Below are 72,089 nucleotides of genomic sequence, written 5' to 3'. Positions count from 1 at the left end.
GTCCAGCCACCAAAAAAAAAAATGTTTTTAAAGTAGCGTGTCTTGTTGCAGCTTCCTTCTTTTTCCTAAAGGAAGGAGACAGGGAAAACACAGAGGAAAAATGGATGGGTTTGTAAATTGATGAAGATTTTTGCTGCCTGTGTCTCCAGGGGATTGACATACAGAGGTGATGGAATGGAGGTGCTCTTTAGCAGACAGCGGAGACAAACACTTCCTAGAGGTTTTGCCTAAACGGAGACAAACTTTACAGCAGTGAAAGGGGTTTTGATGCTGAGCTAAACTCACTAGATGAACTGAAGAGACCATTTTTTGGTAAGTTACTGCTGTAAACCCCTTCCTTTCTCATCTCTTCAAAGCAGAGAGAGAGTACACAAAAAACAAAAACAAAAACAAAAACTCTTTCTTATTTGGGTATAGAGTAGATATTAAGCATTAAATACTAAAAAAAGGAAGTGCTAGCACAGGTTAATGGCATATTTACTGGTCATATTTATTGATCATGTACTGTATGAAGTGCTTTCACATATGTTACTTATTTTAATCCTCACTATAGCACTGTGGAACAGGTTTCATTATTCCCATTTTACAGATAAGGAAACTGAAGTTTAAAAACATTAGGTGATTTGTGCCAAGTTACACGGCTTATAAGAGGCAGAGCTAAGATTTGAACCCAGGTCCTCCAAATTCAAAGTCTGTAGTCTTTCCAAAGAAAAGCAACTGTGTATAGAAATAATTAATAATTGCAAAATATTACAATTGAAAGGGAGCAATCAAAGACATAGCTTTACTTTAAAGACAAGGAAACTAAAGTCCAGAGAGGCAAGGTCAGGTGCCTAGGATCACATGTCTTGTTAGCAGCAAAGCCAAGTTTAGGATCCAGGATTCTTTTCTCTTTGCTGACCCCTGAAGGATTTCCCTAAAGAATAAGAGGCTCCCAGGATAGAGTAAAAACTAAGGTGCTCATGGATGGACTTGGAGGACATAATGTTAAGTGAAGTAAGCCAGGCGCACAAAGACAGATACCACATGATCTCATTCAAGCAGAATCTTAAAATAAAAAAAAAAAATGTTGGTAGTATAGAGACAGAGAGTAGAACAGTGGTTACCAGAGGCTGAGGGGTGGGAGAGGGTGGAGGGGTGGGGGAGAGTGGGAGGTGGGGTGAGCAAAAACAGAAAGACATTGGCCAACAGGCACAAAATTACAGTTAGATAGGAGGAATGAGTTCTGATGTTCTATTGCACAGCAGGATGACTATAGTTAACAGTTAAGTTTTGTATATTACCTAATAGCTAGAGGAGAGGCTTTTGAATGTCTTCACCACAAAGAAATGATAAATGCAGCATGAAGTGATTGATACTTTAACTGCCCTGACCCAATGATTTTACAACATATATATGTTTCAAAACATCAGACCGTACCCCATAAGGATGTACCACTACAGTGCTTCAATTCAACTTTTTAAAAAACGAAAACAAAATCAAAAAACTAAGGTGCTTCTCTTGCTGAGCATGAATGAAAAGCATGCACTTCTCGTTTCCCTCATTTGAGTCCTGTGATGGGGTCTGTGAACAGTGGTGGATGCGAGGTCTCTAAGAGGGCTGGCTGCTGTGAAAGCACCGAGCCGCACGGTGAGACTCGAGCTTCAGTGCTTCAGATTCCTCCGAGACTCCTTAGATCTTTCTTATATCTCTCCCCTATCAACACGACTTTGACAGGAAGGCATGGAAAACAGCTATGTATTTCTGTTCTAAAAGTGAGTTTTATTCCATTTAAATTGTTCAGATGTAAAAAAAAAAAGACCAGTTGAAAATCATTACAACAGTATGACATTTGAAGGGAAAGTGTAGACCTTAGTAAGAATTTCAAGAATGCCTAAAAGACTCTAAGTTGATGTCTGTAATCGCACTCCCCTCTCTGTGAGAGGTCTGTCTTGAATTCTGGGCCTAGCACGTGGGCACAGCTGCACCGTGGTTGAGCACAAAAGGCAGTGGAGTTTAGATGCCTGGATGACAGGCCTGGTCCCACAGTTCACTGGCCTGTTTCTTTGACTCCCTAATCCTCAATTTCTCATCTATTAAGTGGAGGGTAATAAGCACTATGGTAGAGATTGCTAGTTTCCTTTCCAATAACCATTCTTCCCTTCTTCTTTGCTAACAGAATATTGATTTTATTTGGAATGGCAATGTGGCCAACAGAAAGAATACATTTCTGGTCCTCCCTTACAACTCTGAATAGCAAATGAGGTGGAAATGGAAGTCACCATATGGGGGTTCGAAAATTTCTCTAAAAGCATTATTTATCTGAAAGGTGTTCTCTTTTGCTCTTTTCCCCAATTCCTCTTTCTTTCTGTCTAGAACTCAGAGATGGTGGCTGGAACTCCAGCAGCCATCTTGGATCATGAGGCTAGAAGTCCTATTCTAAGGGTGGTGGAAGACAAAGATAGGAGCATGGATCCATAATGACCAAAAGTCACCTTACCAGCCATGGACCATCCACATCAAGACTACTTTTAAATAAAAGAGAAGTAAATCTTTGTCTTAATACACTTATTTGGATTTACCTGTAATAACAGTCAAACCTAATGCTAATTGAAGTACCTATACCAAAGATCTTTATAAGTAAATAAAAACAAAATACAAAATATGTGGTATAGTGCCTAGCATTTATTAAGTACTCAGTAAGCATTAGTTGCTGCTAGTGCTGTTACTACTACTCTAAAACTACTATGATTAGTACTATACCACCATTATTATTATGTCTTATCTTCCTCATGCTTCAGATGTAAGTTCCTAAAGAGCAAACCTTACATCTCACTCCTATTTGCATCCCGTCAGCCTGCCACTGTGCCCTGAACATAGTTTTAAAATAAAAGCGTCTTCTTAAGTTTTTTTGTTTGTTTGTTAAATCTGCTGAGTGGGGTTAGGCTTATCAATCATCGCTAAGAAAACCTAGAGAAACTGTTCCAATTTTTATATAGGGCAATGTTTTTTGCAATTCATGTTCTAAAGATTTTATTGTTTTATTTATATGTGAGTTAGCCACCAGTTTTGTTAAGAGGTTGATTTTAATAAAGCATTGTCTTTTCTACAGTAAAACTAATGCACACACACACACAAAAGAAAAAAACGTAGAAAGTCTGGCCACTTAAACCCAACAACTATCTGCCATACTCTGTCACACATCTTTAGTAATCTTGTTATTATTGTAGCTATCCTTTATTGAGGACTTACTATGAGCTCAGCACTAGGCTAAGAATTTTACATGTTTTGTCTGAATTAATTCCTAAAATCAATCCTTCCATCCCTTATTGTAGGGTTAGGATCTAGGAGGAAATAGTCTAATGAATGTCGGCTTTTCAAACTCAAGTCAAATTACAGAAAATATTTCTTATGGAATTTGAGCCTACAAAAAACTCACAGAAGTTTCATTGTATTCTGTGTTTATTTCCTTTTTCAGAGACTCATTTAGGGGAGAAACAAAAGTCTTCAAAAGAAAAAAGAAAGCTTAATTCTTTTTTTAAACAGCTTTATTGAGGTATAATTGATGTACAAAAAAATTGTACATGTTTAGTGTACACAATTTGGGGAGGAAAACTTAATTCTTCCTCTCCTTTCTCTTCTAAAATAATTTCGATTTCTAAAAAATGGTGTTCTTAATCACTTGTTAAGAACAAACCAAAGTCTTACAAGTCCAGAGGAAATTTATGTGCTGAGTAAAGATTTTTTTTACCACAAAATGGAAATTTTCATTGGTACCTGGGGAAAGTATGAATTTAGGAAGTCTTGGGAAAAATATCTTCCTTTCCCCTCCATGTTTTTGCAAGATATCTTCACTTCCCAGGCCTGCTGGGAACCCCCTTGCCTTACCTATCAGGAGGTTGTAACCTGGTCACTGATCCTTTACACCCTTCTATTTCATACCTGATTCTCTCCATATTTTAAATTCATAAACATGCTTTGTCCCTCAACCTGGTTTTAGGTGCTAACTTCTGTGCAATAAGTTTGCAGTAAGAATATTAATTTTATATGTCAAGTGAAATGCATACAAATAAGAAGTTGCCCTGATTATGACACTGACATAGTCATGAATTTGTTTAGGGCACAGAGAACCAGCTAATCCCACAAAAGCTGCCCTGTGGACTTATTTTACACAGTCATTTGGTTCAACTGGATATTGTTTTCTAAAGCCACATTGAAATCAAAGTGTTTTCCCAGGCTCTTGGAGTGCCCGGGTCAAGAATGCTGACAATCTGCTGTCAGAGAGAGAGGCTGTCAGCATGACCCCCTATCAAGCCTTCCCAGTCATCGCTTGCATAAGAACAAGCAGGCAACCTGCTGCCTTGTGACAAGTGCTGTGACTCCAGGAGGAAGCCAAGTGCTGTGAATGAGACCCCCGTAAAAGGTCATTTTATGTAAGAGGAAATATTGGCGTCACTCAGAGCACATACAGAATTTTGAATTGAAAACTGAATTTCTGGATGCTGGAGTACCTATACTTATTAGGATCCCTCTCCTTTTTTCTTCCCATCCTCTCATTAAATGGCACTATGAGTTCCGAAATCTTCTCCAGGTTGAACACTTAAGTCAAAGGAGTACACGAGAAAACATTGCCTGGTTTGGGGTTTTTAATGTCTTAGGTTGGTCAAAAAGTGTTATTTATGATTTAATTAGGGTCTACATGAATTGCGTTCGCCCAGTTCCCTACAAGGGCAGCAACAAGTTTTACTAGGATCTCATAGGTGCCCACAGATCTATTACCATCAACAAACCTTTTTTCAGGGAATATTTCTTCTGACATCTACACAGAGGCTAGGAAAGCCAGTGTGTTACCTTCTCAAGTAACTGTATAAACATTCAAATCACTTCAACATTCTCAACTCCACAGATAATTTCAAGACTAGCAACACTGGAAACATACCATGAATATTTTAGGAAACATAAGATAAAATAAATTCCAAATGGCTTTTTAACAGTTTCTAAATAAATGGTTTTCAATATATTTTTTTAAAGAATATATTCTAACAACTACATTTTTAAATATATCCATTACAAAATATATTTGTGGTTTCTTTTGTGAATTTGCCTCTTACTGGAGGTTTTTGTTAACCCACATGGATTATATTTGGAAGAGCTAAATCACAATTCACTTTTAAAAACTGTAGAATTAAACTGTTCATTTTCAGTATCTGTAATCCCCTTTAGAAGACTTTATATAATTAAAATAATAATTTTGTGCTTTTACGGAAAAGATGAATCTTTTCATCTGAATGCAGAAAAGATTACAAATGACGTCTGAACGCTTCAAGTGATTACTTGTAAGAATAACAACATCTTGAATTTACATAAATTGTCTTCCAAGCCTTATAAAGTAGTGGTATAGTAGAAAGAGCATTAATTAAGAAACAAGGGAGCTGGATTTGGGTTCTAATCCTGTCTTTGACTTTAACTGACTGTGCGACCTTGGGTGGGCAAACAACACGTCCTAGTTTTATTTTCTTCCTCTGTAAAATGGGGAGGGATAGATGATACTTCGTCTAAAATCCTAAAATGCCATTATTAATTCTGATTTCAAACTCACCATTTATGCAGGTAGAGGAGAAGTATTAACTGCCTAACATCTTATAGAAAGCAAATACAAACCAGGGTCCACCAGCTGTTTAGACAGTCATGAAACTCAGGTCTTCAAGTAGCTACCTGGCATTATTTACAGACATCAGAGATTTTGTTTGAAACTCTGGTAATAATCACAATTATTCCATAGCGAGCCAGTGTGTGTGTCAAGAATCAGATTTATTCTCATGCTTGCAAATGTAATCCATATACTAATATTTACCTGAAGAGTCTCCTTTTCTGAAACTGAAAAGAGTAAATCACTGAATTGTTCTCCCACTGAGACCAAAGCCCTTCCCTCCTCAATGATACTGAAATGCAGCAAGAGGAAATGACAAAGGGACCTGGCACCACCTCAGACCACTGCTTTGTAATAGGTGTTCAGGCAGGGTAGGACCAAGCCTCAAAGCAGGAAGCTCAACACTCTGAGGAAGCTAGATCTGCCCAGTGCTGTTTCAAACCCTTAGATGTCAGGTTCCACACCAAGAAACTGACCAAACCACCTTCACAGACCATGAAAGTTACTAGCAGGAAAAATGACAACACACACACACACACACACACACACACACACACACACACACACACACACACACTATGGGTATATTTGGAGTTACTTGGAAGGATCATTAAAGGCAGGTATTTACCAACTGCAGCCAAGCTTTGTGGAAATGAACACTTCTTTAGCAGCTAAAAAAAAAAGAGAGACAGAGAGAATGTGCCTAAAACGGTTACAAGTTTGGCTTCTTTGGCTGTGATTAGTCACAAAGCTGGTCTGCAGTTCTGAGGTGATGAGTCAGTGCTGACGGGGTAAGCCACGCTAGTGGTTAGTGTTTGCTACAGCAAAGTTCAGAATACTTGCGAAATAACTGAAGTGTCTGCTTTCATAGGAACTGAACTGGATGAACTGTCAGCTTCAGGAGAAAGCCAGAGGAGGACAGTGACATAATTAAAACTTTGAAACTCCTCAAGAGTCATTTCCTGTTTCTGTCTGTGCAGTAGGTGAATACGCATTTATCAGTTGCTTTGGAAGCACAGGATAACGCTGTATTACAGGACAGCAGTGAGTGTTTGCTCGCTCTATTATAAATGACTTTGGCAGGGCTTGAGAGTGTATAACGTAACCACATGGATTGCTTTTCAAGTTTTCATTTCCAGAGACTAACTAAACATCAAATGCTTCAGGTGAATGTCCTAGCAGGGAGCAATGCACCCTCACATCCACTCTTTCTCAGAAGCAGTTAATTCTGACTCTGTCAAAGGGTAACAAAGAGGATCTCTCGGTCTTCAGGTTCTAACAATCCCTCCAAGATAAAATCAGATTCTGAACAACCCTCAAACCAATGAGACCTAACTACAGCAACAGTCCATCCCAGATCACCTAAATTTGCAAAGTCCTCTGGCCCCCACAAGCACCACTTTTGACAACCAGATTCACTTTGTTGGCAAGGAAAGCTAGAGCTCTAGAACATTCACACTATGACATTTGTTTGACTGTGGACTTTCTGTGTGGTGGGGGACGGTTTCCAACCATGTCTCTGAGAAAGAAACAAAGTTAGTAAGAATATTTTGCTGAACAGATTCGTATGACCAATGAGTTCATTATTCAGGTTTTCCTATGTCAATATTTCTGGACAGTTGCAGTGTCGTGTTCATACGATTCCTTCCACTTTAACATAAATATAAATTTGGCTCAAATTCTACAAACAACTAGGAATTACTTGATGCTCTATTTTTAGTTGCAACAATATCCTTTTTCTTAAAACCAAATTATTTAGATTGGAATACACATATGTGTATGAATATATAATATCTAATTCCTCTTAAAATGGTATCCAGATAATAATTGTGTTCTTATTTACATAACGCTTTATTGTAAGTAAAGTGGGTAACTGGTGGCTCTGGGACTTGAACTCATGTAGATTTCACTGCCACTTCATAGTAATGTTCATAATAACTCCCCACGGGCAGGGCTGTTATTCCCACTTACAAATGGGCAGACAAAGGCTCAGAGAGATTAAGTGAGCTGCCTAATGTCACAACACTAAGCAGAGTCAGTACTAGAATCCCAGTCCATGCTCTTTTCAATATGACGTAAACCTAAGATATTTACTGCAGCAGTATTGATAACAGCATAAAAACAGAAACTCACTAGACGGAAATAGGCAAATGAATAAAACAATACATCAGCTCAATGGGACGTTACACTGTCATTAAGATTATGACTTTAAACAATAATAATGAGAATGACAGCTACTATTTATTGAATGCTTACTATGCAACAGCCCTTTATGTCGATTATCTAATTTTGGTTTCACAACTCCATTAGACAGATACTAGCATTGTGTGCCATGAAACTGAGGCTAAAATAAGCTAAATCACTTGTCCAAGGAAACCCAGCTAATAAGAACAAAACTATCTGCCTATAAAGCCTTGGCATGATTAATATTTTAGGCTGTATAATTCTTGTGTGTCATGGAGGCTCTCCTGAGCATTGTAGGATATTTAGCAACATCTCTGGCCTCTACCCACCAGCTGTGAAAACTCTGTATCAAGGAGTAACAGAGTAGACCTTTGTCTCCAAAAATGTCTCCAAACATCACCAAATGTCTTCTGGGGGAAAAATTTTGTGCAGGTTGAGAGCCACCATTCCAAAGCCTAGGCTAAACCATTATGCTATATGCTCCCATCTCAATACCACCAGCCTTCCTACAGAACCTTCACACAGAAACCTGTCTACAACCATATATCTCATGTAGACAAGACCTCCTGTATCTCAGGGAATCCAGACAGGATTTGATTGCGGGAGGTTGGAAGAAGGGAAGGGGCGCCCACCCCCAAGTGTTCTTGAGAACCTCACCAGTGAGGGCATAAGGGAAACAGGACTGTGCAGAGGGAGAGTTGAACTACAATGCCAACTCATTGTTGAGAGAGGCCTCAGCCAATTCCACAGGGAGCTCTGGAGCTGGGATGGAGCTTTACAGTTGTCCTAATTCAAGACAACAGGGCCTGGCCTTTATCCATTCCCCACAGACCAATCACTGGATGTGGGCTACTCCAAGGATGGGGTGTGTTTGATGGCAAGATGGTTCTGACTGAGGACAATTTCAGGTGAAGGACTCGCTGAGAGGATGACAGCCACCAACACTCTCATATCTGGAGACTGAGTACCCTCTCCACCCTGAAGTAGCAATCTGGGCAGAGCACTGCAGCTACACATGAGTATTTTGATTGTATTATTGTAAATAACTTAAAATACATGAGCATGTGGACCAAGACTGGAAAGTAATAAGCAAATGAAAATAGTCATTAAAGTGGTAACACTATAAGTAATGTATTTTTCTCTTCTTTCAAAGTTGAATACAAGGATGTTGTCATCATACTGTTCTTACCATTTAAAAAGAAGTGCTGAGATGTTAGCTTCAATTCATAGCTTCAAAATGCCGTATGTTATATATTCATACGGCTACAATGATTCCAAGCCTATTTATCTGTCCTAAAATGCAGGGAGCTTCCTTTCATAGCAATGCTGGCCACTGTTCTAAGCACTTTTATGTGTACTAACTTATTAAATCTCCTCAATAATCCTAAGATAAGTACCTTTATTAACTCCATTTTATAAAGAAGTGGAGTTTCCAAGAATTTAAGTAAATCAAGATCTACACAGCTAATAAGTGGTAGAACTGGGACTTGGACCCATGTGCTAATGACTCTCAAATTCTGATTGTTACCAACCCTGTTTTACCACCTGCTATATACAATTATTTCACGCAATATTCTGAACTCCCCACACAACAGCAGTACTTTATCTTCTTAGATTTCATTTCTTCTTTAAAATAGGAAATTTGAAGACAATTTTTTAATCCCCTGCATAGTCTTACATTAACAGCTTTATTACTCTTTTTTTTAAAAGTCTTTTGAGATTTAAAGGTTTTTAGATGTCAGTGGAGATTATAAGAATAAAGTTATGCTATTTTTCTTTAAAGAATCAAATCCCTCTTCTGCTTTCAAAACAAAACAGAAAGCTTTATAAATACCTATTTGAAGATGATTCTCTTAGAGTCAAGGCTTTACCCTCCCAAGAGACCTAAGAGGACTAGACTCTCTCTCTCTCTCTCTCTCTCTCTCTCTCTCTCTTTCTCTCTCTCTCTCTCTCTCTCGGACTCAAGAGGGCATTGCCTTCAAGCTAATTCACTAGGGACCATTTCTCATCCTACTGGGATCTTTGGAAAATTCAACTCAAATTCATGAGCATTCTGAAAGCTAATTATTTCACCAAAATATCTCAGTGAATTTCTATATTCAAAATTCCCAGTCAATTTTTTTAAATGAATTTCCAACCTCAAAAATGATGTTTTTTCTTCCCAGAATGGTTACGGCCTTTTCAACAGCTAAACCCTTTAGAATCTTTTTCCCACAGAAACACATGGTGTATTCATAGTGCCCAGTGAATGAGGCCTTCAGAAGGTCTGCAGGTGGGTCATCTCAATAAATACTTTATTTGAAATGGAATGCATTTTGAAAATATGAAAAATAAATCACATCTCTCCAAAGACATTTAGGAGACATATTTACACAAATTCTGACCACACTATTAAGTTCATGAATGTGATATTTTGGAAAGCACTTGGTATATGGTGATGCTTGCTTTCCAGAAGCTGGCATTTGCACATTCTGAGACTTTAAGCAGAAGGCTAACCTCGGAATGTAGCAGACAATAGCTGTATCCTTCTTCCCAAAATACAGCGATCTGGAAGGATTACCTGTTGTTAAAACCTGCTTCCCCACTGCTCAGCCAATCACCAGCACCCTAGCTGCAGAGCATCGGGGAACAGGTCTCACCAGCTTTCATGAAGATGCTTCTGGTCCTGCTTCCTTCATTGAACAGTGACACCCTTTCTAAAAAAACTCTGTTGGATCCCATACTCCATTTGGCAAATGCCCTGCCAAAAAAGTTACAGATGACGTGTAAATCTGGATTAGCTGCTCAACACTGCAGATCAAAAAATTATCCTTCACAACTGTGTCAAGAATTTAGAAAGTATTTCTTAAAAACTCACCCAACACACTTCCATAATTAATATATCTTAGGTTGCTTTAGGTAAAATAGATGTATTTCTCTTGAAAGAATCACTGACGGATTCAATATCAAGATCTATAATCCACACTTAAAATCTATTCTGCTAAGGATATTTTACTGGTAAAGCAAAACCTAAATAGTTTGATACTTACAAAATAAGAAAAAATCAAATGCTCACAGGCCTGTCGTCATCCCACAGAGCTCTACGTTCTGTAGGATTGCTCCAGGTTTACTCAAGCCTTTGACCCCTCTTCCACAACTGCTACTGAACAAGATAACGTTAACACTTGGAGCAAAGCTAAAACCACATCACTTTATCTGGAACAGAAAACAAGTGATGTGTTTGAACTCACAGATGGGCAGCAAACTTGTTTAGTGTCAAGATTTAAAATCAGGGCTCTACAAGAGAAATACAAAGTGTTTGGTATATGAGAGCAGAAAAAAGTTAAAACAGGCATTTCAGCTTAACCCAGACTTCCTAACAATGAGGGAAACTCCTTTAAGCAACGAATAGGGTTTTGGTGGGTTTTTTTTTTTTTTCTTTAACCATCACAAGAAAAAAAAAATTGAAGTAAAATTATAAAGTTGGTTTGATTTCTACATGATTAAAGAATCCCAGCTTGTTCAATGAGGAAAATGTTCATTTTAAAAGGGTCCCTTACAGCCATTTACTCTCTGACCTTAGCACTCCCTATAGGGCAAATGCAGATCTGAGTGGATTTATGCTAAGAAAGAACATTTAAGGGCCCTCATCTTGATGTTCAGCCCGTCCCAGAATTAGTCTGGGAACAGGAGAGCAAGGAAAGGAAGCACTCAGAGAGGCAAGAGAAACCACTTCCTGGGTGCTGGGGAGTTACACATATTTCCTTCTTTCATTCATTTGCCCCAGCAAATAATTATGGAGTTCACTGTGCTCAAGGCTTGGTGCCAACACAGTTCAAGGACAAAAGTTCAGTTTCCAAACGGGATGTTGCTTTTAATTTTCCAGCTTTTTACAGTTTATGTTTATTTAAGGGATGGCTTTTCTATTGGGCCGGCCCTTTTGCTTTTCTTTTTCTTGGGGTGAAAGAAGTACTTTTACCTTTTCCCATAAAGTTGACTTCTAAGGCCTCATAATTCCTTAGGAGGTTTGCATCATTTTCTTGCAAGTAGAATAGAGACACTGAAACACTAATTGATGTACATTTGTATTTTGTTTTGTTTTGTTTTGTTGAGCATGCTTATTTGTTTGCTCTGGAGAAATTATTAAACCATAATAATTTCAAAGTGTTAAAAAAAGAAATCCCACTTTTCTTCTTTCTAGCTTCCAAGATGTCACAGTTAAATGCTAAGAGGGGTTCAGACTAGACAGCCATAAAGAGGGTCCACTCAACATAAATATCACAGCAGACCAAGGAGCACGGGCTAAGGAGAGACAAGAAACTATAATTCTGGTGGCCCCATTAAGAACCAGGGTCATTGTGGGAAAAAAAATAATAAATACATCAGCCAAGAGGGAGCCTGGGCATATTTTTTTCTAACAATGAGATTACCTTGTCCTATATGTAAGCTAATAACACACAAATGCCTGTTAAAAAATCTATATGAAGGCTGGCCAATTAGCTCAGTTGGTTAGAGCATGGTGTTAAAACAAGGCCAAGTGTTCAGATCCTTGTACCGGCTAGCCAACAAAAACAAAAATAAAAACAAAACAAAAACTACATGAATCTTCTTTTTAAAAATATCTGGTATGAATTTTATTTTTTCACAGCACCAGAATTTAAAAGAAAAACCCTCCATTTAGAAAAAGCTGTGTTTAATTGGGGTTATTATGATCTGCATGTATTAAAACTACAGTACTATGGGGCATTCCCTAAAGAGTACAGCAGTAGTTCTAAAGAAGCCAAATCAAACTTGACTTAAGAAATGTTTAGGTCTGGCTCCTTGAACTGTCATATACCTATTAATGTATGAGTTTTTTAAATCTTGGCAGCATATTTTCACAACTGCAACCTAAACAGCCACTGGAAGTGGAAGTCTACTTAAGTTTTGCCTGCCATTTGCTTAAGTTTTAATTTTCCCTGCAACTTTTTGGATAACGGTTATTATGATCATATTGCTCTAAAAAGTAATTTGACCTTGAAACATCTTTCTAGATAGAAAAATAAAGACATCTCTAGCATGCAATTCTATTTTCATTTCTTGACTATATAACTTAGCAGTGGGGTCTAATACTGGCCATTCCAATTTGAATGCTGGAAAAATACTGACCAAGACTTTGTGAAAAAGATAATGAAAAACAGAGACCCATTAGTAAAGCCATGCAGATAGGATAGGAAGTGATTTTCAGTCCCAAGAGGATTTGGTATTTATGGCTCTTTTTAAACATAAGTAGCATCTGCCTTTGTGGATTTTGACCATCCTTTTGATTTAACACAGAAGAGGGTTTGTTCTACCTTTAAAAGCACATCCTCTTTTTTCCTCCAAAGACTCCCAAACAAGTGGCTGCTAAAACAAAACTGGGGTTGTTTTCTTAGTGAAAATCTAGTGTTTATCCAGTCCTCTCCTTTTTCAATTTCCGAATTTAGCAAAACTAACAATAAAACATAAAACTCTCAAATTTCTCATAGAGCAATAAAAAGCAAAACAGTTGATTTCTCTGATCAACATTTTCAGTATGAAAACAAAGTTATGACTCCTAGTCCTTTGAAATATTTACAAGTTGTATTTTAAACTATGAGATTCTTCAGTGTGCTTCTAGAACATGGTAAAAGGATAAGAAAATATGGTTCAATCAAGTGTGCAAAGCTCTTGAAGAAGGGTACTCTAGTCTGACAGGGACATAAATACTCTCTCAAACAAGTTGAATGATTCTATTTTCCCCCATGACATTTTTGAAATGAAACATCTAATGCATTGATATTCATAAATCACAGTCAAAATAACTCTTCTCCTTATTAAACTTTCACACAGATGATACAAGCAAGGCTTTTCTCACGGTAGACCAAGCCCTATCACATATTCTAGATTTGATCATCCTGCCATCAGCTGGGTTATGTTTTAAATACTTTGAAATCAAATAGCATTACTACTGATTTCCTTTTAGAAAAGCAGTATCGAGCATTAGATTTTCATAATTACACAAGTCTGAACAACTTTTAGCTTTTTAAAACTTCTACACAAACTATACGTCTAAGGAAAAAACCTCAAAAAAAAAAAATATATCAGAGTTTAATTTCAACCACCTGGCATAACAATGAACGTGTGAGACCTTCTGAAAATGCCCTAGCAATAATGAATGGATTCTTAATATTTTCCCCTCCACCACCCTTTTTTTCTTCTTTTCCAAGATTAGGTCTTACTAGGAAATAGGTTTTTGAAAATAAAGTTTCCTTTTTGGAAAATGGCCTACATTCAGAAATGTCTTAGAACAAGCATAAAAAAAAAAAAACTAATAAATAATCATAAATCAAAATACATTAAAATAAAATTACAATATATCGTCCCTTCTAGAAGGTCCATCAAACTAGAAGATCGTTTCAAAGGTTCATAAATAAAGTCTTCCTTTTCTTGCATCGTGATGATGAGTATGCAGAAAACTAAGAGGAATCGCAAGTTATCAGTCGGGTGATGTCCAAACTATTTGATCTGGGGTGGGGCGGGGAGATTGTTTTCTCTTTGATCCAAGTGAAGATAATAGAAATGCGCTCGTCCCACTTCCTCAAGTCCTCAAAACCTGGAAAGAAATGACACCGAATGAAGTAGGTGGCTCAGAATCCTCCAAGATCCAGTTCTCTTCGGGCCAGTCTGGCAGAAAAAGCGTGCTCAGAAAGACACCTGGGTCGCTCCCTCAAGTGCCCAGACCACAAGTGGTGCAGAGGTGCGCACCACTGAACACAGTTGGTCAGGGTGGGCGGAAAGGCTGTCCAGGAGGCCTCCTTGCCCGGCCAAAGTTACCCCCACCCTCTCTGCCCAGCCTCTCCTGACTCCAACTTGCTTCTCTCCTTTCCACCTTTCCAGAAATTTGGAATGATTTTTCATTTCCCCACACAAAAGCCGAACCCGTGAACAAGCTTCCTACTCCTCCCAGCACCCCGCGACCCACTCCTCGGGAGCCCGAGTTGCCGGGACCTTACCTTCTGTGGCCCGGGTGCTGCCCCCTTCAGGCAGAGTTGGAGGTGCTGCGGAGAAGCCTGTGGCCGTGCGGCTGCGAGAGTGGTTGTTGGTGCGGATGCGATGGCGGGTGAGGGTGAGGATGAGGATGTGGGTGAGGGTGTGGGTGAGGGTGCGGATGCTGGTGCAGATAGGGGCTGAGCTGCTGGGACTGAGGCTTGGGTTGGGGCTGAGGCTGGGGCTGGGTTTGGGGCTGGGGCTGGGGCTGGAGCTGCGGCTGCGGGGGCTGCTGTTGGACGAGGTGCTGCTGCTTCTGCCGCGTGGACTTGACCGCCAGGATGGCCTGACGATTCTTGTACTGCACCATCTGCAACGTGATCTCGGCGTTCCAGCCCTGGTCCTGTGGGCACCGAAAGTCGATCTCCTTGCCCTCGGCCATCACCACAGTGAAGTACATATATTTGCCCTTGCGCTCCACGCAGTCCACAGTCTTCATGTTGGAAAAGTGCAATTCCTTGAGCTTGACCGGCGGCTCGAAGCCGGCGACAGCGGGGCCGCCGGGTTGGGACGGCTCGGCCGGCCCCTGCCCGGGCTGTTGCTGTTGCTGCTGCTGTTGCTGCTGATGCTGCTGCTGGTGTTGCAGCTGCTTGGGCGGGATGAGCAACAGCCCCTCCTCAGTGAGGATGCAGCACTTTTTCTTCCAGAGCTGTAGCAACCCGTCGCTGCGCTTCTCCAGCACGCCCTCCTTCAGCGCCTTACAGCCCCTGCTCTCCAGCATCCTCCCGGCATAGGGGGGGCCGCCGCTTGGCTCGGCCTCTGCGCTTCCAGCTGCCCGGGCTGGGGGCAGCAGCAGCAGCCGCGCGCCGTCCTCGCCCCAGCGGCACCCGCGGCCGCCTGCCCGAAGCGCGCTAAGGAGGCTAACACGCAGCAGGCAGAGCGGCGGTGGTGGCCCTGGGTCCGGGCAGAGGGGCAGCCGCGTCCTGATGCGCCACAAGGTCCCGGAGCTGCAAGCCGCCGGGCCTCTGCTGTCGTCTTGCGAGCGCTCACTGAAGGGCACTGGTCGGGCCCCCTCGCGGCGCTTTTGAATGGGCCATCCTCCCCACCCCCAAGTGACACCCAGCGGAAAAGGCGGCTCCTGGCGCCCGCACCGCGGAGGAAAGCCCAGCTCTGAGAGGCGCTCGGCTGCCGGCGCACGCCTCATTAACTTGGGGCTTTTCCAAAGCCCGCCGCGTCCACGCCCCCCGCGTCCCTTGCCCCGCCTCTCGCCGCCCACTTGCTTCCGCGCTCCTTCCCCGGGAAGGCGGCGGGACCCAAGCCCCGGAAACTCCTCTCCTCCACCCAGGGCGATCTCCGAGGATGCCCCAGCTACCGGGCGACGAATGCGGACGCGCAGAGGGCGCTGAGAGGCCATCCGCGCCGTCCCGCCTCTCCCTGGTCCGCGGGGCTCTCTGCTAACAACCTCACAAAACCAGGACCGGGACTGGGAAGGTGGGTACGAGTAGCAGGCAGTGCCTGGAACACAAAGCTGTCTCACTGTCCTCGGGAACTAGCCCTAGGGACTCACGCTGGGCTCCCAGATCCCGCAGAACCATTGTCCTGGCCTGGGCGAGCCGAGGCCGGAGATGAGGCTAGCGAGCCGCAGAAGTGCGCCCAAGTGTGCCTCCGGGGACGCGCGCGTAAACCTCTTAGTGCACAAAGGCTGAGAGGATTCATGTCTTCACACGCACATTCTCTTATGGTCATTAAATAGCTCTTCCTGGAGTAGAGAGGGCGATTGTTAAATCAAAGCAATAGCGCTACCGTTTGTCGGGTTCTAAAGAGGCGGAGGAAGGTGGTCTCACTTCAGGTGGTCTCGCCTCGTTTTTCTTTTACAGCACTGGCACTAAGCTTATCTTCTCCACTCGGACCACAGGCTCTCTGGCCTACTTCTCGACGCGTTGGTACAGCCTGCAACAACTCTTAACAGTAACTCTAACTACAAACCGGGCGAAAGTCCGGTGCTAAGAGATGCCACCTTTCAAGCTACAGCTTAGCCCTCCCAACGCCTGGTTGGCCTCCGCGACCCCCTCTCTTTGCAAGCGCCTAACGGGCCAGATCTGTTTTGTAATTTCATTTACCTGTGACCCAGGGAAGGTAATGCCCTACTCTCCTCTCCAACTCCCTCCTGTTCCTACATTTAAATAATTTCTATTTTAACTATTCCCTGGGAAGTAAGGCAGAATGAAGAGACTAAACCGAGACCTAGCCATCTGGTGGGGAAATTCACCGGTCAAGTAAACAGGAAGCCCCACCGACCCTGAGGATAGGGAGGGTAAGAAGGGTAAGAATAAACAAACGAAGGTGAACAAGTCAGAGTTGGCCAAGATAAAAGGAAGGGTTGCTATTGTGCCCCAAGTGGAAGAAGGAAGAGTTTAGCTCACATCCTAGTTGTACGGCTAGAACAAAGAATTCAAGAGGGGAAGAAAAAGTGAGATGATCTTGAAGAGCTGAGCAAGATTCAAAACTTGTGTGTGTCATGTTAAGAAATTAGAGCTTAATCCCAAAGTAATCAGAACAATGGATAATTTTTAAACACGGGAAGGTGCTGAATCTAAAGAAAAATGTCTGATCAAATAGGACAATTCCAGCACAATCTTGAGTCCCTAAGTTGAACCTGACCAGATCTCAGGGCCTTCACGTTGTTAATGGATTAAGCACTCTCTTAAGAAGGCAGTTACCGAAATTATGTAAAAATTTCTAGTTAAGATTATAAAAATGTACAATTCGGTATACCAAGTGAGAAATACTACACCTAATATCTGTTTCCTTTCCCTGCCTTTATAGGACAAGTGAACATTCCAGAGAATTTCTGCATGACCAGCTGTTCATCCTTTTAACAGAATGACATTCTTCAGCTCATTTGGAAAGGACACTTCCTTTAAATCTGTAATTCTGAGTCTGAGGGCAGGTGTATTTGAAAGACATTTCATATGTAAAAACACAAACTGGATTGGATAAAAAATGAGATGTAATTTGAAAGCCCAAGTTATTTTCTTAGGAGAAAGTCAACCGTGTTTTGTGTTATCTAACCTACAATGTATCAGGATGCAACAAATGCGTTCTATTTTCCTAAATTATTTGAAAATGAACAGCCAGCACAATTTTCAAAAGTACCCATTATAACTAGAAACTTTAAAACTCAATGTCTAGTTGGGTATGTCACAATTTAGTAATTTTGTAAACAGCTCAGAAGTAAATCTACAATGTGCCCTCACTGACCACAGTGCATTGATGACTGTAAATCTTAGTATAAAAACTTTGTAGATCAGTCAACTGTGCTCTTAATTTATTTCAACAGTCATTACCAACTCACTAAAATGGCCATATTTGCCAATTTTTTAAAACAATGAAATAAATTTACAAAAAATGAGTTATAGGAATTAACTTAAAAAAACTTTGGCTGTATGTATGAAAACCTACAAATGTCACTTAAATGTTACTGATGTTTAGAAAACTAGCTAACAATCAAATTGATAAACATATTTGGTAAACAAATTTGAAATGTCTAATTCAAATTGCATTTTACAATTGGCAATATTCATTGTGTATCAGCAGCATCTGACAGTTGCTCATTTTCTCCTCTTGGATAAAGTTGTTCCCTTGGCTTCAAGGACATCACCCTTAGTTTTCCTACCTCTCTGGTCACTGTCTCAGTTTCTTCTCCCCAACCTTTTAATGTTCGAGTGCCCCAGGTATCAGTCTTTGGTTCTCTTCTTAATCTACACTCACTCCCTTATTGATCTCAAGCACTCTCATCACTTTTAATAACATCTATATGCCAGAGACTACCAAATTTATACCCCCAATTTATATCCAACTGCTTATTGCCAAAGAATAAAACAGACTACTAAAGTTAAAAAACAGTAAACACGCACACCACGCAAAGGAACACTTACTAGTGAGGACACTCTGAGAGGTTCACTACGGACAAAACTCTGAGGGGTTTTTAGACCACTGAAAGAGATCATAGAGCATTTGCTAATTTAAAAAAAAAAAAAATTGAAAAACAGCACTCTGGAGAAGTCCATAAGCTTATACATGACTGATTAAAACAAATTCCTGGATAGAACTGGTTCAATAAGGATCTGGAATACTGAGTTCACTTAAGTTCACAGTTTTGGGTTTTTGTTTTTTTTTTTTTAAACAGTTCTAGCTGGTTAGAATGGCTGTAGTAAAAACAAAAAACCTTCAGTTTTAATATATTTCAGGCCAGTGCTACTGTAAGTTGAAATTTTTCCTTTTACACTTCCCTACAGTACTACTTTGGTATCTAACAGAGAACTCAAAACATATGAGCTCCCAAATTTATCTCCTCACCCTGACCTGTTCTACCTGTAGCCCCCTTCTCAGTTGATAGCAATCCATCTGTACAGCAGCTCAGGACAAAAACCTTGGATCAGTATTACCCTTACCCCAGACAGAGAGGCCCTTACCCAGAACCCTGAGCTTCAAAGGGCTTGTGCACTTTAGTGGAGTCAAAATGACATGTCCATCTGGAGTGCATACTCATTTTACACTCCAGGTACTCAGGATTCCTAATACCCTGCCCTAAATGACCTCTAGACTGTTTGAGGAAATGCATTATTTCACCATTGTGCACTGATGTGTAAGGGAGGTGGACAGAGTTTAAATATGCAGACTAAAAGTATCCACACAAATGTGCAGGAGGCCCCTTACCATACAGTTCAAAGGCAGGGGTGGGAAGAGAAGGAAAGTGGCTCGCAAGCTGTTCTGGCATAAACACAAACCTGGCTTTCCAGGTTCTTAAGGTGTATTTTTTAAGACAGGAGAATTAGACTTGTTTTAACAAAACTTTTTGTATATTTAAACATATGCTATCTCCATTGTACTCTTGCCCTAGGACTGCAAATATGTAGAAGCAAACCTGTTTTGCAATAAAGTCCTTTATTATTTTTCTCGATATACAATCTACACATCTAGTCAGGAAATCCCATCGGTTATGCCTTCAAACCGCATCTGGATTCTCTCCACTTTCTTCATGACCACCCTAATATAAATCACCATCATCTCCCCCGTGAATTACTGCAGTGATTTACCTTGTCTCCCCGATTCTACCCTCGTTGACCTATTCTCAACATGTCAGGGTCATCCCAATCACTTTCTCCAAGTATTTGTTCAAATGTCACATTCTCAGTGAAGCCAATTTTGATCACTCTAAAATTGCAACCACCCAATTCCCCTTAATTTTCTCACAGCATACTTTCTAATATACTACTGGATAATTTACTATGCCTATTGCTATTTTTGCTCCCCTTCCTACTAGAATGTTAGCTTTTCAAGAGGGCAGGGATCATTATATTTATGTTTCCCAATCACCTACTACAATTTTTGGCACATACTAGGTACTAAACAAATGCAGAAATTTTAAATTAAATGAGTTCATATGTCATAAAAAGAAAATGTTTCTTAAAATGGTTTTGACAGATTTTTTATAATACGTCCTACTTAAAAATTTTTTTAAACCATAACAAGACTATGAAAAATTCCCAAAATTTGCCATACCAATATATATATATGGCACAATTTCTTTTAAACAGACTACTACACATGCTAGGCCTCTGAATCTTAAATGCTATTCTATTTCATAGACACCATCTAAAATAAATCCCACAGACCTTTTTCTGAGCAACATGCAACTTAATATTGTGAGAGGTATTTACATAAACTAGCATTCTATTGTTTTCTAATAAGTCTAATTAAAAAGATGAGAAACAGTAATGGAACTATATCGGTAATAATTCCTCTTACCTGGCAGTTAAATAGTCAAATACTTGCTTAAAAGTCCATTAATCAATACTAGTTTAAAGACATTTGACTTAACAGAACTTGCAAAGTATTTAATTTAAAACTCTATTACAAAATTACGAAAACCTGGTTTATAAATTAATTTGCAATATACAGCAGACTCATGAAAATGATCATTATTAAAGATATGAATAGAGAGCAAAGGTCAAATGTCTTTCAAGAAATATTTAAAAGCCTATGAAAATGTCAGGTCACGATCATCATTGCATAAAGGATAACCAAATAGTCCCAAGTTCAATATATAAAGATTCTAATTTCCAAAATGCCTTGGGCTAAAAGTTTAAATTACACAAAACTATCCAGACTTAGGTACACTGTGTCTAGCTGCCATCCTTTTCCCCTTACAAGTTGATGAACTGATGCCTCCTAGTGATCAATTTGTGTAACACAGGCTTAAAGTCAGTCAGAATAAGGGTGCTTGGTAAATCTACTTTACAACCTATTTGTGGATAGGTTGTCTCTGTCTGTCCTTTCTACTCTGCCAATAGCCCAATTCAGGTTCTGATTTCTCTCATCCAGGCTCTTAAGTGGCCCACTTCATCCATACTACTTGCCTTTACAATTTTGACTCTTCTCACCTTAAGTGAGTGCGAGTCACACACCTACTTGTACTCAGTACCTCTGATTTACTTTCCTAAACGCTCTGCAACCTTTTGTTCTTCAAAGCACAATTCAATTCTCCCCTTAGACTGCCTCTGGCCGAGTTCTTTCTTAATCATATTTCACTTCAAACATGAGTTGTCAGATTTTGGCGTATGTCTACTTCACTAGATACTTGGATGACAGTGTTTTCATCATTGTACCAAATAACAACATGCATGACAGAAACAGTACTTAAACTGAGAGGAAGTGATACATGTTTTCTGACTAGAAACATATTGATATTACTAAATACAGGGCAAGTAGGCTAAACAGACATTTTATTGAAGATCTTCTACAAGTAACTGAGGAGTCTGGTGATGTATTGAGATACTTATTAGCTTATAAATGACAAATGAAAAACATAGAAGTGGATGGAATGGAGCAAGGGTTCAGCTCTTTTTGCCCTAAATTCAAAACATGGGAGATACAGTTAAGGAGCAAGGAAAGGAAGGTAATCCAATGAAGGTTAAAAAGAACTGATATTATGGTGTCACAAAACTGCAACCACTCGAGAGTATTGATATTCTGGCTCTGGGCCTTCAGAGGTGGCAAGCAGAAAAGCATCAGACATTCCACACTGTGGAAACATTGAACCTACTTTGTGTTTTAAGCCCTGCCATAGCTTAACAGCATTCAACCCTCTGCCCTCCATTAAAAGCCCAAGAGCACCTTACATATTTTCCTAAGTAGGCTTCTACTTAAACCAGTTAAATGCTTCTGTTGTTTGCAATTCAAATATCTGAACTGATAGCCACTTGGGCAAATACTCCATTTAAGTGACTAGATTTCAAGGATGATTCCCTCTTTTGCTGTCTTCGTTCCATTACAACATAGCACATAGCCCGAGAAAAGAGACTATTCAATTTAATTATTGATCTCTGTAAGACAAAAAAAAAAAAAAAAAAACCCCAGTAAACTGGCAAATGTCTTTTTTAGGAGTGAATTATCTACACTCAAGTAGAAGTGAGTGTAGACAACTCTGTCCAAAACTGAGGATGAAGGGAAAGAAATAATAGCTTGCCTGTGTGGTATAAATGGCAGTCAGAGGGAAAACGCGTAACTATCTAAGTAAATAACTATTATTTGAATAACAATTAGCATCCCTTACGTCAGAGACTAGAAAATACATCATCTGTAATCATTTTTATCTGAGGAAACTCCATTTACAGTCTTAAGTCTTTGTCTCAACCTCGCTTAATAGTATATGCATGGTTCTGAGAAAGCATCATGCAAGATAAAGTGAAAAGCCTTGAATGAAGGTTAAAACTCGTCATAAGTCATCCTTTTGGGCTGTATTCCTAAATTACCTCTCTCAGGCCTGTTTATTTCTGAAATGCAGTTATTTGCCTTGTGTTCCAGGATATCCTTGTTCAAATAATCCTTTTCTAAATAGTTATTCAACATATGTGGCGGATACGGCTGTCATCCCAACTTCCATTCTCCCATCTTCTAAGAAATTCAGTCTACTCCAGATGGCATACATGCCCACACCTGCAATATTTGCCAGCCTCCTTTTGGTACTGTATGAATAACAGGCTCCCCTAGGAAATGGATGCCAGCAGCCTTTTGCCTCCCTATGCCCAGCATGCTGCCTAGAATCTGGACATGATGGACAAGAGCCCCAGCAGCCACTTTGGATGAGAAAGGACAGAAAGCAGGATTGAAGCCTGCCTGCCTCTGAAGCCCATGAAGCTCAGGTATCAGTCTCAAAGTCTACATCTAAGCTTAGAAAACTATGTACATATGCATATATATGTATGTGTGTGAAATATATACAAACACTGGAGAAAAAGAACATCTGAATGTTTAAAATTAAGTCTGAGTACCCTCGTCTCAAAAATATTTCATATTCTAAAAGCTCTAGCCTAAAATGCCTATTTAACCACTAGTTGTGTATATAGAAATTCCTACAAGAAAGCCAGTGCCAAGTGTTTCTCAGAGCAAACAGGAACATACAATTGCTGGCTCCAACACATATCAACTGTGTCCTCTTTAAAGCTATTTAACTTCTATTCTTATGTATAAAGAGGGAATAGCTATCTTCAAGCAACTACGAAGATTAAGGCATTATTTGTATTATTTAGTTAAATTAATAAACATTTAGGTCTCTCAAAATTCCTAATTAAGATGTATAATGCTATAAAGCAAAGTCTCACCTATCTTAAAAACATACATAGAAAAGCAATGAAGTTTTTCTCTGAATCCCTCACTGTAGTTACAGGATAGTCAACCTTTGAAAACAAACCTGTATTTAATGGTCCTCTTATACCTACCATTCAAGATTCCTTTACCAATCAAGTTTGCCTATTGTCTCAGAATGAGTTTATTATGTATACATCTGAAAATCTCAATTGTCCAGATATAATTCAAACAGAACATTCTATTATGGAAAAAAAATTTTTCCCTTTAAACAGGCATAAAATATGTAATTTAACCTTTCTTAATGTTGCTGACCATTTTAGAAAACTACTGTAGCTACTGCTGTATCAACACTAGTGTAACTTATTTTCCAAAAGACCATCTGTACCCATTACCAGATTCCAGTTCCTTATTTTTCCAAAATCTTACCCCTAACTCCAGCAAAAAACGAACCCTCCCATAAAACCTGGATAAGCTTGTGACTGACTCAAGAGTACAGAATTAATTCAACTATCTCAGGTAGGTCATTTAAAAGGATAAATTCTGCCTAGCTAGCTCTTGGAACCTAGCCACCAGGCATAGGTAGAGTTCTGGCCACATCCCAGCTGAGGACTCAGCCAGCATTAACTACCAAACCTGTGCAGAATCTTCAGATGATTCCAATCCCTAGCCTTCAAAAGCTACCCCAGTAGAGCAGGTTATGTAAGCCCTGTCAGCTAAATAAATCTTGCTGATGTAAGTCATGAAATTTTGGGGGTGGTTTTGTTATCGGTACTAGACAGTCACAACTATTGATAATGCCCTCCACATTCTCATAGCAACTCAGTATGTAGGAATGAGACAACTACAAAGGACCTTACAGTACCTTGGTTAACTTAGGAGATTAAACAGCTGATAATCAATCATTTAACTTGCTATATGGTCCCATACAGGATTATGGTTGGTGAACTGCAAGGACTAGCTGATCTATATACACAAAAATTTACTGTACACCTTCCATGTTTTCTAAGCCCAGTGCCGGAAGTTGGGAAATCCGTTAGTGAGCAAGCATCCCTAAAGTATTTCCTGAACTGGTAGAGCCAGTTCAGAACTGAAGAACCAAGAGGAGTAGGCACAGTACTAATTTGATGAAAAGGAAGTGTATGCTGAACTAGTAAAACGTGTGCACAAAAGCCCAGTAGGACGTGAAAAAGAAAAAGCAGCCAAGCAGAGCTGAAACAGAGTGCAAATTCAGGTTAGTCTGGGTTGTTGATCTCCAAGTTGCTCTAAAGGTTTTAAGTCCACTCATCAAGCCAAATGAACAGCAAAGAGAAAAGGACCAGCCTCTAGTTCTCAAATTTATATGCTGGCCTAATCCAAGTTTAAAATCACATCAGCTCTATGACACCCATCTCATTACCAACGCCCAGAAAGTATGGCCAATGTCCAGAGTCCCAGGTAATTGTGGGGGATGGAAAAGATAGGCTAAGTAATAACAACTTGGGTGTTCTGGAGCATAAGAAACCTAAATAGTCAGACTTATTTAGTTCTACCCTACATCATTTCTGAAGCCTACCAAAGGCCAAAGAAAAATCAGCATATGAAAATGCATAAAAAGGAATAAGGTGAGATTTCCTAAAACTAGTCGACTTTAGGTTAAGGGCAGCAAATTATTCTTTTCCTTATTTTCTACAACAAACATGAAAAATGTTTCAAAGTGGGGGCCTAAGTTTGGATGTACACTGAGGAAGGCACCTCTTACCTAGGAGGTAGTTGGGGTAGTTTTTGTTCTACCAACAAAAACCAAAAGCACTCCAACTAACAAAATCAATTTAAATAGTAATCCCAACCACACATTCTAGGTTTTATGTCTAAGAAGCACATTTACTAAATGCTCATTATGGATAGATACATCACGTTCTAAGTATTTTACATATTCTCATTAATCCTCACATTTCATGATACAGATGAAACTGATGCTGAACAAACAGGTGGTAGGACTCCAAAGCCTGTGCTTTAACCACACTTCCACCCCAAGTATAAACTACTTCACCCTCTCATATGTACATTAAAGTTTGATGGCAGAGACATCTGTTTAGGGGCTGCAAGGTTTTAGTCTAAATTAGATATTTGAAATTTTTAATCATGGTTTCTTATTCCTCCTATAGAACCACCTCACCTACAATTCCCAGTTGGATCAGCTAATTTCACTTACTTGAAGGTAGTTACAAATAGGACTGAAGACTAGAAGTCTCTCCAGTCTTTGCGTTGGATTGGACTTCAAGGTATTCAGTGTGTATTGTTTTTAACATGATACATATTTTTTCTAGGTCTTTCACCTGAAAGAACCCGGAAACAGTCTATGAATAAGCACACCCCGCACCCAGTTTCTAAATGACATTTCCCCATTGTAAGGAACCAGGGATCCTTGGAGAAATGGCACATTCCAGGGCTGGAATAGAAAAAGCCTATGATGAGCCTAGAAAATTTTAGCAAAAAAGTAAGTAAGTATTCAAAAAATGGACACATCAAAAGCTCACAAGATATTACTGATCAAATTTGTATAAACACTAAAATGAATGTGATGCATTTTAAAATATCCTGATTTTGATTAACTGTGCTGATTATAAAGAATGCCTTCACACTGGGAAAATACAGCATTTAGGGGCAAATGATACACCATGTCTGCAACCATTTAATCGTAGAAAAAAAGTGTCTATATGCCTGCACATGAGAATACTGAACAAATGTCAACAGTGATCTGAGTAAAGAATATACAGGAATCTTTTCAACTACTGTAATTTCAGAGTTAGAGCAAAGTTGTAATTTTGACAAAGTCTACCCAAAAACACCAATCTGAAATTTAACTAAGGAGATTCACTCCATTTATTTAAAAAAAAAAAATCAGGTTTTGTTCTTGGTTAAGAGAAAACTTTTACAGCTCTCCAACATCATCTTGTTCACCACTTCTCCACCCCTTACTCCAGTCATTTAACCTATTTAAACACATATGACTCTGAGGCCTTGACTAACCCTGAGCCCTACCTCAAACGTTCTTACCTTCAAACAGCTGATATCTTAGTTTAAAAATTACCCTCATGGAAAGGTCACCCTCACTTGAAATACTCTAGATGTGGTTTTCAATGTTTTAAAACCTTTAAAAGGACATGGATTGGCCCCTTCTCTTATTTCAATTCCTTGAATGTGACCTGGATTGTTTCAGGACTTTCACTTGTATTTCCTGCTGTTACCCCGTCTGAACTGCTTACTGCTAAAATGCTCCTCCCTTTACTTCACAAATTCCTACTTATCCTTGAAATCTCAGATAACAGCTCTCATAAAAGTTTTGAGTATTCTGGAAGAAACTATTTTACAACCCCACGAAGTTTATCACAGCCACACTTGCCTAACTTCATTATAAATGATAAAATTATAAGTAATGTCATTAACTCTGGATATGAGATGTGTCTTCTGGCATTTGCATTTTTGATCACTTATTCCCAGTTCCTTCTTTACAGTTTTAAGTTTAAAACATATGAGAAACTAAAAAGCACTTTTAAGCAACATTTTATACTGAGTTTTAAAATGTTAAAACTCAAAATAAATAATTTAGAGATCCACAAAAGCTACAAATGCTCAACTTCCAATATAAAAATTAAACTGGATTAATGACAACTGGATTATTTCTTACCAGCAATTCATTGTTTCTAAATTGTTACCCCCATTTCTATTATACTTATGAATTTTAGTCTATAACAATTTTAACTGAAAAACCTACGATGTGAAATGGAAGAAACACAAGATACAAAGTAAACTGTATTTTTTGAAAATATAATTAACTGAGTACATCAATCAAAGTTTCTTATGGATAAACGCCTATCCTTAAATAATTGTGTACACAAACAAGATGTTAACCGTGTTTCTAAAAGTAATGTTAAGTAATCCTTATTCAGTCCAAGAACTTGGCTTTTTATCCAGGTCATACTTTAATATCTGGATTTTTAAATCATTATACAAAAATCACCAGTATACACCTATTAAGTTAATATCAGCATTGTATCTCACCATTATCATTTGCATTTACTTTTCAGGTAGCAGAGACTTAGTGCTTTCAATAGCAAATTACCAAAATTATGAACACATATTTTCAAAACAAAAATCAAGCTCATTATTACCAAGTGTATATATATATACAGTGCAGAAGATTTTTAAAAACTGAATTAGCATATATATTTTCTTTTCTAAAGTTCCCACAAAGAACTTATAATTCTTCTAAACTATCAATCTATTCTACATGTTCTGTACATTTAAAATAACATTTGGCTTGATTTAAATAGTTAAAAATATAAAGGCTAAAATTTCTGTAAGCCCAACCCATAAAAACTCATGTTTTAAACCAAGCCCTGAAACCAAAGCATTCAAAGATTATTTGAATATCAGTTTAATATTTTCGCATGGCATGATAAGGTTTTCACAAAGAGTAACTCATAAGTGTTATTTTTTTTTTAATAGCAGGAATGGCCTACAACTTAGATAAACCCACAAATTCATACTGTCTTACAAGCAGCAGTAACAGAAACACTCTGAATTCAGTTATTTTACGGGCCTTACCATACACCAATCATGATCAGTAACCTATTCACAGAATAAAGAAAATATTTCTATTACAACAAATGTCTCCTTTCATGTTCATGAGCTAAAGAGAAAATACAGGTAGAATCCCATTTTTCTTAAGTACCACTCTGTAAGCCAATTCCATACAATTAAGATAGTTTTACCATCTAGAATAGTGATACTAATTCTACTTCAGTAAATTAAATAATTCTAGGGCACTACATAGATGTAACTTTCAGACATCCATGTTAAAACAACTAATCAATATGTGAAACTGTTGTTCTCTGCTCACTTAACATACTTAAATGACCATAAAGTGAAAGTCCTAAATTAGTTTTTCAAAGTTTTTCTTCATAGACAACAATATGATATTTTACCACTTCCGGTAAAAATGAGAATTTCTTGGTAGTCAGTGCATGGAGGAAACTATAATGTAAAGACAAATTGTGAAGTGTCTCAAAAATGTTTGTAGGTAACTCAGAAAATCCATCAAGAAAGATGGAATTCCTTCCAAGTATTCAAATGACAAACTCCACTTAGCAGGGCTTAGGAGGTTGTTCTTAAAAGTACAGATTTATAGGTCATAGCGGCCTAAGCACAGAATAGCCTACTCTAGACATCTCTAGTCTCCACTCTTAAAAAGGAAAAAAAAAAAAAAAAAAAAGAAGGTATATATATTCATATTTTTTTAAAAACAAAACACCCAAAATATCACCAGTACATGTTGTAAAATTATATCCAAATTTTATTAAGGATTTCAAGTTACATATTTCAAATTTCTAGAATGGAATAGAATCATTTTGGAACTGGAGAAATGGCATAGGTGAACACTGACATCCCCTGAAACTCTAATTTATAAAGAAAACAACTCCTCTGCAAACCACATCTCCATTATATAACAAGATGCAATATTATCTACCCCTTCACTTTGGCAATAGCTATTTCCTAAAGGAATGAATAAAAGAAACAATGATTTTGCTACATCTTTAAGTTCATTAAAAATGGGATTCTATCTTTCGATTAAAAATTTTTAAGTTCAGAAAAAGCTATGGATTAAAAAAAAAAACAGCACAGAATGTCTAATCAAAGCAACCAAAATCATTTTGAAAATAAAGAGAAAAAACTTGTAATTGGTTAAGGATTTCCAGTAGTTAGTTAAAATCTCAGGAGAATGGGGAAATACTAGAGAAATAACAAAATGTGTTCACCTTAACACTAAATTTTCAAAAAGGAAGCTCTATCACCTCTAAAAATGAACTCAATGTAATTTTACTAAGAGCAGGAACTCTAGACCTTTCTCTAATTAACAATCCAATTAGTTCTGCCCTCACTGTCAAAAGAAGCTCGTTGCAAAAAATTAACAGTAATTAGCCTGAGGTATTTTAAATGTGGCTCTACAGTCTCAAACTTCATGGCACTTTTTTCCCCACAAAAAAGGTTCTCATTTCCACTTTAGTCCCATGATCTCTATGTATTTACTACAATAAGGTCATCTAAAATACCTGAAAAAAAATCCTTGGACCTTCTGAAATAGTTCACCGTCCACCCAATTCCACTAAACTAGGGAGCCACACAAAGATCTGAAAAGAGTATTACCTGCCCAGATCTAGAACAGAGGTACTTAACCTGTGTTTTCCAGTTTAATTATCGAAGCTTGGTGTGAATAAGATGCCAACTATCACACCTGTGGTACAAATAGGCCCAAATTTATGAGCTTTTAATGAAACTGAGAAACATTTCATGAAATTCAACGTTATATGCTTAATACATCTGTGAGGTAGTTAAGTAAACAGTACTACCCATTTTAATACATAGTAAACAGAAGAATGGGTAAAATGACATACTAATACTTTTAAGCAATAAGAATTATAATAAACCATAGTGGCTTCGAACCTTCTCTCTAGTTCTAACCCAAATGAAAAAAAATTTAACTTTTTTCTTTTTAAAAAAGCATCACATCATTTAAGAGTGTCTTTTTTTTTTTCTACACTTGCTTATTAGTGGATGTAGTACCTCTTCTAAAGTTGGCACCCTTTTCTTTAATAATATGGTAAACTGGGTACAACCCTTAATTCAAACTAGGCCTCTCTGCTTCTCCCTGAATTAGTACAAAATTAAGACATTATTTTGTGAGAACTAAAATTGTATTTGACATTTTTATTTTAGGCTGCAAAAACAAAAACAAGCAAACAAACAAACGACAAAAAACTTGAAATAGGCTTGTCAAATGATGTAAATTCATCCTTTCCAGGGAAGCAGAAGGTAGACCCTACCACAAAGAAAGATGCTTAGTTAATGGAGGTTAAATTTTAAAATACAGTTAAACAATATCAGGCTAACTTCTAAAAATCCTAGGTTTTATTCACCTCCCTGTGGTGTCAATAACCATACTGTGAGTAAGGTTTCTTAATACTTAAAACTGTCACCTAAAATACAAAAATTCATTAACAATCTGACAGTTATCGAGCATGGTCTTACTGGAAATTCTTAACCATACAGATGCCTTGCCAAGTTTTTTTTTTTAATGATAAATCGTCTAAGTCACTCCACGTCTTAAAGTAATGAAAGACACAGCTAATGCAAGCAAACTTAAACTCATTCAACTACCAGCTGAAGAAATACTTTGTTTCTTCAGGGATAAAAACAGCAAAACAAAAAATGTGTTTAACAGCTGTTAATTTTCATAGCTGTACTCCTATAGCTATGTGATAAAAATATTCCAGGAGAACCAAACTATGTAGCAATAAATGAACATGTGTGAGAGAATTTCTACATTCAACATATCTGGCAGAAAACTATACTTAAAATGCTAGGTAGAACAAATTGGTTTTTAAAATATCAGTTCCTTTTCTTTAAAAAAAATAACTGAGTCTACGAAGAAAATACAAAAACATAAGGCTGTAAGTAAATAATAGTTGTGTTTAGGCTATTACAGTGCAGATTATCCTCAAGGCCACATACATCCTGCTTCACTGCTGCTTGCACTCTGCTGGGTTTTGATCCTTCTGTTAAAGGAAAACAACAAGTCAATCTATCTTCTTCTACCTGCTTCTGTGAATTTTTCAAAAGTAATTAACTTAGTTATCATACTATCTCCCTGTTTTGCCAAATTAAGGAAATGGCATAAAACAATGATGGCAAATTATTTATTCAAATATTACCAAGTCACTGAAATGCTAAACTAAATCCGACACTTTACATTGTAAAATTAACGCCATAAAACACACACTAAACCATAATCTTAAAAAAATAAAATTACCAAGCAATTTGTTAATCATATTATCAATGATTTTTGCCTTTTTATTGATTATTCAAATATACTAATTCCGTTCATACTTAACTGTTAAGAGTAATTCATAACTTATAGTATTTCATTTGACTTAAATTACGTTTTCTTACTTGCTCACTAGGTTGACGTATTTTCTGCATATTTTACAGCACTTAGCAAATGAATGAACACACTAAAGAGAAACGCAAAGTTTCAAATGAATCCTGATAATTTACTACATATTTTGTGGGAGATAAAAGGCCTTTCAACCCAGATACAACAAATTCCCACAAATAAAAGACTGGGAATCTAAGGCAAAGATGAATACAGGTGGTTGGGAGAATCTAACAAACAGCACTGAGCACTCCTGCATTCAGATCTTTTAAGAACTGACCTTTGCTTATAAGCTTTCCTTTGGAGGGAAAACAGTCTAAGAACACAAGCGAAAATCTTTTTTAATGCTTAAAAACTGTAAAAAATACCCAAAATGTGCCATTAAAAGAATCCCAGGGTTTAATTAACGTGAAACTATCAAAAACACAAAGAACCAAAACAACATTTCTTAGGAAAGGTGCACTGAAATTAAGTGTACTGTTCAAAATGCCAGCAGGGATTGGAAAAAGAAAAAATAAAGTTATTCAGTGAATGGGCTTTATTAAAGACTTTAATGGAGAAAAATAAACTTTACATCCAGAAATACCAACTCTTACTTTTAGCCTGCCTTAAATCTAATAGAAAGCAGCACTCATTTTGCTCACCTTTGAGTCATAGTCTGGATCATTTTCCTCATCTTCTTCTTCCCCTTCCTATATTAAAGTTCAAAATGCATCCATGAAGTAGGTACATAGTAGGAAAAACTGGCTCATAATGTAGGGAAAATTTATACAAGTTACTCTACAGATCAACAGATTTTCATGATTACAGAGTTTGGTGATAATACAATTTAATTTGAAAGCTTCTAATATGAAAAATTTCCCAACACAACTCGAGATATCCAGACAGCTTTTATTGAAAAGTTTTACTGCAGCCAACGTTGAAAAAGTTTACTGCAGCTTTTGACTTCTTCAAAGAGCTGATAACCCTGCAGCAGAACAAAATTATTTGAAATAAAAAAAAATGTTGCTGAGTTTTGCAATTTATTTATTGAAACCTTATACATACATTGTTTGGCTGTAGAATTCTAAAATCATACTTTCCGAAATGTTTTTATCCCAAATCACAGAATAATGATTATAGCAAGGAATACATAAGTCACTCAACTTGCTTCTCAATGTGTTAAACACAGAGAATTATTTGCTCATTTGGTAAACATTACCTCATCCGCTTCTTCACCTTCCTCATCATACTGAAAAAGGAAAACAGGGTAAGCGTGAATGAATACAACACACATTTGAGAATAACATTAGTAACATCCATCACTGTATATATAATCAAAAAAAAAAAAAAAAATTTCCCCTAAAGTGACTGATTATAAATTAAAACATGCATTAGATGCAGGAATCGCTCATCTCAGTGCCATTATCTAAAATCTGACAATTTATAAAATCAAAATAAAGAACATAGTACATGTGGATAAAGTGTGATCAGATAACTTACTGTAAATATTACTCGCCTGTATTTGTGTGTGAAACACATTGCACAAAAGTGCCTAAAGCCTATTCTAAGGATTGCCATTTAGGAAGAAAGATATCCAAAACATTTAAGAGCAGCCTAATTTTGTTTTCCCTTGGATAAAAATTGCATGCCTCCTAATAAATGTTATCTAATCACTAAAGAAGTCCTAGTGGTTTTGTGTAATCAAAAGCAAGAGCATAGGAGATCTATAAAACCAAACATAAAAGTTTCACTAATAATCTTAATAATTAAGAATAATTAATAGAATAATCTTCCTATTAGCAGAAAAATTAAAACTAAGATAAATGAATCCAAAGATCCTAAGGAGGCCTACTCAGAAAACTCTGGAAGGCTGTCAACAGGACATCAGTCATTAGGCTAATTTTAAATTATTCTATGTCCTGCTTTTTAAAAAATCTAACCTCTTACCAATTCTGACTACGGTACCCTCACCAAATTATTTCACTGCAGGATTCAAATTCACTCACATCATCATCATCATCTTCAATAGCTTCTCCAGTAAAGTATAACACTGATCTCGGGATTATACGCTCACGTAAAAAGTGACCAATTTCAAAGTCTGCAGCAAGGATAGCTTCAGCATCATCATCCTATTTTTTTTTTTTTTAAGAAAAACAAAAGAAAATTTAAGAATAATTGTGTTAATTCAGCACATGCAAAACTCTTAGGCTTTAATCATATGATTAATGAAAGAAACTCTCAACTTTGCTTTTAACTTTTGCCATTTTTAAATTATCTTACATGCATATGGATCAAGTATTTATCTACATGCCCTAGGTTTACGACTCCTTAATAAAAAGAAAGTTAGTAGACCAGTGTACATACTAAGATAAATTGTAGGAAATAAAAATTAGAACTGGTTACTGCTTAGATTTTTCTCATTTAAACAAATGTAAAAGCAACTCTGTTACATGACTGCAATTTTCCTTTTAAAATATCATTGAAAACACCAAATGGAGTAATACTAAGAAGCATCTTAGGCTTTCATAAATAACAACATTATGTACATAGCAAATAGAAGGATAAAATAAAAGATCGGTTATTCACACTTCCTAAAAGACAGTACCCCAACAGCTAGAGTCTCAAGTCTACTTTATGCCAAATGAGGAGATGGAGTCAGTCCTACTTGATAAAGACAAAAAACAAAGTCAATCTAGGATTTCTATTTAATGGCAAAGCACAACACAAAAATGATTCTGAGATTACTCAAAATTAAAATAATCCCACTTAAATTCTGTGATACTAAAGTACACATTCTGCAAATCCCATGAATGTTTATCAAGTCATTAATATCACCCATCCTATTAAACAAACAAACAAAAATACAAAAAAGGGGGGGAACGCTTTGAAGGAAGGAATTCTAATCACAAGTGAAGGTACAAAAAACCATCAATTCTAAGTAACAAACTAAAAAGAACAGCACTTGAACCCAAACTCCACTGACATGAAAATAGTGTGAAGCTCTAACTGCTCATAAGTTCCTCTTACCTAAAATTCATACACTGTATTCTCATTTTTGTCCTATAAAAGACATTGCACTTGCTTAAAAGCAAGTCTGCTCTAAGCGTTAGCCAAGACAATCCCAATTCAAAAGTATTCAAATCAACATAATCTCTAATTCCATATAAGTATAAAACTATTTAAAAGCTACCTCAGTCAATTTAAATTCAAAAACCCCGCCAACAGAAAACCAAATCCAAAACATATCTGACCTACCCTGCCTGTATAGACTTCTTTGAGGTTATCCTCAGTCCAGTCTGCATGGCAGGCACATTTCATAGTTCTTGGGTGGATGCCACATATATGAACATAGAAGGCCACAATATGAAACCATATTTCCATTGGAATAACAAACACAGGAAAGAGTTCTATCCATAACATGCCTAGGAGTTTAGTAAACAGTATAAAAGGAATCTTTGTTTTTGCCCCCCCCCCCCCCCCAATCGCTAAGAACTACTGAAACGGTTGTGATACTTCAGTTCGGAAGAAAAGAACAGAGCTGAGTAATCGAAAAAATGCCTCCTCTTGTAAAGGATATAGCAGTGGAAACAAAAGATGTAGAAAGGTGTAAGAATCATATAATACAGGGGGGCTTAACAACCTATACACGATAATAAAGTAAGGTCAGAAAGCATGAAAACAAAAAGGGAGTTGAGAGAGTTAATTAACAGAAATGTACAATCCAGATTGTCCACAAAATCAAATTACTGAATGAAGTACTTGCAGAACAAGAGAAAATCTCACAGAATGTCAAAAAAAAAAAAGGGAAAAGAATCAAGATAAGAGGAGAGAAAGAAAGACCTACAGGTCCAATCTAGGAAATACGATCTACGTATAATACAAATACCTGAAACAGAGTACAAAGCAAATGGAGCTGTAGTAGTAATTAAGGAACTAACTGAAGAAAATTTCCCAGAGTTGAAGAGCAAACTACATTTACAAATGGAAAAAGTACACTGGGTACTTTTAAAATTTGACAAAAAGAAAGCAACACCTAGACATATTCTGGTGATGTTTTTAAATTTCAAGGATAAAGAAAAAATTCCTCAAGTATCTACCTGTAAAGGGGCGAAAATCAGGCTGACCTCAGATTTTTCTCTTATACCTCTAAATGCTAGAAGGCAATGGAACAATATCTACAGAGTTCTAAAGAAAATTAATTTTGAACCAAGAATTATACTCCCTGCCAAGTTATCATTTCTGTACAAAGGAAATTAAAAGAGGGCTGGCCCCGTGGCGCACTCGGGAGAGTGCGGCGCTGGGAGCGTAGCAGTGCTCCCGCCGCGGGTTCGGATCCTATATAAGGATGGCCGGTGCGGTGCGGCCGGACACAAAAAGACAGGAAAAAAAAAAAAAAAAAGGAAATTAAAAGACATTCTCAAATATGCAAGGATTAAGAAAGTATGTCAACCAGTAACCTTCCCTGAAAAATGTGCTGAATGATTAACTGCAGCCAACAAAGAACATGAACTAAAGTAATTCAAGAGTAGGGAGGCAACTCTAAAAGAATTAATGGTAAGCATTAGAACAAGTTCAGGAGCATTAAGTTTAAATTGTTATATACAGAGTAATAAATACAAAAATAGATTTATAAGCTGAAGTTTTAAAAAACAGATTTTTAAAACTTCAATTTACATAGTTTAAAACTGTGAAAGGGCATGCCATATGTTTGGTATATTGGGCAAATAAGTAGTTTTATTTTTAGCATGTAGTATTGTAGATAAAGATATGCATATTCTTAAGCTAAACGTAAGTAAAATAAAATTGCTTTATCACTATGGACAAGACAAATAGAGGAAAGGCATTCTAAAAGTTATCTGACAAAATCAGAAAACAGTACAGTTTCACTTTATTTTGTTTACTTTAGAGAAAAAAAAGTAGCAAGTTTGTCTATAATGTAAATACTGATAGTGCAAAAAGATAACTTCCAAATCACTAATTGGGGAGGGGAATAGATATAATCTTGTTTTTTGTATGTATTACATGGGGAAAAATAATAGTTACTGCATCATATAGTAGTTCATAAATAAATTTGACACTGAGATAAGTATTACAGACAAAAATAAAACATATACATTCCAATATTTTGGATTGGAGAGGAAGTGGTAAAAAACAAACAAAAAACCCAAGATAACATAGCAAAAGAAAAACATCAAGGAAACACTAAAATATTAAATTAGCATAAAACAGATTGACAGAGGTACAGTTATAAAGTGTTAGATATTCTTACTAAAAAGATTCAAACTGGGGGCGAGCCCGTGGCACACTCGGGAGAGTGCAGCTCTGGGAGCGCGGTGACACTCCCGCCGCGGGTTCGGTTCCTATATGGGAATGGCCGGTGCACTCACTGGCTGAGTGCCAGTCACGAAAAAGACAAAAAAGAAAAAAGAAAAATAAAAAGCTTTAAAAAAAAAAAAAAAAAAAAAAAGATTCAAACTGGGTCAAAAATCAGTCTCTAATCTGTGATACATTTGTACAAAACAAAGGATAAAAAGGGCTTAAGAATACTAAGGTACTTCAAGATGTTCATGGAAAAGTAGAATTGAAAGATAATATGAATCTAATGGAAACTAAAAGTCACAGAAATAGCAACATTTTTATTATATAGAATCCAAGCACATAAGATATTTTACATATACAAAACACACAATACAGGATGTAACAGTTAAGAGACTTTTATGTGGTAAATAACATGGTGTTCATATGTAAAATAAATGTTTTATGTCTTGATGTGAGTGGTAGTTTTACTGATGCTAAATTGATATACACATATTTTTAAAATTCATTAAGAAATCCTTCTAAAGAGAATACATACAGCAAATACATATATATATACATATATATAAAAATGACATTACATTCTAGTTTCACTAAGAAAGAAACCAATAGTTTTTAAAAAATTAAATCCCTCACAGAAATATCTGCAAGTTTCAAAAGAAAAAAATCTTCAGCTTTTTCATATGGTGTTTCTCAGTGGAGGCACTAACATCATTTTGAATGGAACAATTTTTCAGATCCATAAAGCTCTGCCCCATGCACTGCAGGCCTCAACACAATGCTGCTAACAGCAACTATCCCACGCTCCACTTGAGGACCAGTACTTTAATTTCAAATACAGTAAACAATTCAATAAATAAGTAAAAATTTAACTTACCAAATCTCCACTATCAGGAACTGCAAAATTAAGAAAAGAAATTCAAATGAATAAAACATTAAACAAGGCTTATTATAAAACAACTATTAATACCCAAACTAAAACATTATTTACCTTCAGGAGGGGCAAAAAAATTAAAGAAAGAGTCATTGGAAACTGTTTTAGTCACAGTACGAACTGTCCCACGTCCCTTGTGTTTCTGCTTCTTCTTAATGGTTTTCAAAGTGACATTCTTTCCTTTTTTCCAATCTATCTGGCATCTTGCAAAACACAGGGGGAAAATATTCTATCACAATTAGCACATTTTCAACTGCTACATTTTAGAAGTAAACATTATACTTAGATTTCAAATTTTAGAGAATGAAATTGGTCCAAATGTTTTCTGTAGCAATATAAAGGCAAAAATTTTATTTCTAAACAAATTTTTAAAATAAATATATTTACAATTAGCACACACAATATAATAAACAAATAAAGATGCACCCTTTGTAGAAATGTGTTATATAGTCACGGGCCCAAGGAGAATTGTAGGAAAATGGAGAAACAGTTCTCAGAAAACATTTTATTGAAATGTTTGGCAGTAAATTATGTATAAATGTATCAAGCACACACTAGAAATACCAAGTATCCCAAATCACAAATACAACAAAAAACAGGTATAACATTCTGTTAAAGTAGTAAAACTAAACTCACCCTGTACAACCCATAATTTCTGGTCCATCAAAAGAAAAAGGATCAGAATCATCTGGTTCTGACCTCATCCTATATGTCTTTGTCAGCACTTCATTTGTGAAATATTCATTGGCTTCAAAGTGAAATTCTAAGACAAAACTCTTTTAAAAATAAAAAAAAAGAAGCATAAAAAATAGTTAAATTCCTACCTCATAAAATTTCAATACCTTAGTAAATAAAGCTTAATCTGTGGTTTTTATAAGCATATATAAAATTCTAAAAGTTTTTACTACTCTGAAATATGATAATATAACCTTAAGAGAGTGTCAGATAAATCCCAAATAATGTTAAAAACAAAACAAGGCACAAATTAAACTGAAAAAAAGCTGTTTCAATTTATAACGATTATTTAGTAACATGTTTACATAATAGGCTAGGCACACCTAAATAAACTGACCAAGTCCCCTGCTTCCTCTCCACCTCTCCCCAATGGGAGCTTTTAAATATTAGACTAGAACCTAAACTTGACACAGATACAGCCCAACTTTAAGACCTACAGAATCTACAGCCTATATCTATAGTAGCTTTGCCCATAATTGACCTAAGACTGATGGTTTTGGGGAGAGGGTATTAGCTGTTCTTTCCTCAAGGGAAGCCCTCTAACATTGCTTGTTTTATGTAATTCCCAGGCACATGCCTTTTAACACAGAATAAGTATTTACTTTTTCAGGTTCTCTTGCCATTATTTTTTATCCACTTTAATCCAGGATCAAGGATTTTCAAAAGCAGTTTATGTTCAAAAGTAAGAAAAGAAATATATACTGCATCACAACATCAAAATTTTATTTACTACAATTAAAAGAATACAAAGTATCAGTTTTAATTCTTTTTGACCTCCATCTCTAAACCTTGAATGTCATCTCTTTATAAAAACTTCCATTTATCTACCTATAAGCATCTGTTACAAAACTATAAATATTTCAGAGTTCTTTTACCATAGGCTGGCCAGCATCTGAGAACTTCACTTTAATATCTTTCAAGTGCTTCAGAATAGGTTCATCGTGTTCCTTCAAATTAAAAATAATAAAAACGATTATCAAACATGCCATTTTAGAGTTAGTGTTCTGTTACTACACAAACATACTAAGATAATATATTTTAAAGTTTTATATAACAATTATGAACCTTCAGACTCAAACTCTTGAGATTATGGCTCATACTGAAGCATAGTTTTATACTGTGATTCTACTGCCACTGGTAGAGACAAAGTGACTAAATAGAAAACTATATCATTATACTCATTCAGGCTGAAAGGGCTGAACAATATAAAACCAAGCCTAAATAAGGCATGTTTCTTTAAAAATGTTTCCTGAGTATATCTACTGCCTCTTCAGTTGCTTTTTCCTTTCCCACTTTGCTGAAGTAGAAATGCAATAAGCAGTCATTGTGTTGAGATCATTTATTTTCTCTATGTAACTTCAAACAATCCAAGACAGGGCAACTACTACTACAATGCAGATAGTGGCTCAAGAAATGCCTGAGAGGCAAAGTTTCCCAAAGAAGGTGACATCGGTGTTGGTTTCCCAGAAAACTTAACAATTGTGAACAGTTAAACATCTCTATAGTATTCTTTTAAAATGGAAATTCCCCCTGGAATAGTTCTTGTCTCGGACTGAGAAATTTAGGGCAATACAATGGAAACTGTAAGATTCTCACCCCATGGCTACCTCCATACTTAGCATGTAAAGACAGAGGGAACAGGATACAAGAAAACACCAGTCAATAATGAGCAATTATCCATGGGACCATTGCATTATCTAATTTCTGAAAATTATAATTTGATTAATCAAACCTTTAATTTTCCCTCTACAGATAATAGCTGTTTCAAAAGAAAGCAATCATTCTACAAAGGTCAACACTGAAGAGAAGAGTCATCATAGCCATTTAAGTTCCAAAAGTTTACCTTTTGAGGTAAACTGGTGTTTTTATAAATAAAATTACCTGAACCATATCACTGAGCAAGTCAACATTCTTAAAAACAGTCAACCAAAATTCAGGAATTCCTTTGGGGTCTTCTTTTTCTTCATCCTTTTTCTCATCTTCAATCTTGGCCTTTTCTTTCAGCTCCTCCTTAATAAGTGACAACATACATTACCAAACAGCTAGATCAGACCTCTCAGTAAATGTTTTACACCTCCTTAATTTACACAGTGCCAGAAGTACAGACACCAACAAACCCACAATGACCAATTATAACTTCCAGCCTAATTGTGTAAACACTGCTGTTACTTACACCAAACCTGAATTTCATCATAATTATTCCTACCACACCTCCCAAAAAGAACCACTAGAACCAATAGCTACAGGAAAAGCCATTTTAGGAAAAAAATGAAAAACTTCATAAAAAATAAAACTTTTACGCATAGTATGCCAAAGAAAAACTGCCCGATTCCTCTCTCTGTGGTATTTTTAATCAAAATACTATATTCTCTGTATTAACCAACATTAAAACAGCAATGCTACAGAGAAGCATTGTAATACAGAAGCATCATGTAATACAGCAATAGATTTCTGTCACAGCTCTGCCATTATTAACTGTGCGCAAGTCACTTAAAAGCCTCCATTTCTTCATCTGAAACATGGGAACAATCCTTTGCCTGTCATCATAAAGTTCAAAAGAAAAGTTTATATGAATCTATAAACTTTAAATACTATATATGTAAGGAAAAAATAAATTTGGGAACAGACAGTGCCAGGTTGAAAGAGGCTCATCTATACTACCCATCTTACAAAAAAGAAGACATTTCCTAGGTAAAATACCACTGATTACATAATATTGTGCCCCATCACCAAATGCTAACACTTCTGACAACTCAAGGTTTTATCATCTAAAGATACACTAAAATAAAGTTGGTACTAACCGAAATTTCATCTTCCTCATCTGGTTTCCATTCACATTCTTCTTCCGTAGGTTCATAAATTGCATTAATGATCTCAAATCGCTAAAATGATTTAAAAAAAAAAAAAAAAAAAAAAAGGCTTGCATAAAAAAACATTGGCATCCAAGCTAAAAACTAGTGGTTTCTCTCATTAAGGGATCTTACAGATTTAATACATTCTACAAACTTAACTGCTAGTTTGATGGTTTTCCCAATGGTTTGATCATTTCAGTGAGAGGTCTAAAGACTGTATTCCACCTGTAAGTTTGCCTGTATTTCCAGAGCTTGTCTTCTAGAATTTTTGATAAACTAAAAAAAGTAGTAGAAAGCATTACCTTATCAAATAGAGGCTGATAGAGAACAGCATACTTCCTTTCAAGATCATGAACTTCCTCATAGAATTTCGCTTCTATCTGTGCACATTTAACTTGAAGGTTTTTGAGAGCATTCACTCGTCTTTTAACTACCCTAGGTAAGCTGAAAGGTTAGAAACCAGTTACGTAGGATCATATTAAAACACAAGTCACACTTCTTTCATCATATTGAAACTAAAGCATAAATGTGAATGTTTCCTATTTGAGGAAAAAGGTATTCAAAGTAATTAAAATTCAAGATAGATATACAAACCTCTTGAGTATAAAACATTTCAAAAGTGGAAAATTAACAAGGTAAATTGGTAAGAAAATATAAATCATATTGTCAATCCTATACCATTAATTGTAATATAAAGTTCAGTGTTAGACTTGTCACTGCTGGCATTTCAACTGTAAAATGAAATCTGGCTTATGAAGTTATTAAAAAGTCATGGACTAATCATCTCAACTCTGAAAATAACAATGATTACTTAAATTTTTTTTTTTTTTAACATATATTATCTCACCTGTACCAGTTATTAGGGGAAAGGAGGGGAGGACATGCATATTGAGAAAAAGGATGATATCCTACACTATTATTTTCAATTTCAGTCTCTCTATATTTAATCTGCAGCTTGAAATTACACTGAGTAAAAATGTAATATAAAGAGGGGACAGGGCCGAGCCCGTGGCGCACTTGGGAGAGTGTGGCGCTGGGAGCGCGACGACGCTCCCGTCGCGGGTTCGGATCCTATATAGGACTGGCTGGTGCACTCACTGGCTGAGTACCGGTCACGAAAAAAGAGAATAAATAAATAAATAAATAAATAAAATAAAATAAAATAAAGAGGGGACATGGATTTTTAAAATAGAAGTTTTATTGAGATATAATTCATATCATACAATTCACTATAGGGCACTGATTTTTTAAAAGGTTATATACACACCTAGGTTATGAATCCCTTTAAGAATGATCTTACCACACAAAAAATGTTCCCCCTCAAAATTTACCCAATTTCAGAGAATCTGTGCAACAGTTCCAGAAAACAGCTTAAAACTTCCTGCCTCAGATGAATTTTTGTATATCAAACAATTCTTTCACTTAACCACTACTTTTGTTAAGGCTATTAGAAATAAAAACAAACACCTAAAAAAAAAAAATCAACTTTCTATTTTTTATAATTAAAAGTAAAAAAGTGTTCTGTCAAGTTGGTAAACTAGTATGGTCTACTGGCTTCCCCTAATCCCCTAAAAAATTACCCTAGAAACTTCAGAACCAAGAAGGAAACAACTATTTCAGGCACACACACACACCATGAGCAACTTCTAAGTAAGAATGAAGGCTGTCTTTACTGTACATGGTGAAATGCAACCTGGGGAGGGGAAGGGATGGCCTACTGGGTAGCAAGCAGTGAGGACAGGTTGGAAGAAAGCATTTTTGCAAGAAATCTTTTTAAGTTCTGCTCCTGCCTTGCAACAATGCCCACCTGCCCCCTTCACTCTTCACAAGAGCCTAGTGCCAGGGTTCTTAGGATAACATGAAAAGTTGATGAAAGCTAGAGTGGCTCATAGCCCTCTAAGCACTCATTCCTCTACCCTGTGCAATCTAGTTATAATGGATTAGACAACCAAAGGAGACTGCCTCCTCCCAAAGCATTTAAGGGAACTGGTACTCTACTTAGGCTCATCCTGTCCCCTCCTTAAATTCCACGGGACCATCGCAGACCAATCTGACATTTGTTCCTCCCCCAATACTCATTATCAGAGTAACTGATATTGCTCAGTGTACAACACTTTAGTATAATTTCTATGAAAAAATAAAACAGTTATCATGTGAGGTGGCATTATTAGACAAAGAATTTAAACAACAACGTAAATATATTTAGAGATGAGGAAAGATATTAACAATATGAAACAAGACCAAGAAATCTAAAATAAAGTGGAAACGTTAAGTGTGGAAAATACAGTAACTGAAATAACCAACAAATAACATAAACAGGATAGATACAACTGAAGAAAAAGTTCATGAAATTGAAAAGTTCTCCCAGAAGGCAGCATGAAAGACAGAAAACAGAAAAGTTCTGAGATATGGATGACCAAAGTAGCCAACAGCTGAGTAACAAGAGAAGGGAGTGAATAGCTTAAGAAACAAGAATGACAAATTTCTCTGCATTAAAGCTATATGAAAACCCTTACTCTACCCCTCAGGCATATTAATGAGATTTATAAATATCAAAGACAAAAGAAAGTTCTAAAGGTGCTCAGCAAAAAAAGAGCAAATAACCTACAAACCAAAAGGCATCAGACTAACACCAAGCTTCAAAAGAAACACTGTATACAAGAAGAAAATGAATTTTTAGATAATTAAAAACTCTGAATTTACAATTTTTTAGCCAAACTATTTCTGTATCAGGTATACCAGGCTTCAGGAGGTATGCCACAGATACTGATTAAAAGTAATTTTTGAAAAACATAAAAAAAGAGCCACGAAATTCTACTGAAGATACAGGTGGTCAAATATCTTGATAAATTTCATGGTTGCTTTGAAAGAAAAAATAGAGGACCAGAGAAAGCACATTTATAAACAATACAGATACTGGTCAATTTAAGAACTCAATAGGAGTAAAAAAAAAAAGAGGTATTTGGTTATGAGCCACTACCATAATACCCAAACAGAAAGCAATAACTTTGAAAACAGCAGAAAACAACTTGATCTATCCAATAGAAAGCAGAAAGTTGGGACTGGCTGGTTAGCTCAGTTGGCTAGAGGTGTTATAATACCAGGGTCAAGGGTTTGGAACTCCATACTGGCCAGCTGCCAAAAGTAAATAAATCAATTAAATTAAATAACTAAGAAAGCAGAAAGGGAAGGAAAAAAGCACAAAAATTTTAAAATAGGGAAAGACAGCAACAGTAAGTCCAAAAACACTACAACTTTAAGAAATATAAAGAAATTGAACTTACTAATGAAGCAAACATTCATACTAAAGGAAGATACAAGGACAGAAAAAGATATACCAGGTTTAAAATAAAACACACTCACACAAAAGAAAGCTAGGGCAGATATCTCACTATCAGACAGAATCTCTCATTATCAGACAGAATTTATAGCAAAAAAAAAACCCCTCAAAAAACCAAAATACAAATGAAGAAATTATCTTTTGGTAAAACAGAATGGAATAATATTTATACATCATAGACATCATATACCTAATAATATGGCTTCAAAATACATCAATCCACAACTGATAGAATTGAGTCATTAATTTCAGCATATAGATCTTCACACCCACTTTAAACAAGAGTATTAAGGCCATAAGGAAAAAAACAATTAAAAAATTAAAATCAGGGGGCTGGCCAGTTAGTTCAGTTGGTTAGAGGGCAGTCTTACACCACACCAAGGTCATGGGTTCAGATCCCCATACCAGCCAGCCACCAAAAAATAAAGTAAATAAATAAATTAAATTAAAAAATAAAAACCAATGAACTAAGCATTCAATTGAAGAAACTGGAAAGAGGAATTAGGGAAAATCTAAATAGGAAGGAAATGATAACATTAAAGCCGGAAATCAATGAGAACAGTAATAAAAAATATAAAAAAGGAAAATCAAAAGCAAAATTAATGTTCTAAGAAACACTGTCAAGATAACAGGCAAAACTAAGATACAAAATATAAAAGTAAAAGTAATCAGATTTTTATATCATGAATTATACCAATCAATTGAAAACCTAGATAAAATCCATACATGTTTAGAATATAAAATTCCGAAATTCACAAGAGAACGAGTAGACCAGTTAGTATGTTTAAAAAAAAAAAGAAAAAGAAAAGAATGGTAGCCCAAAGTCACCAGGACCTCTAGTGCACAAACTCCAAATTACTTTCAGAAGAGTTCTACCAACAATTCAAGAAACAGTTCATCCCTATTTTACCCAAGTTGTTATAGAAAACTCAAGGGAAAAAAAAGAAAGGATAAAAGCAGCCCATTCCTTTCAATTGACAGTTGAAATCTTGACTTCAAAGCCTTTCAATATTACCCTCCTTGAAAGTGTATTTATGCACATATATATACACATACACACATGCATAGATATGCACATGACAAGCTCATTTCACTAATGATAAGGACTCTAAATAAAATATTAACTATTTAATGCAACGGTGTAACAATAACACATCATGATTTAAGTTTATCCTGGGAATGCAAGGCTACTTTGATATCTAAAATATGTATTTCCTAAACATGTATTTAACATTTACTTAATTCAAAGATTCAAAAAAAGAAAAAAGTTCAGATAAAAAAAAACAGTAAACAGGCACTGAACTGAATTTAAAACAGAGATTTTATACTCATTCCCAATATGATTGGAAATAAGACAAAGAGGCCCATTTTTAATGCTAATGTTTAACATAGTACTCAAAATCCCGGCCAATGTTATAAAGAAAGAAAAATAAACATGTGGTGTGGTGTCATGTGAGAGATTAGGGCTAAAACTGCCATTATTTGCAGATAAGATTATTTTGGGGGGGGCGGGGCTGCAGGATGGACCAAACAAATTACAATATATTTAGCAAGGTTACTAAATACAAGACCAAGTAGGAAGGAAAAAAAATAGCATTCTGTACATCAGGAACCAGAAAACACAATAAAAAAGATATAACTCACAACAGCAACAAAACTAAAATATAGAGAAATGAACTTAACCGATAGACTATGAAGAAAACTTTGAAAACTGTAAGACACAGAATATGATCTGAATAAATACAAGTATTTGTATGGAGACACTATTAAAAAGATGTAATTATCTGTCAATCTATAAATTGAGTATAATCCCTATCAAAATGTCAGGGTTTTTTTGTTTGTTTTTTGAGAACCCTGATAAACTGTCAGAGGTATATGGGATAAAGATCTACCTATGGTTAGCTCAACCCTAAGACTGTTTTTTCAGGAGGTGGGGGAATGTGGAAGAAAGGAACTTGCCCTGCCAGATATTAAGATATACTAAAAAATCATACTAATTAAGTGCAACAATGACAACAGAAAAAAAGACCAATGAAACAGGAGAGTGCTACTCGAAGACAGATGCAGATATTTATAAGAACTTTATATGCAACAAAGGTTGTACACAAATAAATGAGGGGAGAATGGATTGTTTACTAAATAGTGTTATAAAAACTAGCTCACTAAAAAATGGAGAAAAATAAAAGGGACTGGATGCTTACCTACACCAAATACAAACCTGGACTCTAGAGAGATTAAAGAACTAACTAAATGTGAAAGTAAAACAAGTCAATAGAAAATGTAGAAGGAACTAAGAAGGACTTCAAAAGCTCAAGCCATTGGGTAAAAAATTTTACTAACATAAAACTTAAGGATTTCTGTTTAATAGAGGACTCCACAAATAAAAGTTAGTAGAAATGACACAATATACTATTCACAATGTCTAAAATTGGTATCTAGAATATATAAGCACTTGTGCAAAACATGAAAAAGACTAATAGGAAACTAATAGGAAACCCTAATAGGAAAATACACAACCTAAAAGGCTCAGGCATTATGAAGTTCAAAATTCATCAGAAACCAGAAAATACAATAAAACAGGCTGGCCGGCTAGCTCAGCTGGTTAGAGCACAGCCTTGTAACACCAAGATCACAGGTTCAGATCCCCATACCAGCCAGCCACCAAAAAAAAAAAAAAGAAGAAAAGAAAAGAAAAGAAAATACAGTAAAACAAAATGAGCCCACACCTCTTAGATTGGTTTAAAAAAAAAAAAAAAAAAAAGTACTACACAGCTGGATGATGCCGACTGTTGGCAGAGACATGAAGATAAAGCAACCTTCATGCATTGGGTAAGTATTTCTGGAAAACATGCTAAAAGTACTTAAGGCTTGCACACCCTATACAACTAGCAATGCCACTGTTGAGTACACATCCCAAAGAAATTCTTACACAATTCCTTTAGAGAACATGTACAAGTGTGTCTATCACAGTAGAATTTGTGTTGATACAGACAGGAGTCTGTCAAAGAAAAAGCAGATCATAAAACATAGTGAACATACAGTAACTCCAAGAACTAGACAACATTTAAAGGCTACTAACTAGAGATACATATAGATAGTAACCTAAATGATCTGAGTTTTAAAAAATTTATAAGCTGAATCAGATATTCAGGCTATTATTAATGAATTATGTCACCAATGAAACAAATAAGAAATCTGAATTTCTTCTAATTTTGTGCATTTCTAACAAACCTCTAAACAACTCTCGGAAACGGTTAAAATCAGTATACTTTCTGTGGACTTTAAAATAAACCTTAAAAGACCTCTAAATAGGTGGTACTAGGCAAAATTTTAAATTCCCAATAATTCTATACTAGACACTAACAGACATGAGGTTTCCACCATTAGGTACATAAATCCTAGATGGTCTTAAGAAATAGATATACCTGCAATATTGATTATAGGAAGATAAATAAGGACTATGGAAAAGAAGAACTTGTACCTTTCAATGTATCCTGTTGGTGTTTCTACCAGACCATCAAGTCTTTCTTGAAGGGCTGCAAGAATCTGAGGATTTTGCATCATCTGAACAGTCAGCTGACGTGCTTTAAAAAAAAAAAAAAGGCATCAAAAAAAAGGATTTTATGAAAATGTATTATGCTTTTTAAAAAGGACAATCCAATCATGAAGTTTTCCCTGACCGGCCCATAAACTGCTGGTATAATGAGTAGAGATGGGCAGGGCAAGTGAAAGAAAATACACTCTAGGAAAACCCAATGTTGAGGAAAAGTTCAGTTTCCTAATGATCTCTAATGCATGGCACTTCTCAAGGCCACTACAACTACTATAGACAATATCCTTGTTCTTCCTAGTTTCTTTTGTTTCACCCACGTTGCATTTTGAGAAGCTCAAAGCTTTACCCAGATGCCTATCTATAATTCTTGACACTCCTCTGAAGGCAAATAATACATATTAGAACACTACAAATACAGTGACAGTTTTAAGCCTGGGAGAATGATGGAGTGAGTGACCTGAATGGTTATGTATGATGCTTATGTAGTATACTTGTGCACATATGAATAAAGTTAATAATTGAGGCAGTCAAAGGTTGTAATTGAAGCCAAATAAAATTTAGTTATTAATGGCTTTTAGAAATTATACTAAATCCAAATATAAGCTATAAATCTATACAAAATGAATTATGTTGCTATCTTCTATTCTTCATCAATTACACAAAATTGCCATTAAGTTTCCCAACTATGTTTTTGAAAGTCAATTTACTTCTGATATTAATTCAATTACTGGATAATGTACAGCTATGATAACCACCATGCACTTAGAAATATCAATAAAGTCCTGTATCTGTTAAGAACATGTTGCAAGATGAAAGCTGAAGCTACAAGTTCAGAAGTCTTCACAGTTAACTTTCATCTGGCTTAAAAACAAGTTGAGTCATATGCTACCTTAACATCCTTGGTCCAGATCTACAAGGCATAACCTAAAGCAGTATAATTTCCCACCACCTCCACCACTTTAAAAAAATCTGCTAAAGTAAATTTTAAATGATTATGCCTACATTTAATAAATGTCTACTTGTTGTTTGGTTGGAGGAGTGGCTTTAAAAAAAAGACACACATGCTATGTTTTCTATACATTAAACACTGAAAATATTGTTTAGAGAAAAATCACCTTTAACATTTCTAAATTCAGACAAAACTCACAGGCAGCTGTTTGACACAGCTATGTCAGGTTATTCCAGCAGTAGAGGGCGTAAACAGTGACTTCTGGTGAGTCACAAAATTTATACCTTCCTTCCCTTACTGCCACTCTATCCCCTCCCCAGCAAAGCTGATGAACTGGAAGTATGGATGAGTGAATAAACTGAACAATGGATGAGGGTCCAAAAAAAAGAGAGTGGTACTTATTACTACCTCTAGAAGACATGTGCCAGCAACCACTGGCTCCTTAAGTAATTTAAAATAATACCTTTGATTTTTGTTTCTTCACCAGTTTCTTCTTCTTCTACTTCTTCAACATCATCCAAATCTTGATCAAGTTCAGACTGTTCTTTGCTACAATATCATAGTATGCACGCCAAGGTTCAAATGTATCAATTACAATAAAATACAGAAAAACTTAAAATTCATTTTCCAAATGAATATGCCTCTTTCAAAGATACGAAATAGAAAATTCAAAAGGTAATTAATTCAGTTTCTAACTTCATATGTAAGCAAGTACAAATTGGAGGACTTAAACCTTCATTTAAAAGCATCTGGTCAAATATAAAGGTAGTATTTCAAGCTTTAAAAATTTGGTGTGGCAGGTTTTTGAAGAATGTGACATCAGGAATTATGTGCTTTCTACCTAATATCCATTGATTCTACTCTTCCTTCTTAGTAACAATATTCTGATTCTATATGAGATGGCAACACTCTAAGCTAAAAGTCTACATTTCCTAGCCTACCTTTTAGCTAGATGTGGCTATATGACTATGTTTTGGCAGAGAGATAAAAAAGCAATAGTGTAGAACTTTGAGGAAGGATCCTTATAGGATAGTAGATGGCTGGGAAGCCTTTGGATCTTAATCCCTCCTTCCCTCCCACCTAGAAAACAGATGGGATGGCTAGAGCTCCACTGGCCACATTGGACCATGAGGCATCCTAGAGAATGGAAGCCACCACCAGCTAAGGATGAAGGAGTTAGGAAAAATAGAAGGATCCTGGATCTTGATGGCTGTGGAGCAACCATACCAGCCTATACTATCTTTGGACTTTCCTCCTTTTTCTTCATTTCACAGTGAAGAACAGTTTAAAAGACCACTGAGCCTACGTCTTGCTTATAGCAAAGCCAGGAGAATGGTACCATTGAAAAAGAAAATAAAAAGTAATTGTCCTTCCCATTTCATCCTGAAGAATCACCAAAAATCTAGTGTTGATAACATGAGATTTACACCTAGCATTAAAAGGGGACATAAGTATACCTAAGTCAATGTACAGGGTCACCATACAATTCTTTGTGTGATTTTACATTTTAACATCTCGATTAGAGATTTAGTTGCTTTTGTGACTGAACAGCATTTCATAGAGACAAATACCAGCTAATTTTCATACAGGGACAAGTACAGAAAAGGTCAACTGTATTCTCCTAGCAAAATTTAAGCTCCTGTCAACTAAGGAAAAAAATTCAGCCTTAAGAAACGATACAGATTATTACTGGAATATTTTTGACTTGACATAAACTTAAGTGTATGAACACTTAAGAGTTAAGGGCCACTGGCTAAAAATAACGTGGAACAACTTCCTCCAGTATCTTCAACCATTTATTGAACATCTACATCTTAAGGCTTTAAAACTAAAACAGGAGTCCACAAATTATGTCACATGGCTAAATCTAGCTCACCCCTATTTTTATACAGAAAATTTATTAGAACACAGACAACACTAATTTATTCATGTATGTCTACGGCTGTTCTCACACTTCATCAACAAAGTTGAGAAGTTACAACAGAGAGCTAAATGCCTAAAGTATTTACTATCAAGCCTGTATTTACAGAGAAAGTTTGCTGACTCCTGCTTTAAAGAACAAGAATCCCTCCCTGGGCTAACAGGGATCCAAAATTAAATAATTGGGGGTGGGGGGGATCAAGCTATGACAACCTATTTATACTTTTTAAAAAGTTTATAAGAAAATGAGGGTTTCAAGGATAAGATGGCAGATGCACAAATTCATCTAATCTTAATCTTTCCAAAATCCCCATTAAAATTATGACAAAGGAGTTAACAGACAAACATTAAAGGACAAGTAGATAATACCAGCAAAATTTTGGAAACTGGAAAACAAACAAGTCATAATCAACTTCGATGAAACAAATGCTGTGCAGAAAAAGCTGAGAATCAACCCAAACACATTCTTTAAGAGGACAAAAACTGACAGCACCAAATACACTTCTAGAACTAGGGCTGCGGGGTGAAGGTGGCTAGAATAGGGATGACTAAGTAAAAACTGATAAGCAGTTAAGTCCTTAGATCCTCTCCCTCACTTTAGCAGAAATATGGCAGTTTCTTCTCTGGAAAGGGTAAAACTCAAGATCTCAGAACAGGGGACCAGAGACACAGTCAATATGTAAGGCATAGGACTGGCTAGGTACACACTAAAATGCTGAATGCAGAGACCCCTAACTAGCCACCTTTTCTCAACTTGGCTACTACAACCCTGGAAACCAGATAGATCTTTGTTTTGTCCTGACACTGTTTACCAGGGAATCTAACCAGCCCAGAAAAAGTATCATTGACATTGGGGGTTCTCATAACAAATGCTCACTCTGATGACCCTACGCTAAAACCCCAAATTGACAAGCCTCCCACTCCACTGAAATTTTCCAATCAACTTTTTTCAAAAACATCCCTCAAGTGCCCCCACCCCTCAACCTGGCCAATCTTAATGAACAGACAACCAAGTATTACCTCATATTTGAGGAAAGCCTCTAACATTTAGATCAAAACAAATAAGGAAAGTAAATATAAGAGCAAGGAAAGTAAATGTAAGAGCAAATAAATTACACAGGGGGAAGAAATATCCAGAGAAAAGACATTACAATCAATGAAACAAGATCAGGATACTATAAAAACTAAAAACAGCAAAGGAGCTCTTGGAAACTAAAATAATAGAAATTTTAAAACTCAATACAAGAGTCAAAAGATAAAGTATCAGCTCTACCCAGAAAGAAAAGCAAAGAGACAAAGATGAAAAATAGGACAAAAGATAATTAGAAAACCAATCCAACATACAACACCTAACAGAAAATTTCTCCAGAAAGAGAAAATAAAAACAAGGCAATCAACAAAATTAACCAAAAATAGTCCCTGGAACTGAAAGTCACTAAATTGCTGGGATGAAAGGGCCCACCACTGAATGCCTAACACAAGATATAAATAAAAAAAACAGTGTGAAAATCTCAGAACTCTGAAGTCAGAGTACCTTCCAGAAATATATATATTTTAAAAATTATCACATACAAATGATTGAGAACTATGATAGCTTTGAACTTCAACACAGCAACACACTGGAAGCAAGGTGACAATAGAGCAATGCCTTCAAAATTTTGAAGGAAAATTATTCCCATATTAGAATTCTACACCCAAACTATCAAGCTTAAGGGCAGAATAGTCATTTTCAGTCATGCCACATCTCAAAATAATTTACTTCCCTTGTATTCTTCCAAGAAGGTATTAAAGAACCAAAAAAGAAAACAATGTGGGATTTGGCAAACAACAAACCCAAGAGAGAAGAAACAAAAGGAAACACCAGGAAGACAAAACAGATCCACAATGACAGCCATGTAACCGAGGTTATTTAAGCAATCCAGATTAGAGCAGTTTGACTAAGCAGACAAAGGAGACGATCACTTTGAGAGCCATTATCACTAAAATGCCTGCTGCAACTCTTCTGTTTTTTTATGCTGACAACAGCATGCATGAGAAGACTGGACCAAATTCTTAAACGTACTTACATGTGTGTGACTTTGTGACAAAGCTTCCTGCCCTCCCATCTCCATGCCCTGATGCCTACAACAGCTATGGATAATCATCCCTCTCATCACAAGTATTGTTTTAATCTACTCTGAATTGTCAGGCTACTGTAAAATTATAAGCAACAAATATTGTGCAGCTCATTCCATTCTCCCTGACCATATTTCCTGCAAGACATCCATCCACACTAGAACCCTGCCACACACCAACCTGATTAAATTTATGTTTCCCAAGATGCATGACTGTGCCCAATGACTCCTTCAGAATAGGCCCTTGTAAAACCTCAGGAAAGTTGAAGCAGACTATGACCCAGATAGTCTTTTTCTTTTTATTGTTCTATCTTGGAGACTTCAACTAACCGTAATAATACTGCTTTAATCAATTAAGTTTGTAACTGCTATTCAGATTTTCAAAATTAAACATTGAATAAGAATTTATAGGTGATAAAAGTCTAAATAAAAGCAAAGAAACGAATTAGACAAAAGCCAGAACACTGCTTACACCTCTGGAAAGGTGGACAATGCAATTGAGAAGGGGCACATAGAGCTCCTAATAGCAATGTTCTATTTTTAACTTGTACAAATGTCATTATTATTTAAACTCTACATATACATTTTATACACATTTTGTACATGATACATTAAAACCTAAGTAGTAGAATCTTTCAGAAATACGTATGCAGTACAAATGAATTCTGTAAGAATTTATAATCCATTATCATGTTCAGCACTTCCCTAAGAATAAACGCTGAAAATTGGTTTTCTGTATTTATGACAGTGATTATATCTGTCATAGTTTATCTTAGATACACTGTACCCAACTTTTATAAGTACTAAGCATTACTTTTTACCATACATTTCATAATACATAATCCATACTGCTGTTAATGACATCATAGTATAAACAAAGTGATACCAAATCTCTGAAAAAGAACCAACTATCTCTGCCACTTACTTGTCAATGTCTGCCATGTTGTAAGAACTCCAAGTATCTATGGAGAGAAACAGAGTTTAAAAAAAAAAAAAAACTATATGATTTATTTAAAACAAATAAAAACATTTAAAGCTGAAACCCTTTACACATCAATACCATGTTAAAAACTATCCCAAGAAGAAATGTATATTCTCTCTGAAAAAGTATCAGTATTAAGAAGACAAAATCATGAGGGCCTGCCCGTGGCTCACTCGGGTGAGTGTGGTGCTGATAACACCAAGGCCACAGGTTCGGATCCTATATAGCAATGGCCGGGACTGGCTGAGCGTGGTGCTGACAACACCAAGCCAAGGGTTAAGATCCCCTTACCAGTCATCTTTAAAAAAAAAAAAAAAAAAAAAAAAGACGACAAAATCATGGAAAATACAAAGACTTTCTTACTAATCACCAAAAACAATTTTTCAGAGGGTACTGCTTAAAACAACCAAGTTACCACTAGGCTTTCAGAATCCTAGAAGGGCTGTTATAATGGCACCGCTGGTGAATAAATTCAAAATTTGCTAGAACAATAGACAAGGAACATCTAGAATCACAGAAAAGGAACACTACAAAAGAATCTTAAATAATTCAACTTATTTTACCAATCACAACTCGGTCAATTTCTGCTTAAATCTTCAGGCTACTCAGCATTAAATAAATCCACTTCATTTTTTAGCCATATTAATTTATACCAAATTCATGTTTTAAAAAACAAAATCTGCTACCTACTGCATTTATTATGCCCCCTGGAGATCTTTTTTAATTTAATAATCCCCACATCAAAAGTCAGCCCTTTAAACTATTTCTTGACAGTTATGAAGCTCTGGGTCCCAACCTATTTCAGGTAAGCCTTCCCTATCTCTTCAAATGCACCTCATGCCACATAACTGTTTTTCACCACCTTTCAACATTCCCAGGTTATGCTGGCACACTGTCAACACTTGGTTACCAGACCTGTATAAATCTACTGTTAGGCCAATCAGAACATATCCTAAATTTCTTTCCTACTAAAAGGATTAGTAGTAACTTAGAGAACACTGCTTTGAGAAAAACAAAATTTAAGGTAAATGTGTTTTCAGGCAGAAAAATGGCTAGTTGCCATAGGTAATTACTAAAAAAAAAAAAAAAAAAAACCACACACACAAAAATCTAAACCAAGTTTAGGCAGAATACCACATCAAAATCGGTTATCTTTTAAAAATTAAAACCTTAATGTTTAACGTACAAAATCCTACAAGATGTGATTACCTTCATATCAACATGCTTATTACTTAACACAGTTAAGAACAGAAGATAATTTCAGATCCCCATACAGTCCAGACACCAAAAATAAAATAGAAAAGATATTGGTTTTAGCAGTCAAGTGTTAATACTTGGGGAAAATATTACTGATCTAATACCTATCCTTTAAAGAAAATATTTATTATATAAATTATATAAAAATTATAATTATAAAGAAAATATTTCTACCTAATGTATCCTAGACTATTTTTAAACATTTTTTATTTGTTTTAAATAATTCCTAATACTACTGATACATCTCAGTAGTGATGCTGGGTAATTTGCCAGCATTTGCAAAATGTTTAACAATTATGAATAATTACTAAGAAACAAGAAAAATACTGAATCATGGTCAAAGAAATCCAATGGGATTCCAGTCTATCAAATCATCAAGGACTTTCTTTTAATGCAAGGAAAACTGTGGTAAATACACATTCCTAAATCTGACTAGTGTTCCTACAAACTACTATCTTTCTGGAGAGCAATGTGGCCATAGGAAGATCAAAAGCTTTAAATATGTCCCTCTCCACCTTCTCTCATTAGTTATTCACTTATGAGAATCTACCATAAATAGTATAAGGAATCTAAGGCCATTGCTTTTCATGTTCACCTGGAAGGCTCTTCCAAAATTCTGGTGAACAAGTTATCCAACTGTCAAACGTATAAAGAAAAAAAAAAAGTCCAAATTCAAATTTTTACAACATTTTAACATGTTCACAGAACAATAACCACACTGCTACCTCTAACTGCAAACATCTTAAAATTCTTTTTCTTTACTAAAGAGCATCCAAGACAGAGCAGATACCTACTCCAACCTGCCCATTTAGCCATTCTGGCTAAATGAGATTTCTTGGTTGTACACACTTCTAAAAGTAGGCCTAACTTTATAGTCAGATCATTTGGGGTTGACACCAGCTTTGTAGCAATCTAACTCTAGCAAACAACTTCTGGCCTTATTTCATCGTCTACAAAAAGTTTTTAAAAAAAAGCCCTCACTGGATTGCATTAACCATCCAAGCAGCAAATCCATGTAAAAGACAACCACTGTTTGATAACTAGTAAGTACTCAATAAACATAAGCTTTGTTTTCATTTGTCCATTTTGAATTATCATTAGCACGGCGTCAATGGTTCTGCAAAATAATTAGCTGGGATGATAATTAAAAACGGATTCTTTTAGTTTTGACCAATATACCATGGTAATGTAAGGAATTAACATTAGAATAAACTGCGTAGGAGGCATAAAGGAACTCCCTGAACTACCTCTACAACTTCTCTGCACATCTAAAATTAAAAATGAATATTAAAAAAAAAGATTCCCTGGATCCCATGCCCAGATTCTGAACCAGTAGGTCTGAGGGAGGTGGTTCTCAAATAATCAGATCACACTGAGAAACTCATGTTTAGGTTTACACCTGCACTAATTTCTTATCGCAGTTGACAACATTAAAAAAAATCAATAAGAATTTTGTCAGACATAAAATTACATTCCAATATCTGTTAAAAACTTCCATTCCTAGGGCCGGCCTGTGGCTCACTCTGGAGAGTGTGGTGCTGATAACACCAAAGCCATGGGTTCGGATCCTGTATAAGAGATGGCCGGTTAGCTCACTAGCTGAGCATGGTGTTGACAACACCAAGCCAAGGGTTAAGATCCTCTTACCAGTCATCTTTTAAAATAAATAAATAAGAAATTCCATTCCTGATAGTGACAAGCTAAATAATGCAGATCAACTCTACCAAAGAAAAATTAATTAAAAATACAGAATAAAATATTTGTTAAAATCTTAAAAGCATTGAAATGGTTACAAGATAGTAAAGAATTAGTAGTCTAAAACTGAAGACAAAACAGGATGCAGAGGATAAGGAAGACACTTTACCCTCAGGGCAAATGCCAATTATCATCAAATGTGAACTTTAGTTTTAACCACCTTGTGATGAAATCAAAATCTGAGGCCTGTCCAAGGTGAAGAATCTTTACAGCAACCGTCCCATATTAAGCAGGAACTTCAAAATAAAAAAAAATATATACATAGAAAAAAAAGCAGGAACCTCAGAGTGCTATATCCTCAAGCAAGTTCTCCTAGGCAAAAGAGCCCAAATTCACCTCTTCTGTGTTGCCCCGCAAACCCCAAGCTATGACTTAAAGTGGTCTCTCCCTGGTGGTGGTCATAGGCACCTGGATATCCAAATATAAGCAGAAGGCACCTTCATCCTTGTCCTCAAATAATTCATACAAGTAAATTTTCACGAGTAACAGGAAAGAATACAACAAAAATCAATCCTACAAAGACCTAAATATTACTATCAAACAGACTACAAACAAACCTATCTATAGGCATAGGCCAAAAGATAACCAGGCTTACTAAGTTTGAAAATACAGTACAGTCATCCCTCAGTATCTGAAGGGGACTGGTTCCTGGACTCCCACAGATGCCAAAATCCTCAAATGCTCAAGTCCCTTATATAAAATGGCGTAGTATTTGCATATAACTTACACACATCCTCCCATATTACCTTAAATCATTTCTAGATTACTTATAATACCTAACACAATGTAAATGTTATATAAATAGTTATACTTTGTTTTTTAAATTGTTGTATTTTCTTCCTGTTCCTCTGTCCCACCCCACCCCCCAATATTTTCAATCTATGGCTGGTTGAATTTGCAGATGTGGACCTTGCAGATATGGAGGGCCGACTGCATGTGTAGCAGTATCTGCAAGGAACAGTCATCTGTTAAAAGCAAATTATGGCAAATTTGGAAACTAAACAGAACTTCTAGAAATAAAAATAACTGAAATCAAACTAAATGGGCTTGCTGAACAGTAGGATAGACACAGCTAAAGAGAAAATTAAGAGAGCTAGAAGGAAGCTCAGAAGAAATCTTCCAAAATACAGCAGACTAAAGGATGGAAAATACTGAAATGAAAAGATGTTTTAGGATACAATAAAGACTAACAAAGACCATCCAAGTTCCATGAGTAGAAGAAAGAATAAGAATATCTGAAGAAATGAATATCTAAGAGTTTTCCAGAAGTGATGAAAGACACCAATCCAAATTCAGGTAGCCCTACAAATCCCAATCAGGGTAACTAAAAAAGAAACTCACACTTTGATATATCAGTAAAAAGACAAGATACCAAAGACAAAGAAGTCACCTCAAAAGCACAAACAGAAAACACAGATTAACTTCAAAGGCACAAAAGGCCAACAGCTGTCTTCTCTTCAATAATAGACACCAAAAGAAAATAGACCCTCAATATGCTGAAAGTAACTAGGGATATTAGAATACTATACCCAACCAAAATATTCTTTAAAAATGAAGGTGAAACAGACACTTTCAGGCAAAGCCATCTCCAAGCACTCTCACTAAAATATTCTGTAAATATATTCTTCAGACAGAAGGTATAAGATACAAGAAATGGAGAAAAACGACATCTGTGGATATCTAAATAAATATCTTAAAAGAAATATCAGCACTGTACCATATTTAAAAAAATTAAAACTACCACCATATTTTAAGTCAGTGCAGGGGGGAGAAATGATTTAAAGTATTCTAATGTTATTAAGTATGCATGTTGTCATTCCTAGGATGACCCCCAAAAGATTAGCAACAGAGTATATGAACTTCCAAAGTAAAAGAAAAAAAAGTAGGTTGGACAAACAGAAATCACAAAATAATCTGAACTTTATGGTAATTACATCAAATGTAAATAGGCTCCCATTAAAGATTGTAAGATTGGTTTTTAAAACCAAAGTACATCTTACACATAAGAAACACATACATAACATAAGGATACTGAGTTTCTAAGTAAAATACAATCCTAACCAAAGAAAGCTAGTATTGCTATATTAAAATAGGAAAAAATAGACTTTAAGGAAACGTATTACTAGTGATAAAAAGATCACTTTATAATAAAGGTACATGTGCAAGCCAATATATGTAACATACAGAAGTTCTCAGTGGGAAGACATTGTGGTTCCTAACATGCCTGAAGGCAAATCTTAAACCCTTGAAAACTGGACTGTGTAGAAAACCTTCAACAGAATAGGGGAAACAACCAATTAAATGAGACCACAAACTGATAATTTCATGATCTCATTTGTAATAATAGCCAGATGAGATGTCCAGAAACCTCCTATCAATTAACTTCTTACCATTCCGGTAAACCTTATTTTTAGTAAATTCCCCATACTTTCATCGAAAAGGAAGAAAACTAGCACTTATGGAGCATGCTCTGTAAGGAACTATTATAGGATTTTCTCTTATTTCCAGATAAAATATTAATTAGCACCTTACTCAGCAACACAATCCTGAAGAAAGAAGGATTTAAAATCTGAGTTCCAAAACCCATGCCCTGACTGGCCGGCTAGCTGGGTTAAAGCACAGCCTTATAACACCAAGGTCATGGGTTCAGATCCCCAAACCCATGCCTAGTCCAAAACCCAGAATGCCTTCCAAATCAGCCTACTGTTACATTACAAAGCAACAAACCTGTTATTATTGCTTTACAGAAAACAACTACTTCAGGATGAAACAGCCAATCAATAAAAAATACAAATGTCTTAAAGCAGAGAGAGAACAAGTAATATCCAAAGATATAGATCATCCCCCTTGACCTCAGACTTCAACTCCTTCCAAATGCATTTTTATTTTTTTAATGCCAAATGTACTTTAAACAAATCTGTATTTCAGACGTTGCTGTTCTTTTAATAACGTTTTCAGTGGTCCAGGAGTTTGGTCCTTTATTTGGCTCCAACATGACATCGCAGAATAGCATATTCCTTATGCTCTTTTCATTTCAGAAATGCCAACAAATCAACTTAGAACTTGACCCTGTATTAAACTCCCAAACAAAATGGAATCCTCTATTTGAGAACCCTATCTTCTTTCCAAGGATTCCCAATACCTAAGAGTATCATCTGATCCAAAGCAGAGGAACATACCTGAGTTGAACTGACTTTTGACCAAATTTACCCAGCATTATAACAGAAACAATTTGTCAATGCATTTAACTATATGTAATACACAGCATACGGAAAACATAGACAGTCCAACTTACAATGGTAGGACTTAAAAGATTTTTTGATTTCAACAGGGTGCGAGAGAGACATGCATTCAGTAGAAACTATCCTTAAAGTATCCATACAACTATCCTGTTTTTTACTTTCAGTATTCAATAAATTACATTGCATATTCAGTAGGTTAGGTGTATAAAAATGCATTTTTGATTTATATTTTATAATGGGTTTATCAGGACATAACCCCATTGTAAGTCCAGAAGCATCTATATATGAGTACTTCAAAAAGTTCATGGAAAAATAAAATTAAAAAATACAGGGCTGGCTGGTTAGCTCAGGTGGCTAGAGCACAGTGTTGATAATACCAAGATCAAGGGGTTCCAATCCAGGTACTAGCCAGCTGCCTAAAAAAGATAATACAAATCTTTCAGTGGACTTTTTCTACACAGCAGACATAAGGCTAAGAAATAAACAAATTCCATGTTGGAAGATCTTATGACCATAAGTGCTGTAGCTTTTCTGTGGAGCACACTGGAACCTAAGATAGACACTTTCAATTTCATGCTGATACACAGCAGAACACAGTCAAGGGAACATCTTTTAAAAACCAGTATAGGGGCCAGCCAGTGGCTCACTTGGGAGAGTGTGGTGCTGATAACACCAAGGCCACGGGTTCGGATCCCTATATAGGGACGGCCGGTTAGCTCACTTGGAAGAGCATGGTGCTGACAACACCAAGTCAAGGGTTAAGATCCCCTTACCGGTCATCTTTTTTTTAAAAAAATTTTAAAAATAAAACCCAGTATAAAATTACCTCATCAGATGTCATTATCACTCAGTTATGTAACCGAGGATAAGTTATTCAGCCACTCTGTACCTCAGTTTCCTTGTTAAAATGCTGATACTACCTACCTCCGAGCATGAGTTAATAATACAGAAAGAATTTAAAACAATGCCTAGATAATCACAGTGTTCACTGTTACATTATTTACCCCTGTTCATATATACCCTCTTTAAGAAAACAATTGAAAGGCTCTTCAAAATTACAGCACCCCATTTCCCAATAAAAATCAAAATGTACAAAACTTCTGAACAAGTAAAAAATATATCCAAATATGTAGCAGTAAAAGACAAGTTGGTAACCAGAGGTATTAGAGGCTACTTTCTATTATTACAAGCCCAGTAACGTGCTCTAGTGGTCTGTCAATATTCTAAACTTACAAGGACAAGTGTAAAGCTATAGCTCTATCTATCCCCTACTCTGCCCATCAAGGAACTTCATATTCAGATGAAACTAGTCTGAAATGGGACTTAATATCACCATTAATTATAGCAGTTTCCTTCGTGTAAAGAATATTATATTACTCTATGCCCCCACCCTTTCTTTTTTCTTCATAGCACTCATCACAACACTATTTCTAAGCAACCAATTTGCCTGTTTTGCTCATGGTATAAGATACACGTCCAATTAGGTGCTAAAATACTTAAAGAATGAACTGAGAACACAAGTAATTACAGGTTTCATTAAACTTAAGGATCTGAACAGACTGATCATTAGTATTTCTACATTGATGAGGATTCGTTCTCTAATCCTTTCACTATATTTCAATATATAACCAAAATATGAAAAAAGCAAAATCTTATTTTGATATCTTCCGACCTTGAAGTCAAACTGATTCTGCCTCTTTTAGCCCCTCTATAAAAGGACCCTTTGTTTGAATATATTTTTGAGTTTAGAATTAAATCACCCAGAGCCAATGACAAGCTAAGTAATAAAATGAGTAATAGCATTTTAGATTAAATAAGCTCTAGTACAGGTGTTTTTAAAATCTCATTAAAGGAAAAGAACAGTCGTGCCATATTCAGTATTAGCTTAATAATTCTGTCTATTAATGAGCTTAATACAAAAAATACATTGCAACAGATAAAGTTCACAAAGATTTTCAAATTGGTATGGTGATAAATTTTTAATTTCTATTTACTAAACTAGGAAAAACAATGTTGTCTTGAAAAAAGCATCTATGAAGCCAAGGTTTTATAATGACAGATGTCCAAATCCACCTACCACTGTTCAGTTCTACCTATTCTTCAAAGAACCATACTTAGAACTAAAATATACAGTATAGATTTGGGCCATTTATTTGAACTCGGACAACTTCAAACAAGCCTGAGACACAAGACTATATGAGGATCACAGTAAACCTCATTTACCTTACGTCAGTTTTAAATAAGTTATCCTATATACTCGTATACCGTTTTCTCCCTTATCCAACTCAAAGGCAATGTGTATTACTTCCTAATGAAATAAGGAGCATTAATTTAAACTGACAAAATAGGACCCAGATACTAGTTTCAAAAGACGTTTAGGCAGGCCGGTTACTCAGTTGGCTAGAACACGGTGTTGATAACACCGAGGTCAAGGGTTCGGATCCTCACAGAGGCCAGCTGCCAGGAAAAACTTTTGATACCACCTATTTTCAAAAATGGCAAATTTCGTTTTACAGCTCTCGGGAAACCAGGCAAACTGTAAGTTGTGCGATTTTAAAGTGTAGCCGATTCAGAACTCATCAAACCAGTGACAGTCCAAAATAGGGGCTCCTTGAAAACAGCCTGTGCCTGGTTCATTCCTTTTTGTATAGTGAAAGCCTAACCCTACATACCTTGGTGCCGGCCTCCCTGCACTCCTTTTTGAGCAAGTGGGGCACACTGACAAGGCAGCAGGCTACAAACTTGGCTCCGTAAGTTTATTTTAACGCCTAATTCCACCCAACCCCATCCATCTTAAAATGAAAATAGCTAAACGAGTATCTTATCCTGAGAACTTCAACAAAGGGACTAATTGGAGGAAAGCCTAGAAGAATTAAAGCCAGTATAGGCCAAACTCTTTATTTTCATCTTATAACCCTTTAGAGGTTTCGATCAATTAAGATAAATCTTCCCCAAACAAAAAACCCTGGCCAAGACACCCATTTAAGTTCTAACTGCACACAAAACAATCTTTTGTTAATAACAGCTAAAATAAGCGCTTTACACGCATTAATTCTTTAGAATCTTAGCAATGGAGGCCCTGCCCCATCATCCACCAGCTCACATTCACACTCTCCTCCAGTAATCTCCAATAAAAGATTAAGACTAAAGCAGGAATGAGTTTAAAATCCAGGGTCCGGGCTTATTAACTCACCATTCCCTTTCACAACCCACCACCTCTACAACTTTCGGCAAAGTAAGGGCAGCCCTGAGGCGGGGGGGGGGGGGGGGGGGGGTCCAAGTCATGCCCAGGTGGCGGCCACGAAGCCCATTACCACGTGTCGTGGGAAGCCGCTGGGGGTTTCCCCTCCCAGCACGGCCGCCGCCTCCAGTGGGCGGAGAGCCCGGGAGCCTCTCCGCTCCCCGCCCCCTCCCCGCCTCGGGGCCTCGTCCTTCCACGGTCCCTCCCTCCCGTCGGAATTCGCAGCCTCCGCCGTCCTTTCCATCCCCCAGCGAGCTCCCTCCGGGTATTATTTTCGAGGGAGAAGCGGAGGCGTCGAGGAGGTGGCTGGCTCCGCAGGGGGGCCCGGCCCGCACTCCCGGTGCCTGCCGTCCCTCGCGGCGTGGCCGCCGACTCCTCAGGGCACCCGGGCGTCGCCGCGGCCTCGCTCCCGTCCGCGCGGAGAAAACGGTGCGGCTCACGGAACCTCAGGCCCCCAAGACCACGCCGACGGCCGCGTCGCCTCCAGCCGTCCCCGCAAAAAGAGCCGGCGGCCCCACGGCCTCTCTCAGGCTCCGGGGTCGAAACTCCGCGGTCAACTCCGGCCTCACAAGACGACCCAGAAGACTCCGGCTCCCGGTTCCCTGTCCCTCTCTCCCTCCCCTCGGCTCAGGCCGCCCGGCCAACTCTACGTTCCCCCTTCCAGGCCCCCATCCATTACCCGCGGCTTGTACGGGGAACGGGCGGACGGAGCTGCGCAGGCAGTGACTCAGGGCGGCAGCGGCGGCGGGAGGAGCAGGAGGCGGCGCCGCGAGCAGATGGCGCTAAAAAAGACCCGAGAGCCCGCCGCTCGCGCTCATATACAATTAGCGTCAGCACGTAAGGCCCGCTCCGCCGCCCTCCCCCTGGCCTCGCCGTCTCCTAGCAACGCGAGAAGGAGGCGGGCCCAGGCCAAGTTGCTTAGCAACAGAACTGTCCATCTTCCCGGGGACCTGCATACCCTCGCCGCAGGCTCTGTGCTCCCGGCCGCTCCAGCGCCGTGCTCGGGCTCCTCTGCTTCCCTCCTGTGTACAGCCTCCTCATACCACGCACCCCGCCATCTCTTTTCTCCCTGCTGCGCCGGCCAGGAAATCTCAACCCCATCCGTTGTGGGGAAGGGCCCTGACCCGCGCGCCTCGTCCCCCGCCCGCTTCTCCCGTCTCAGCCGCCCGGGTCGGGCTCGCCACATCCTTGACGTTGAGCTCATCTTTGTTTGGGCCTAATTCCTGCAAGTCCCCTGCTCCCGGTAACCATTTTCTCTCTCCGCCTAAGGACAACAGTTCTTTCCTCGTGACCACCTCGGCGACATCTTCGCCGGTCTTGCTTCTCCCAAGTCAGGGGTCCCCGCGCCTTCTGGGGATGCTCCTCATCCCTATCCCTCCATCCTTTCACCTGACGTCCGGTCCCTCATTTCGGCTCTAGTTCTTCTGAGGAATGAAAATAGCATATTTGTGTATTCTCTGGATCCTTTATAATGAGGACATGGTACATCCGTCGTTTCAGTTTTTCCAAAAAGTAAATCCTCAGGCTTGTGAAACCTCAGAGCTATGTTTTAGTTGATGCTGGATTGACTAATATTAACTCTTAAAACAGTCGTTCCCAAAGTGTGGTCCGAGGATCCACAGACCCTTCCAAGGAGAAGGTCAAAACTAATTCCATAATAAAACTGAAACGTTATTTGCCCTTTGCGTTCTCATTCTCTCACAAGTATACGGTGGAGTTTTCTGGAGGCTACATGACATGTGATAAGGTAACAATAAAAATAGAAGCAGATAGGAGAACCAATTATCTGTTGTGAAACTAGTCAGATGTACAGAAATGGAGAACAATACCACCCTATTCGCTCGATTTTGTTGGTGGAGGGAAGTAGTTATTTTTCACATGAAAGGTTATTTTATGTTAACATTTGGTTGCTTCATTATGTTTTTAAACGAAATAACTAATCTTAAAGTTTCTCAATTTTAATTTCTAATATAACTATCAGTATCTATAAGACACATAACAGTTCTTTGGGGTCCTCAGTTTTTAAGAGCATAAAGGTTTCCTGAGACCAAAAAGTTTGAGAACCTCTTCTCCAAATGTTGCATTCCTTGAATTTCAAACTGCCTCAAGTTCTCTATCATAATCTTCATCTTCAGAAACTATCTCTTCCATTTCAGAGGATACAATTTTTTCTTTGACGCTCCCCCAACCTCGTTGAAATGAATTGACTTTCCCTCTTTGCACTACAGATCCTCAGTTTACTCGTGCTTTTTTTTTTTTTTTTTTTTTTTTTTTTAAGTGGCCGACCGGTAAGGGGATCAGAACCATTTTGGATCTTACTATGTGATTCTTTTGTACTCATCGTTGACGTAACGCTAGCGAAGATACAGTAACATTCATAATGATTCTTCAGGAAGAACCTACTATTCATAAACAGGGTAGACCAGTGCTCAATATATACATAAACGGCACACTGACTAATTTCAATGGGTGTCTCAAGATTGTTGCAATCTAATCAAAGCTATGCACAATACAAGGTATTTAGCATATTAAAAATGAACTAAAGGCCAGCCCCTGGCTCACTTGGGAGAGCATGGTGCTGACAACACCATGTCAAGGGTTAAGATCCCCTTACTAGTCATCTTTTAAATAAATAAATATGAACAAAATAACTTTCACCTCCTTTCCATAAACCTTTACGGTAGGAGAACTTCTGAGACAAAATTGAGAAGTTAGCCTTCATGATCGTTTCTATCCCATTCCGAGGAGCCTCAGCAATTTCAGGCACTCCAGGGACCTAAGGCTCTTAATTTCTTAGGTCTCAACTCCATCCTCATAATTAAGGGCTTATCATTATCAGTTTACATGCTCTTTCTCTCTTTTCTCCAGTCTTTACTCTCCTTTCACTTAAAATTCTTAATAACGCATGCCTTTTCAATGTGGTCTTTTGAACCACAGTTTGTAAACCTGAATCTGTGCAATTTAAGTCCAGGGAAGGCCAATCATTTGTGCATTTATCCAACAGATTTTTATATGTTGGGCATAACTTGAGACACTGGAGATACAGCATTGAACAAGAAAGACAAGGTTTTTTATTTTATTGAACTTATTCGCTATTAAGGTAGGGCAAATGATAAACGAGTAATGAAATAATTTCCCATATTGGTAAGTGAAAGAACTAAAAGAAAATAAAATGAGACAAGGGTAGAAGGTGACTGACCTGAAGATACCATTGAGTTGTTCACACTGACCCCTCTTAGACTCAAAAATCACACAATGTAGTTGACTAATATACTTTAATTACAATAAATGGTGGCCCTGGTCACTGATCCTGGACCATGCCAAACTTTCTGTTGAAGCTCCTTCTTTCTTTTTCATCGTAATTTTCATTTGGTAGATTTTTACAGCATTTTAGCCTACAGGTTTAGAGATGTGGCTTTGGAGTCAAGCAGCCTATATTTCCTGCTTATTCTACCACTTAATAGTTGTGTAACTCTGGATAAGTCACTTAGCCAACCTTAAGTGTCAGTTTCCACATCTATAAAATGGAGACAATAAGTTCATTCCTCATAGGGTTATTGTGAATTTTTAAATAACACATGTAAGTTGTTTAATAAGGTACCTGACATACAGTAAACACTTGATAAAAGTTAACCATTATCAACCTCTTACTGAGGTTTTTGTTTTTGTCTCATGTAAAGGTTGAAGGAAGTCCCCTGAAGTCTTCTGATAGTGATATTATTTTTGTGAAATATTTTATTAAAAGCTATCCAGTTACTAATTTTAAAACATGTTTCCTGAACTGAAGTAATCCATACCATTTACTAGAAAAGTATAATAGTAAACATTTCTAAGTATTGGATAAAGACAAGCTAGAGAGCAACCACACAAATCTATGACATAAAGACAAGCTAGAGAGCAACCACACAAATCTACGACAGAGATGGTATCTTAAATGTGTTTGTGTCTATATTTCAGCTCCCAAGTAGCAGGAAAGAGCATAGGCTTTAAAGTCAGACAGGCATAGGTTCCTTCCAACACTTTGTGACCTTGCAAATGTACTCTCCCACTCTGACCTCAGATTTCTCCACCTGAAAAATGAATAAGTCTAATAAAACTGCCTCTTCACTACATGAAATAGAGAAATGTGGGTAACTTGCACTTTAAGTTCTCAGTAAATGTTTGCTTTCTCCCCTCTCAATTAAACAGTGTGTAAAATGTCTAAGGGCACCAAAGTAATTATCATCTAAAAACTGCACAAGATACATTTAAATAACTGCTATCTTAGTTTTGGATCTGGTTTTACTTTTTTCCATTTTTTCCCCCCCAAATTAATCTGTAAATACAGTGTAAATTCAAGGTTACTCAAACAACTATAGATAGAACTGCCATACAGACCAGCAAGCCCACTGCTGGGTATATACCCAAAGGAATGGAAATCATCATGTGGAAGGGAAATCTGCACTCCCATGTTTATTGCAGCTCTATTTTCAATAGCCAAGAGTTGGGATCAACGTAAATGTTTATCAACAGATGACTGGATAAGGAAAATGTGATATGTATACTCAGTGCAATACTAGTCCTCCATAAAAAAGAATGCAATTCTGAAATTCTCAGAAACTTGGATGAACTTAGAGAAAATTACATTAAGTGAAAAAAGCCAGGCACAGAAGGAGAAATACCACATGTCCTCACTCATAAGTGAGGGCTGAAAGAAAAAAAGAAAAGAAAGAATGACAATAATATATTGAACTTTCAAAAAGAAAGAAAGAACAGAATTGTGGTTATTAGAAGTGGGAAAGGGAGAGGAGGTTTAGTGAGAAATTAGTTAAGGGTCACAAAGATTGATTATGTTTTATACACATGAGTATACTAATTATTCTGATTTAATCACCACATATTATACACATATATTGATACTCAATTCTGTACCCCAGAAATATATATAATCAATTATCTTTCAATTAAAAAAACTGTAAAAAAAGAATTAAGATATATGAATCTTTTCATGAAAAAAACAAAAAAAGCCAAAGTGGAATTAGAAACAAGATGCCTTAAATTTCTCTGTCTATGACCAAAAAAGGATTAATAGGGTTTTTAATTTAAAATATCTGTATTTTGCTATCATTTTTTTAATTGAAATTTTTATTGAAATCATTATAGATTCACATGCACTTGTAAGAAATAATTCAGAGAGAATCTGTGGAAACTTTACCCAGTTTACAACAATGGTAGCAACAACCCAATTATTCAAATTTCCCCAGTTTTATTTGGAACTATTTGTGTATTTATGGAGTTTGGATGTGTTGTCCCCTCCAAAACTCATGGAAATTTGATCCCCAATGTGGCAGTGTTGGAAACTGATTGAGTCCTGGGGGTGGATCCCTCATGAATGGATTAATGCTTTCCCTGGGGGCGGGGGGATTAGTGAGTGAGTTCTCACTCTATTAGTTCCCCTGAGAGCTCATTGCTTAAAAAGACCCTGGCACCCTCTCTCTCTCTCTTGCTTTTCTCTCTTGCTTCCTCTCACCATGTGATCTGCTTGTACCCACCGGCTGCCTGCCACTTTCCGCCATGAGTAAAAGCAGCCTGAGGCCCATGCCAGATGCAGCTGTCCCAGAATTGTAAGCCAAATAAACCTCGCTTCTTTATAAATTACCCAGTCTCAGGTATTTCTGTTATAGCAACACAAAACTGACTAAAACATGTATGTTTGCATATCTAATTCTATACCATGTTATTTCATGTGTAGGTTTGTGTATCTATCACCACAGTCAAGGTATAGAACATTTGTATCACCACAAGGATCCCTTATATTCCCCTTCTATGATGGTTGGGTTTTTGGGGTTTTGTTCTTTACATCCTAAATATGGTTTTACCTTCCCAGATTTTACTTTTTTCCCTTTGTTTCTTACAAATAGACCACTTAGGGAGAAAAGAGTCATGTTTTTGCATGGGCCTTCTATATTTTTTACTGAAACATTTACAACAGCTTCACAATTTGGTCTCCCTAATATCAATCTCTTACTCCCCTCCACTCTACATTGCCACTCTACAAAGTTATTGTTCTAAAATACAAGCCCAATCAAGTCTACTCTGCCATAAAACCCTCAATGGCTCCTTGATGTCTACATGACAAAATAAGGCCTACAAAGCCCATCCCGATCAGAATCTATCCCATTTTTCCAGCCATATGCCCAATTCCCTGTCATGAACACCGTACTTTATAACTAGGAGCTGTTCACCAGACTCTCAAAAGGCCAAATGTTTTTATGCCCTTCTAGTTATCCTTCAATATCTAACACACATTTTAACTTCTCTGGGGAACCTTTTCTGACTCACCAAGGCAGAACTGGCTGCACACCCTCCTCTGTTAGTAGAACCACTCATTCATTATTGGCCTATGTTTCCTTCTCTCACAACACATATTACACTAGATTGCAGAGCAATGTTGTTTTTTGTATACCCATGGCTTGGACAGTGACTGCCAGGGAAAAGGCCTTCAGTAAATGTTTATCTCCTTTGAAAAAAAATTTATTTGCTTGAAAGAATATGAAAGAAAGGAAGGAAGAGGGAAGGAGAAAGGGAATAAAGTGTTCATTGAAAATAAACAGGGAATCACAACACTTTATGGAAATAATCCTTTTTTGAAGATGGCTACATCAGCTCTAAATTTATCACAGAGTCTATGTGGGACCAATTTGACAATCTAGTCTATAAAAAAAGATTTTTGGATATTGTCTGGATATTGTCTATTTGTTTAGATATTATTTTCCTCATCAACAAAACAACTTACTGGTAAAAAGAAAGTAAAGAAATATTTACATCTTTGAGATCAAAATGAATAAAGAAAACAAGTTACATGGTATCATTTAGAGACAATCAGAGTGTCCACTATTGGAAGAATTGCTAGTGAAATGTGGTTGAAGCACATCACAGAGCATTATGCAACAGAACATTGAATGTAATATGGCAGTATGGATGAATCTGTAAATGCAGTACCTGCAAAATAAAACCACAGTGAGACACGATTACACACCTATTAGAATTGCTCAAATTAGGAAAAAAAAACTTATGGTACAGCGTACTGGCAAAGATGTAGAGCAACAGGAACTCTCATTCATTACTGGTGGGAAAGCAAAATAGTACAGTCACTTTAGAAGACAATTTGGCAGTTTCTCATAAAGTTAACTATACACTTACTGTATGACCTAGCAGTTTCACTACTGAGTATTTACCCAAGTGAATTGAAAACTTATGTTCACAAAAAAAAAAAAGAAAAGAATAGAAAAAGGAATGAGCTATTGAATCATTCAACAATCTCAAATGCATGTTTGCTAAGTGAAAGAAGCCAAATTCAAAAGCTTATATATTGCATAATTCCATTTATATAACATGTGGAAGAAAGCAAAACTGTAGGGATGGAAAACATCAGTGGTTGCTAGGGGTTAGGGGAGAGGTGAAGAATTGACTCCCCGGGGACTATAGAGGGAATTTTTTAAGGTAATAAGACTGTGTAGTAGATATATGACTTCACACATTTGTCAAAATCTATTTGCTGTATTCAAATTTCAAAACATCAACCAAGTGTTGGGGGATCCTAGGATGAAATGCAGATTGTGATAAATTATTCTAACTCTATTACAAATATATAATATAATCTCATTGAAGGAAAATGAGACTTTTTCACTTTTACACAAGTGGAAAAGAAGTGAGTCTGGAAAACATTTTGACTGGATGCTAGAGGCTAAAGACAAAAAGACCTGTACATAATCATTGTACTAGTGTTAAATTTGTTTCTCAAAGAGGTAAGAATTAGCAATTCTGAAACTAATTCACCTGTTTCCTAGAAAATCTAGTGTTTGTCAGTTCAATTTGGGCCTGTTCATTTTCATCACTTTCAGGTGTCAAAACTGAGCCTCTATTAGAAATATCACTTTAAAAAAAGAAAAGAAAAAAAAGAAAGAAAGAAATATTACTTTTTTTGTTTATTTTTTGGTGGCTGGCCAATACCGGGATCCAGACTCTTGACTTTGATGATGTTATCAGCACCATGCTCTAACCAAGGGAGCTAACTAGCCAGCCAGAAATATCACTTCTTAGTAATGGCAAAATGCATTTGCATAGTTTCACACAATCACGGTTGTACTCTTAACAGGTCATGAACCAGTTCAAATCTATTTTCTATAATCTTATGAAACAATCTCTTTTGGAAACAACTTTGAAAAATATGTTATAAAACTCCAGAGGAGAGTAACTGAAGTAGAAGCTGAGACAGCAAACATTATAGTTTACTGTGTGTTAAGCATCGCTCTAAGTTGCCTATCTGTTTTAACTCATTTAACTTTCACAACAACCTTCTGAAGTAGCTGCTTTTGGTATCATTATTTTATAGATAAGGTAAATCAAGTACAGAGAGGTTAAGTAACTTACAAAAAGTTGCATTTAGTTTAATAATTTGTGGAGCCAGTATTTAATAAAATCAGGTAATTCCAGTCTGAACAGAAAAGATTGGTGTTATTTGTTCTTTAATTC

General features: G+C 36.8%; 2 protein-coding genes across 4 annotated transcripts; both read right to left on the bottom strand.

Moving 5' to 3' along the window:
• Positions 1–13,526: 13,526 nt before the first annotated feature.
• PHLDA1 (pleckstrin homology like domain family A member 1) lies at positions 13,527–15,983 on the bottom strand. The gene is made up of 2 exons (XM_063075384.1): positions 14,806–15,983; positions 13,527–14,405 (listed from the first exon to the last, which is right to left on the bottom strand). Exon 1 carries the CDS (start codon positions 15,981–15,983, stop codon positions 14,832–14,834), a length of 1,152 nt encoding a protein of 383 aa, XP_062931454.1. The 3' UTR covers positions 13,527–14,405; positions 14,806–14,831.
• An 11,849-nt stretch (positions 15,984–27,832) lies between these two features.
• NAP1L1 (nucleosome assembly protein 1 like 1) lies at positions 27,833–64,379 on the bottom strand. Of its 3 annotated transcripts, none has more exons than XM_063074900.1 (16): positions 64,255–64,379; positions 54,024–54,060; positions 49,528–49,613; positions 48,044–48,146; positions 41,525–41,666; positions 41,172–41,252; positions 40,252–40,380; positions 39,246–39,317; positions 38,272–38,411; positions 37,693–37,838; positions 37,579–37,598; positions 33,392–33,514; positions 32,605–32,634; positions 32,048–32,095; positions 30,955–31,026; positions 27,833–30,290 (listed from the first exon to the last, which is right to left on the bottom strand). In XM_063074900.1, the coding sequence occupies exons 2-15, from the start codon at positions 54,038–54,040 to the stop codon at positions 30,991–30,993; spliced, it is 1,173 nt and encodes a 390-aa protein (XP_062930970.1). In that variant the 5' UTR covers positions 54,041–54,060; positions 64,255–64,379; the 3' UTR covers positions 27,833–30,290; positions 30,955–30,990. The 3 variants fall into 3 exon arrangements, with proteins under 3 accessions (XP_062930970.1, XP_062930971.1, XP_062930973.1); XM_063074901.1 differs by having other exon boundaries at positions 30,983–31,026; XM_063074903.1 differs by lacking the exons at positions 27,833–30,290; positions 49,528–49,613; positions 54,024–54,060 and having other exon boundaries at positions 30,297–31,026; positions 64,255–64,378.
• Between the last annotated feature and the right edge of the window lie 7,710 nt (positions 64,380–72,089).

Source organism: Cynocephalus volans, chromosome 12 (assembly GCF_027409185.1).
Source record: "Cynocephalus volans isolate mCynVol1 chromosome 12, mCynVol1.pri, whole genome shotgun sequence".
In the NCBI taxonomy this organism is placed as follows: domain Eukaryota; kingdom Metazoa; phylum Chordata; class Mammalia; order Dermoptera; family Cynocephalidae; genus Cynocephalus; species Cynocephalus volans.
Note: the sequence above shows the minus strand (reverse complement) of the source record. Positions and strands in the feature narration are given on the sequence as shown.

What these genes read in the sequence shown, in the direction of transcription:
- NAP1L1 (XM_063074900.1), bottom strand. An exon ending in CCAACAGGATACATTGAAAG is followed by an intron (nt 41,667 to 48,043) that starts GTACAAGTTCTT and finishes CTAACCTTTCAG; the next exon opens with CTTACCTAGGGTAGTTAAAA. An exon ending in TTTTTTTGCCCCTCCTGAAG is followed by an intron (nt 37,599 to 37,692) that starts GTAAATAATGTT and finishes TTAATTTTGCAG; the next exon opens with TTCCTGATAGTGGAGATTTG.
- PHLDA1 (XM_063075384.1), bottom strand. Translation starts at nt 15,983, where the DNA reads ATGAGGCGTGCGCCGGCAGCCGAGCGCCTCTCAGAGCTGGGCTTTCCT.